The sequence below is a fragment of the Chiroxiphia lanceolata genome, chromosome 4 (assembly GCF_009829145.1).
Source record: "Chiroxiphia lanceolata isolate bChiLan1 chromosome 4, bChiLan1.pri, whole genome shotgun sequence".
NCBI lineage: Eukaryota > Metazoa > Chordata > Aves > Passeriformes > Pipridae > Chiroxiphia > Chiroxiphia lanceolata.
In genome coordinates, this window is record NC_045640.1 from 33,927,766 (window position 1) to 33,991,092 (window position 63,327).

At 40.0% G+C, this 63,327-nt stretch overlaps 3 protein-coding genes across 10 annotated transcripts; 2 read left to right on the plus strand and 1 right to left on the minus strand.

Moving 5' to 3' along the window:
• Positions 1 to 880: 880 nt before the first annotated feature.
• On the plus strand, positions 881 to 14,721 carry CENPU (centromere protein U). The gene is given in 13 exon segments (XM_032686408.1): positions 881 to 997; positions 1,176 to 1,305; positions 2,764 to 2,881; positions 4,269 to 4,316; positions 4,319 to 4,373; positions 4,964 to 5,054; positions 6,131 to 6,203; positions 9,069 to 9,186; positions 9,578 to 9,650; positions 10,735 to 10,782; positions 12,117 to 12,177; positions 13,495 to 13,652; positions 14,369 to 14,721. Coding segments are annotated over 12 exon segments (1,032 nt in total). The 5' UTR covers positions 881 to 997; positions 1,176 to 1,254; the 3' UTR covers positions 14,507 to 14,721.
• An 86-nt stretch (positions 14,722 to 14,807) lies between these two features.
• On the minus strand, positions 14,808 to 33,027 carry PRIMPOL (primase and DNA directed polymerase). 7 transcript variants are annotated; one of them, XM_032686399.1, is made up of 14 exons: positions 32,925 to 32,940; positions 30,263 to 30,333; positions 28,899 to 29,086; positions 27,765 to 27,856; positions 26,903 to 27,044; positions 25,696 to 25,843; positions 21,271 to 21,552; positions 19,807 to 19,969; positions 18,463 to 18,560; positions 18,012 to 18,098; positions 17,817 to 17,925; positions 16,571 to 16,653; positions 16,445 to 16,491; positions 14,808 to 15,502 (listed from the first exon to the last, which is right to left on the minus strand). In XM_032686399.1, the coding sequence occupies exons 3-14, from the start codon at positions 29,076 to 29,078 to the stop codon at positions 15,197 to 15,199; spliced, it is 1,737 nt and encodes a 578-aa protein (XP_032542290.1). In that variant the 5' UTR covers positions 29,079 to 29,086; positions 30,263 to 30,333; positions 32,925 to 32,940; the 3' UTR covers positions 14,808 to 15,196. The 7 variants fall into 7 exon arrangements, with proteins under 7 accessions (XP_032542290.1, XP_032542289.1, XP_032542291.1 ...); XM_032686398.1 differs by lacking the exon at positions 30,263 to 30,333 and having other exon boundaries at positions 28,899 to 29,083; positions 32,925 to 33,026; XM_032686400.1 differs by lacking the exons at positions 30,263 to 30,333; positions 32,925 to 32,940 and adding an exon at positions 30,778 to 31,063 and having other exon boundaries at positions 28,899 to 29,083.
• CASP3 (caspase 3) lies at positions 32,976 to 46,971 on the plus strand. 2 transcript variants are annotated; one of them, XM_032686407.1, is made up of 8 exons: positions 32,976 to 33,073; positions 37,239 to 37,385; positions 38,462 to 38,554; positions 41,072 to 41,196; positions 41,708 to 41,836; positions 43,656 to 43,831; positions 44,337 to 44,454; positions 45,554 to 46,971. In XM_032686407.1, exons 3-8 carry the CDS (start codon positions 38,481 to 38,483, stop codon positions 45,778 to 45,780), a joined length of 849 nt encoding a protein of 282 aa, XP_032542298.1. In that variant the 5' UTR covers positions 32,976 to 33,073; positions 37,239 to 37,385; positions 38,462 to 38,480; the 3' UTR covers positions 45,781 to 46,971. The 2 variants fall into 2 exon arrangements, with proteins under 2 accessions (XP_032542298.1, XP_032542297.1); XM_032686406.1 differs by having other exon boundaries at positions 32,980 to 33,113.
• Positions 46,972 to 63,327: the final 16,356 nt, after the last annotated feature.

Sequence of the window (63,327 nt, forward strand, 5' to 3'; positions counted from 1 at the left end):
CATTCTATCAAAGAAAGCTTCCTGGAAGAGCCACATATGACTGCTGAAACAAAGCTGTGCTGTATTAGCCTTGCCTCAGGGACTGCTAAGTGAGACTGGATGTTATAGCCAGCAACTTAGAAGTCTAAAGAGACCTTGCCACCAGTTAATTCTAAAGTCATTATTTCACTGTGTTTTAGCTTATTGGGTTAGGTAACAATGGGTAGCTGGGCCGATGATCTTTGGAAGAACACCCTGACCTGTGGATGAAGAGATGTGACAGCAAAAGGGCCCCTCTCAACTAGTGAGACTTTTGATGAATTGCTAAATCCCTTATTAACAATTTAATGGGTAATTTAAATGCCAGAGATGGAATTCAGTGTTCAAGGTAAAACCTACTTTTTTTTTTTTTTTTTTTTTTTTGCACGGTATTATAGCAAGTACTGTTTCTTGTGTGTTATAAATTATTATCACAAGTTTTTGGTCTTAGATTTCAAGTTATCTTTACAGAAGTAATCTCGTCCACTTGTCTTTCCAGATGCACAGCATCAGGGAAGGGGGGCGGGAGAAGAAAATGTGGAGTTTTGTGGTTGTTTGGTCTTTTTTTCAGTCAGACTAATTAATGGAAAAACACTCAGCAGAGTGATGGTTGTGTGAATTCTTTAAACACGGAATGAACGGCGTAGGCCCCCTTCTTCCCTCGGCCCCGACCGGCGTCGGAGCTGGGCTGTGGCGGCGCTGTCCCTGTCCCTGTTCCTGTTCCGGCGCGGCGGCTCCTCCCCGCGCCTTCCCTCCCTCCCTCCCTTCCTTCCTTCCCGGCGGCGGCGCGCCCCGTTCGAACGGCGGCGGGAAAAGCGGGACTGTGCCCTGAGGGGTCGGGCCGGGGGGCGCTGGTGTTCGCGGGGAGACGGGGCCGGGAGAGCGGGACGAGTGTCGGGTCTGCCCTGCCCGCCTTGGGGCGCTCGGCGGGGCGGGCTGGGACCTCCTGCGTGAGGGGAACTGCAGCGGCGGAGCGAAGGTACGGTCCTGAACAGCATCGTCGCGATTTATCTCTTCTATGTGCCTGGCTCGTTACTAACTGATGCGTGCTATATAGAACTTATACGTCGGTCTAGGCTAATGAAGTGGGTTTACTGCTTTTAGAGTGAGCTGAGCTTAATAAATTGAAGTAACAAAGATTTCTCGTTCTCTCCCAGGTACTGACACAGAGAAAGCTGATTTGTGTCGGGGACAATTTTTCACTGACTTTATCCTCAGCATATACTGAATAGCGAAATGTCCTCGAAGAAGAAAATAAAGAAGACTCATACAAGCTATAAATTAGAGGTAGGTTTTGCTAGGTTGGGCAGAATTCAAACAAGCCCGTGTTTTGTTTTTGTTCAGAACATCCAAAGGAGGGTAAAGAAGATGGTGAAGAGTGTAGAGTGGAAGCCATAAAAAGGAGCAGCTGAGGTACTTGGCTTGTACAGGTAGAGAAGAGGAGACTGAGGGAAGACCACATCGTGGTCTCAGCTTCCTCACAAGGGGAAGAGGAGGGTCAGACACTGATCTCTTCTCTGTGGTGATCAGTGACAAGACCCGAGGGAATGGCCTGAAGTTGCATCAGGGAGGTTTAGGGCAGATATTAGAAAAAGATTCTTCACCCAGAAGGCTGCTGGGCACTGGAACAGGCTCCCCAGGCAAGTGGTCACAGCACCAAGCCTGACAGAACTCAAGAAGCATTTGGATGATTCTCTGATGCTCATGGTATGACTCTTGGGGATGGTCCTATGCAGAGCCAGGGGTCGGATTTCAATGATCCTTGTAGGTCCCTTCCAACACAGGATATTCTGTGATTCTGTGTTGTGTTACCATGCAGTCAGGGCATTGTCTCTGGAGGTGGATGCACAGGAATTAATGCAGGGCTTGCTTTGCACAGGCACTGGGAACTGCTGTGCAGTCCCTCCTGGGGCAGGCTTGGGGTTTGTGCATGGAGGTTTTTTTTTCCGTCTGGGAGTAGTACAAAATGGACCAGTGACTTTCAAACAGGCAAAAGTTTAAAAACAGTCTCATAAAAGAAAAGAGAACAATTTGTAGAGGAAAGAGTTGATGTGTCTGTATTTTGTACCATAACAGAACTTGTGGGGCACTGCTAAGCACTAGTAAAATTAAAAAGCTCAGGAAGTTGTTGTTTTCTGCTTATAATTCACTCTCCATGCATTCACACAAATCAGTAAGAAATTCGCCCTCACGTGGTAAGAATGACACACAACTGTTTCATAAACCAGTGTCATTCCCTTTACCCTTCTGTTTTACAGAAGTGTCTATGTAATCCTAGATTTAAAAATTCCCCTTTTTATAAGGTTACGCTATAACTTTTCAGTTTTTTAAAATGACAATAATTAAATTGAACAAGGATGGAAATTTATTTATTATAGAGATGAAAGAAGAAATACTTTAATGCCTGAGAAGAAAAAGGACACAATTCATAGAAATCAGATACTAGACTGTTATAAGACTTCTAAGCTTGCATACTTATTTTTATGAAATAAGACAAAGCTCACACTAGAGTACAGTGTCAAATAGTGCAATGTACATGTTTTATACTATCACTTCTCTTAGAGGAGAAAACCCATAGCCTGAGGAAAAAACATGCTTCAAATACTTTATGCCATGGCTCAGTAGTTAATATGGTCCTGATTAAATGTATTTCTAGTCAAATGTTCTTGAAATTCACTGTCATATTTAATTTGTTGTGCATTCAAAAAGCTGGATAAACTGGCTGTTAATTTCATACCCATCCAGGAACACAAAGGCAATTCCAATCTTCGCTGGAAATCACTTCTGCTTGAGGAACCTGATGTCTCAAGGATATTGAAGGTAGCGGAAACAAAACACCTGGAGGAGCTTGATGATTCCTTTGGTTAGTATTAACTTGAATGTCATTTAATGTATGATTTTCACAAACAAACCACAAGGGCAAAATACTTCAGTGCTTACCTAGGAAAAGTTATTGTTTCTTTGCCAGAGAAAGTAATGGACAGGAGAGACAGAGAGTTTTTTATGTTATTTTCTATAATTTAGGAAGTAACAAGAATAATGCTGTAACGTGTACAAGTAAAAGTTAACAGAAAAATACTGGCTATTCAAGTTTTATATCTGAATGGTAGAATTTCACACATTATAATATTGCAGATGTGTAAGAATTTACATTTAAAACCCAAAGTTCAATATCTTAAGTTATTCTCTGTTAAGCTACAGAAATTATGAAGTGAAATTTTTGCTATTGTAAGAGTATTCATGGCAGCAAATTTGGACATTCACAGGGATGTTGTTGTGCCAGTTTCAAATCTTATTTAAAAAAATAACATAAAACCATACAATTTTTGGTGAAGGATTTAAAACCATTTCCATGCTTTGTATTGTACTTCTGTAATGAGGCCTCAGTATAGAGACAGAGAATCAATTTAGATGAAGTAGGTGCTCCTGAGTGAAGTCCTCTATTATTGTGTTATATATATATAATAATTGAAAAACTGTGATTGAAGTTAGAGAAAATGCTATAGTTATTTCTCAACTGTAATTGTTATACTCTATGAAAATCATGGAAATATACATGTGACTACTAGAAAGAGCATTGAAAATGAGCTATAAATAATTTAGCAAGAGGGTTGTTATAAGGGCGAACCGGAAAGATGAAAAGCTCTTCTTTCCCTCACTTCTGTGCTACGTATTTAGACTATAAAAAGGATGCCCACTGACACTAATGTAAACTAAGACAAAATTTATGTGGCAATGTGCTTGAAAAAAAATTTATACTACAGAAGGCATGCTAAAACCCCAAGTTCCAGAGTTCTAATCTATTTTGGTAGCTACCTTTAAGAATTCTACATTTACAATATTCTGTAGCAGCTGTAACTGTCTTCTTATAGCATCCAATAAAGCAGCTTAAAGTCTATATTAACAAAAATTGGAAAGTAGTGTTTAATATGTAGAAGGTTTATGTATGCCATAGCAAAGAGAGACTTTAAAGACACTGTACAAAATATTTGCCTACTATGTGCCATATGTACTGCCCAGCTTTCCTGCACCTTTGTTTTGAGTTTGTAAAGAAATAGCAGGTGGCTGGGTATGTAAAACTTTTCACTACATATTTTTTTCTAATCCTCCAATAATACTTTTAACAAGAACTTCCTTTTTAATAGCTAGCAAACCACAAATACCGTAACTAAATGCTTAATGGCAAGCAGTGCTCCTTGCCTTAAGAAATGGGGGCAGTTTTCATGCAATTTGTTTTCTGTTCTTTATAGATCACCCTTTGCACAGTACTGCTGTGGATGCTTACGGAGAGGAACACTCACAAACGAGTCACTTGGTCATGTTTCAGCACTGCAAAGGCAAAATGCAGAAAGAAGGTCTGGTGAAAAAAAAAATAGAATTGCCAGCATTTAATCTTTAGATTTTTAGTTTAAGTGGGAAAAACGTTCTATTTGTTGAGTTTCCCTAGCTGCTTATTAAACAGATGCTCTAACTGAAAACTCCCAAGATCAGAAACCAAAAGAGTGAGGATGAAGATTGTAGAAAACAAATGGTAGAGTAAATCTGAGTCTGCCTTTTGTAAGCTGTACAGTACTTACTGCAGTTTTTATATTGAAAGGATTTTAAAATGTCTCTGTGAGGTATTAATTAGTTCTCTAAATGCTGGTGTCTAAAGTTAAAAGATGGAAAAATTGAAAAATGGGTAGAAGCCAGTCAAATTATATGTAACAGAGAAAATTATTTTAAAAATATTTTAATTCAAATTTTTGTATGTTTCTCATTTGTTTAATCAAATTTGGTTTAAATCTGAAATAGTTCTAATTTGAATTAAATAGCAAGACAGTAACAGTGCTTGTATGAGAGTATGTTGTGAGATTATTGTTACTTTGATTTTTGTTTTGTTGTGTAGATAGGTGAAGATCATTCTTTCTCAGTGTACAGCAGTGTATGTTTTCTTTCTTCCTAGTAAAAAAATGCATCTATCAAAGACATCTAATGGTGATAAGCAGATACTCAAAACAGCTGGTGCTGGAGATGGACCTCTTAAGGAGACTGTGGTACACAAAAAGTTGCCTAAGTATTATCAGGTCAATTTAATTTTAGCTTACTTCTTGCCATGCCTGCATTAGAGGGTGGGGTGAGAGGAAGACCTTCCATTTGTTTCTTGGTACTGCCAATTTAATTGTATCCAAAATAATCAATCCTCAAAGTATTCCTGAGAGATAACAAGTGAAATGCTTAAAGCTACAGTCATCATGTCAGCATGGAATATAATATAATAGGGAGGTGTTCTGGATCCTGTAGGCTATTCTCTTCTTCAGTTGGGAATATGTTCTCTCATTCTTTTAAATCTCTTCTTTGTATCTAGAACACATGTGCTTGAAGAATGGCATACTAGATGGAATATGAATCCTTTGTGCTTTTTCGGTGTTGAAACAAATTTATGAGAGAAAAGAATACTGATAAAATTAATTTTGAATGTGTATTAGAATTAAAAAGCCATCCAGTTTTGAATGAATGTTTTTCCACACTTACTCACAACTAGTGTAAAATGCTCTTGGCCCCACTTCCAGACATACAGAGGAAGTTAATCATCTGCAGGCTCAAAAGTAGACCTGTGATAAAAGAAGCTGTGCAGTAGTTTGTATAAAAGGTTTTTTACATATTGAAATTTATTGGAATTGCTGAAAATGATGCTGTGAAATTCAATACAGAATGTTAAACTGGATGTATGCAGCACTTTTGTAGGAGTGCTGTTGGTGTCACAAAGTAGTCAAAGTAGAGAAAGAATGGGGACAGAATGGGGGTGAAAAGGAAGGTGAGCAGGCAGTGTTGATCAGAGAAATCTTAATACTGGGCAATGACTGTGCTGAACTGAGCATCCTTATGCTCCTTAACATGTTCCTAGTCCTACTGCATGGCCAGTGGCCAACGTGTCAGTTGGGCAGCTCAGTCAGGCAGCTGCTGTCCTGCAGCAGTGTGGTCACTGTGCTGGGATTCTGGTGAAACGAGCCTCTGTAAATGTTACAGATGTTTCAGTCAGGAAATGCTTTTTGCCTAATTGCCATCTCTCAGAATTTTAAATTAATAATAAGGGTTTATTTTGGAAGTTAATCTGCTTTTTGTATCACAGAAGGGTCTGAATGCTACTCAGTTCCAGGCGAAAAAGAAGCAACCTTCAGAGGAGAGCACATCAGACCCTTCTGGTAAAGTAGACTTTTCAAAACTCTCATATAGCTTTTCCTCATTCGAGATGAATGTTTTTCCATGCTTTTAATTTTTGGCATCTAGCAACAAACTCTTGGAGATAAGGCAAAATAGGAAGATGTATGCCCAGTGGAAGCAAGGTCAGGAGACAGAGGAAGAACTCAGAGATGCTGCTTACCACTGTAGGGAGAAAATTTGTGCAGCCAAAGCTCAGCTGGAGTTGAAGCTGCCAGAAATGTGAGGGACAATAAAAAGTTTTTTCAAATACATTATTGGCAATAGGCAGTATAGAAATATCATCGGCCCGTTACAGGATGAGGGTGGTCACCTCACAAACAGGGACAGAGACAAGGCAGAGGTGTTTAATGCTTTCTTTGCCTCTGTCTTCAACTCAGATGATGGACAAAGGGGGTCTCAGTGCCCTGAGCTTGAGGACCATGACTGTGAGAATGACCAACTCCCTGAAATTGTGCAGGACCTGCTGCTCCAGCTGGACCCCTACAAATCTATGGGGCCTGATGGGATTCATCCCAGAATCCTCAAAGAGCTGGCTATGTCATCACAAAACCTCTCTTGATGATTTTTGAGTGGTCTTGGGAATCTGGAGAGGTCCCAGCTGACTGGAAGCTGGTGAATGTTGTCCTGATTTTCAAGAAGGGCAAGAAGGGGGACCCCGGAAATTACAGACCCGTCAGTCTCACTTCAGTCCCTGATAAACTTATGGAGAAGATTATTCTGGGAGGTATAGAAAAACACCTGAAAGACAATGCAGTCATTGGTCACAACCAGCACGACTTCATGAGAGGAAGTCCTGCTTATCAAACCTAATTTCCTTTTATGACAAGGTAACCCACCCAGTTGATCAAGGGAAACCAGTTGATGTAACCTTTTTGGATTTCAGGAAAGCTTTCAATACTGTCTCTCACAGGATCCTTCTGGACAAAATGTCCAGCACACAGCTGGATAAACACATCATGTGGTGGGTGAGCAACTGGCTCACGAGTGGAACACAGAGGGTAATAATGAAATGGGGCAACATCAGACTGGTGACCTGTCACTAGTGGGGTTCCACAGGGCTCCATCTTGGGCCCTGTGCTCTTCAACGTCTTCGTAAATAACTCGGATGCAGGACTGGAAGGGATACTAAGCAAGTTTGCAGATGACACAAAACTGGGAGGAGCTGTTGACTCCCTCAGAGGCAGAGAGGCCCTGCAGAGAGACCTCGACAAATTAGAGGCCGGGGCAATCACCAACCATATGAAGTTCAACAAGGGAGGTGCTGGATTCTGCACCTGGGATGGGGCAACCCTGGATATTCGTACAGACTGGGGGACAAGACACTGGAAAGCAGTGCCACGGAAAGGGACCTGGAGATCCTGGTCACTGGCAAGTTGAATATGAGTGAGCAGTGCCTTGGCAGCCAGGAGGGCCAACCATGTCCTGGGGGGCATCAGGCAAAGCATCGCCAGCTGGTAGAGGGAGGGGATTGTCCTGCTCTGCTCTGCACTGGGGTGGCCTCACCTTGAATATTGTGTGCAGTTTTGGGCATCACGATATAGGAAAGATATTCAGCTATTAGAGAGCATCCAAAGGAGGGCAGTGAAGATGGTGAAGGGCCTTGAGGGGAAGTCGTGTGAGGAGCAGCTGAGGTCACTTGGTCTGTTCAGCCTGGAAGAGACTGAAGCGAGACCTCATTGAGGTTACAACTTCCTTGTGAGGGGAAGAGGAGGGGCAGGCACTGATCTCTTCTCTGTGGTGACCAGTGACGGGACCTGAGGGAATGGCCTGAAATTGTGTCAGAGGAGGTTGACGTTGGATATCAGGAAAAGATTCTTCACCCTGAGGATGGTTGGGCACTGGAACAAGCTCCCCAGGGAAGTGGTCACAGCACCAAGCCTGACAGAGTTCAAGAAGCATTTGGACTGTACTCTCAAGCACATGGTGTGACTCTTGGGGGTGGTCCTATGCAGGGCTGAGAGCTGGGCTTAATGATCCTTTTGGGTCCCTTCCAACTCAGCATGTTCTGTGATTCTGCGATATTGCTTCAAGAAATGGAAGATTTTAGTTTCAGTTTTGTCATAGACCCGCATTTGATCCCCATGGTTTGCCTATTCGCTCCTGAAGGGGTAAAACATTGTGTGCATTATCCCTCTAAGGCAGACTGGTTCCCTTTGGAGGGAAGTCTGGGGCCGTGGATATGAAGCTGTAAGAGGTGTCAGTACATTCCTTGGTCTGGAAGCCTGGAGCAGCAGCTGGGGCAGAACTTGGAATGCCCCTTGTGTCATCTTGCTTCCTTTGAACCCATCATATTGTAGTACTACACTGACATTTGAGAGTGTGTGAAGAAACATGGTTTAACTTTTTGTGGAATTAGTTAATAATACTGTTGCAAAATCTAAGGAAATGTATTTGTATATACGGGTTTTTTTGAAGCATATATGGTATAAATGCAAAATGTATACAAATATGAAATAAATGTAATAAAATAAATATAAATAAAATACAAATATAAAGCTCATGATTCTTGCCCAAACTCAGACTATAGTTTTTACAGGACAAAAAATTATGTCTTCAGTCAGTGTGTAGTTTATCGGTTAGTTTTTTAATGTGTTTCTGGACTTGCTTGAAATGATTAAGAGTAAGTTGTATATGATTGATCATCCCAATTTTAAAGGGCTTCTGGATAAATCTATCATAGTTGTTCAGCCGAAGACAGATGAAATAATATATCACTCTTCTCAAATTTAATATTAAAATATTCATAAATTTGGATGGTTATTTTGATCGTGGGAACAATAATTTTTCTATTGTTTTAGAACATGTACCTGAGTTATGCAAGACTTATGTTTATTCTGTTGTTTCAGTGGACAGCCCACATTCTGTACAGGTTTGGTGTCCCAAAGAGCTGGAGAGATCTCCTAGAGATATTACAGAACTGGATGTTGTTCTGGCTGAAGTTGAGAAGATAGCAGCAAATTACAGGTAAATATTCTGCTTTCCTATGATTGAATATTCAAAGTTTTAAAAAGGATTTACCTGTGTTTTTGCTAGTGGGCTGTCATTTGGGGAATGCAGTATTGCATGGTTACATTCTAATGTTATTTTAATGATTGTTCTGTGATACAAATGTTTTTTCATATGTGATCTTGACCTGGTCTGCAGGGATTTGATATTTTTTCAAACAGTGCCACATCTCAGCTGACATTTTTCAAGGTAGAAATTAAGCTATTGCTAGTATATGAAAGATCTGCAGTTGCCTAGCTGCTTAATGCTGGGTTTTATTTCATTACTTAAAGGAATGTTTTTTGGATGAGATTTTCCCCTTTACTGAACTAAGTGGGTTGTGTTTTGTCCTCTGACTTCTCCAGACAAGCATAGATCAAACATTTGCAGAAAAGGCTATCAATGACTTCTGTTCCGCTTTCAAGGGCCAAATCACCGATCTTGTAAGTACACCAGAAATAAATCAGGTTTTGTGGTCAGAAATGCCTATGGTTTATATTGTCCATTACACACTTATTTTACAGTACGTAAAATTTTCCAATCTACTGTCAGTATAAATAATACAAAACCAGAGTCTGTTGTGTGCAGGTATGATTTGCTGCCTGTTTTGCAGGCTTTCATAAGAATTGCCTCCAGACACACACTGCTGTCATGCAGGTACTTGGCAAAATTGTCAGCTTTTGAGAATAGGGAAGCATCTAATAATCCTGAAGTGTTGTCATATCTAAATCATTATGTAGGAAAACTGGAGGGCTGCATAATTTGAATGAGCATAACAGCTGTGTCAAACACTGTTTTAAAACCTCATGGACTAGAGTTTTAAAAGGCCAGTGATTTAATTTTTATACTACATCTCAGTGACTCTTGTTTAGAGGCCTGAGTAAGGCCTCTAACATAGTCCAGGGAAAATCATCCTTTTTTAATTAGCAGTTTGAACATAACTGTAAGATATTCAAGAGCAATCTGGACAGTCCTGTGCCATGTGCTCTAGGATGACCCTGCTTGAGCAGGGAGGTTGGACCAGATGACCCACTGTGGTCCCTTCCAGCCCGACCGATTCTGGGATTCTGTAACAAGCTTATTGGTTAGGAAGACTAAGATTTCTTCTCACTAATTGTAAGGAGGGAAATGAACTCAGAACTTTGTAGGACTTGTGATAAGTACAATGGATAAGTACTAAAACTATAGTTCTAAGTGTTTCATGAGAAGGAATAAATTTTAAAAAGACTAGATTTATACCTATATATATAAAGTTATAGAAAACTTAAGCTAGGTAGTATTACAGTAATTGGTACAACCAGTATTACTTGCACTAACTAATTTTGTGCAACAGTCTTTCTCGGCATGAGGAGAGAGGAAAGACTCTATACACAAGTGATACACTTGTAATCTCACTTTGAAACAGTGTTGTTTTTTAAATATGTTATTTTTATGTTATTCCAAAGTAATTCTTGCAGCCATGATTTTAGGAGGATAGTGATGAATTCAAGATCCATAGTCAATCTGTAATTCTTCTTTCCTCTGTAGATAGCGGGAGTCCAGGAATTAAAGAATATGAAGAGGAAAAATGCTAAGGTAAATACATATATATCACTAGATTGTATGGCATACAGTAGTGGGCATTGAAATTTCAAGAAGTTGACTGGAAGAAATAAAACAATTGACAGAAAGATGTACTGTACTACAGAACCAACTGCACAAATAGGGGATAGGGAACCACCAGAGTGTTTTTGGAAAAGATCTGAGTAAATATGATGTAATGCAAACTCCATACATACTGCTATAGGGGGTAAAAAGAAGGAATGCACATTAGGATGTGTAGGTGTCTATGCATCTGAATTACTCTTTGGTTTTTTGGAGTTAGGTGGGGGTTTTTTTAATGAGTACTTGTGAGGCCTCTGGAGAGCTAATTAAATATTGAGTGCTAACCTTCAAGAAACACAAATGAATATAAAAATCTAGGAGAGCAGCAAAGATGGTGACCTGTGAGGATAGAACTGGATTTCTTAGTTTAAAGAAGTCTATGGGAACTGCATTCCCTAAATATATGCAGAATTTTTGTTCAGAAGAAGGCAGTTCCTCTGTTCATTCAGAGCGAGTAGTAATTTACTGAAAATGCAGTTGGGGAATGTTGACAGGAGGAGGAACCAGTGTAAGAGCAGAAAAACGTGTCAGTGGTTTTATCAGGGAGAGGTGAATGCCCTAGAGCAGAGAGATTTAAGAGAAGCATAGGCACTGTCTGGCTTTCTGCCCAGATTAACATCTTCTACAAACTTTTCAAGGACAAAATAGCTTTCAACAAATAAGGTCAACATGAGGCTTATTCTGGGATGTAACAATTAATATGCTAAAGTCTTGTTGATTTGAGGTGAAATGGCAAGCTACTCAGCATGTAAAATAATACACATAGAATTCACAGACACTCACATTTATCCTTACTTTGACTCGTATACATTTGTTTAAAATCAGATTTTTAGTTGCTAAATTTAATTTTAGGATCAGTTTTGGGTGTTGCTTTTTTTTTTTAAATTGGATGTTATATTAAAGAAAGCTTAGTTATGGCAATCATACTGAACATAGCTTCATGTTAGTTTTCATTTTTAAAACAAAGACCTCCTAGAGTTGGTCATGTTTGTGTTCAAATGTCACAATCTCCTTTTGTGTGCTTGTAAATTGAGTGTTCCTTAGGAGAAATTTTGGTATGGAGATAAAAGTTTGACGTTTTTAAACAGCTTTGAAGTGTTTAAACTACAAATGTAAAATATGGCAGTTATTAAGGTGTGATATCTTGGAATGTTCCACGAGAATCAGAAGCATAAAATCCCAGAGAAATAAGCCAATCAAATATGAGTTGTTTGCCTTTGAAATTGCAGAAACTGTTTCAGAGACTTTGCTCACTATTGTTTCAGGCAGTAACAAACATCAAAAAGAAAAGGCAGCGACTGGTGCAACTCAGAGAAGAGCTAATTGGTATGTTTCTAATGATGCACAGTAATAGCCTGAAGAGCTTTAAAGAATCTGTATTTTGTAGCTCAGAAGGGAAAGTAACTTTTTTTGTTGTTTGTTTTTTTTTTCATTTTATTTGCTGTCTTGCTTTATGTTTTTACAAAAGCTTGTGATGACCTCTCCTTTACATGTATCAGTTGCCTAGATAGTCATTCTCACAAGTTCTCTTAGCTAAACAGTTACTAGGATGGTGTTTCACACCATGTGCTCATAAGAAAATACTAATGTTACCATTTGAATTGCGAAGGTGCTGTATCATAAATTTACAAAAGTAATACATAGGACATTTTTGGTTTTGAGGTGGGAGATTGTATTTCACCTCTGCAATTTGACAAGCGTTCCTCTCAGTACATGATTGCTTTCATCTCATGTGGCCATGCAATTCCCCATCTCTAACTTGGCATTAATCTTAAGAGTCATTTAGATAAACAACATAGAAATCATGTTATTTGGAAGAACCATTAGGCTTCCCCAAATCCCATTGGTGCTAGTGACAAGTTTTATACTGAAGCTGTGTATAACGTCACTCCGTAAGTTAACTCTGTAGGAACCAGGGGCTTAGGTCAACAAGAACAGTGTAAAAGCACTTTTCTCTATGGCCGTGAGAGCTTGTGTAACTTTGCAGTACTATGGATAAATTATGCTCAAAGAACTAATCCCTCAGTATGGTTTGAACTCCCTCACAGACTGAAAGCTGTCTTCGCATTTTTTATGTGTTCTGTTGTAATCCTTTGGTCATTTAAGAAAGCTTTTTTCTGTTGAATGAAAATGGCTGTTGGTGTTCAGTTTTTGGAGTGCTATTGTAATGGATTGAGCCCTCCAGTTTACTTAGGCCAGAGGTGTAGGTAGTTTGTAGATCCTGAGTATGCTTCAGCATAAGCACTTGAACACCTCAGCCTGCAGGCAGGTGTGTGCAGAAGGAGAACACCTAAAGAAACTATATTGGAAAATTTAAATGCTTAAGAGAGAGGAGCTACATTGTCAGACTCAAAAGACAATTTTGAGTCTGACAAAAGAACTGTTCTTTTTGAGAATTAAAAAGAGTTCACAAAAAGAGTTTCCTCTTTGAGAAAGAGAGGTTTGGGGTTTTTTTGGTGGATTTGGACTCATGCTCCTATTTAAGTAATATGCTAGTGTTCTAATTAAACAGTATGCTGTACTAACCTACGTTCTGTGTTTCTGAGCAACCTTTCCTTCAAGTCTTCTTCGGAGGAAATATGTTCATAGTTATTCATGCAATAAACATGCAGATACAAACATCAAAGCCTTGATTCTTTTTCAGAGCTGAGCCACAACTGACACAACTACAAAGAGAATATGCTGAGATAAAGGAAAGGAAATCTTCCTTGAGGCAAACAATTGAATTACTTACTGATTTAAAGGAACTACGGCAAGACTGTTTGGATTATAGAGAAGAAAACCCAAAAGAAAAAGTGGTAGTAAGTACAAATTTTGCATGTATTTCTGAACAGTTCTGGGTCACAACCCTCCTCCCCATTTTTTCTTTCCTGGACTGCTGGGCACTTGTATTAACGTTTAAGTTATATTAAATAGCAATATTTTGTTAATTGTCTTTGTGGAAGCAACTTGAGAATCACTGCTGTAACTGCACTGTAGTATCTCACTCTTTTTGGTCCCATGTTAAAAGCTAAAGTATTTCAGAGAGGATTCCGCTGCGTTGCTCTCTACGTCCAGGAGTTGAAAGAACATAAAAGCCTAACAGTTGTTCTCAGTTGTAACTTTTTTGTAGAAATTGAAGAAAGATTAACACTGAGAAACAAGTAATTAATTCCTTTTGTTGTTATTGTTCAAAGAAAGGAAAAGCTCTGGTATTTCCATGTCTGTTCTGTAAGGTATTTAATGCTAAGAACAGTGCTTTTATTACATGGCCAGAGTAACTCCTCATGTAGCCTTAGAATTCCTTCCTGTTTTACCCAGGACCTGGTGTGGTATTTTCTGTTGACAAAGGTACATGCCTGCCACCTGTAAGGGAAATCCTCGCATTTCATAAGACACTCTTATTAATTTTGGCCATTCTTCACTTTTAAAAATCATGTTGTGCCCTTCCAGATAGAGGAAAAATAACTACAGATATGTAAATGATCTTTCCAAGAGTTAAAAATGTTGCCTTGTAATTTTATTTCCATATCAACAGTATGGAACTTCCAGCCTCCCTGCTCTTCTGATGGAGTCACGGAGAATTCTAGGAGCAGAAAGACACTTTCAGAATATTAATATGAAACTGGAAGAGGCTCTGGCTGTACATAGAGAGAGGTTATCAAAGAAAGACTAAGTATTTTTAAGACTTTTTAACATTTGTTAAAACAATTATTAGAATGGTAGTGTCTAAAGCATGATTAGTCACTGTTGCTCTATTTTGTTTTCAATATTTAAAAGTCAATGACTTGATCGAGATGTATCTTTCTATTGTCAAATAGTCTCAATGTCAGTGAAATGACTGAAATAGCAATCCCACTTAAAGTAATAAAACTTTTCTGTGCTTGTGAACAATGTGGGTTTTAATCTTGTGCTATTAAAGTAATGTGATCTTGACAGCAACATACACTGTTTAAAGAGAACACAGAGACTTTGGCTGAACTATTCATAGACATCTTTTTATTAAATTTGTATTTTAAATAAATAATTTCATCCCATTTCTGGAACTAAAGAAGTCTGTTTAACTTGGTTTATCAATAAAACTTGGACATAAAACTAGCAAATAGAAACTGTACAGCAAGAGAGCGTTAAAAGTGCTAAGCTTGGAGCAGCATTCATGATGAGTGTTTCAGTCCAGCACTCTTCAGACTCGGCGTAATCTTCCATGATCTCCTCCTGCCTGTTCAAGATCATCCAGCTAATCTGCTCTTTGTCCTACACCTCTGGAATAGTGCTTTTGAACTACATGGCAGTATCTTTCCAGAGGCACACAGCACGCAGGTGTCATTGCTGGCAGTCTGTGTGCTGGCCATGGCCAAGCCAGTGGTTAGCTGCCTTCTTTATTGCAAGAGTCTTCTTTCCTTAAAGCTTCCAAAAGGGCTTCATCTGGGATTTCTTCCATGGCATAATTCAGGCTATCATTTGCAGCTTCAGCGAGTTCCACATCTTCAGCAGCTTCCAGGAAACAGGCATCATCGCTTGCATTTTCCCACTCGCTGTCTGACAACAAGAAGTCTTGAGACAAGCTGTTTGCCAGAGATCCTGAGCTTTCTGACAAGTCTGATGCATTAAAATGTGGTTTCACCTTTTCTTCTGTGTTCCCCCTTTCATCCATTGGTGTATACTCTTCTTCCTTTGAGAAACAAGAGTACTACTTACTCCATATGAAAATGGTCTTCATACCTTTAACTGCTCTGCAAATTTGCAACTTGTACTGTCACACATAATGGATACTACAGAAAGCTGGCCAACAAGACAGATTTTCCAGCATGTTAATTTATAACCATGTTAACCTCTGGAAGTCTATTTCAATAGGAGTAGAAATTTGCTGTTTTTCTAGCAACCTACAAGCAGTCTGTTGTATACAGCTTCTTAAAGTAATACAAGGTTAAAACTAATTTTAAGGTCCGTTTAAAGATACTGTCAGGATCTGAAAGTGCACTTAAATTGCACTTTCTGTGAAATAGTACTAATAGCTATTGATGCTCTGCTTAAGTAGAGCTTAATGTGTCATGCTGCAGTATGACCTTTAAAGCTGTCAAGTTAAATTCAAAAGTTGCAAAAATGCCGTTGCCTAAGCAGTGGAAAAACTAGTATGTTCAGGCCTTAGAATCTAGGTGCAGTATTAGGTTGGCTTAAATATTCTACCTGTTTAGGGGAAAGGTAACCGTGTTGATACACTAAAATGGAGATAAATGAACTTCAAATAGGAGGGTCACTGACCTCCATTTGACTCTGACTGACTCAAGTGTTCCAGGAGCAGCTCCATTTTGGCTTGCCCAGCATGAAATCAAACTCAGGCAGTTTTTCCATTCTACTTAACCCTGCAGTGTCCCTGTGGCTTATGCACTGGGAACTGTTGTTCAGATCAAAACAGAAGGAAGTCTTTAGTCCCAAGTGAAGTTAGGTGATTCCAGTAACTTAAAAATGAGTATATGGTGCTACCAGAACCTCTTCTATACCACTGTAACTAATGCGTGGAGCTCAGCAGACTGTGTCAGTGGGCATGTTCAGTGATTTCCAGAGACAACATGGCTCACAAGAACCTTAGCATATCGATAGGACAAAAACATACCTCTTTGAAAAGAGACGGGAGACATATCCCAGGTGGTAATGGAAAACCTAAATCAAATATAAGGCATTAAAATTAACATTCAAAAAAGTATTAAGTATAATTGCTTTGAGATCACAGACTACATACTTTGTGATTTGAAGTTCTGTTCTCTGCAGACAGGATCATGACACTTTTGATACCAGACTTCGTTCTTCAGATCTACCAGAATCCTAAGAATGAAATTATTTAGTTTTTTTCAGTAACAGTAAATAAATGAAATGAATTCATAGAGTAGGAAACTCTGACACTAAATGAACAGGTGTTTATCCTCAACTGTGGACATTGCTTTCATACTCTGACATACTTATTACATGTTTTGTACAATTTCTGATAAACTTCTAGCTTCATAAGTTAAAAGAAATAAGTTTTTAAGACTAACATCTGGAAGTGAAATTTAGTTAACTTCATTGCATTAAGCTTGGAAGGCAGTTATTAAAGTAAGCTTAGCATATGGGATTTAACTGTAAGATAAGATTTTGTTGCTGCTGCTGTTACAGATAATTTCATTATAAAATCACTATTTCCTGTCAACTGATTAGACCACCCAGCTTTTTCAGCTGTGCTTTACAAACACCAAACTTCAAGCAATGTGCTTGGGAAACACCATCTAGTGTAGTGCTGTAGGTTTTTTTGAGCATCCTTGTTTCTCAAAACCCTATTCCTTATGTTCAGTGACTTAAATGTTATAGAGTTATTTTTAAGTTAAAATATTTCTACTAATGATATACTGGAATTCTAATGTAATCTAAAAACCTGATTTTCCATCACTTATTTGCTAAAACTATGCAAAGTCCAACTCCTTTCAGAGTAACTGGCAAAACTCATCTTGACTAAAGCGGCAGCAGGAATTACCCTTCTAAAATGGTAATTCTCAATTATTAAAATGACAAAGTCATTTTAATAACATAATAACGTAATTTAAGGTGCACTGTAAATTAATTTGAAAGTGGTCTGCTTTCTTTTTGTGATTTTTCAGCTTCCTAGCTGTAAAGTATAAATGCATAGTGCTGCTTAATAGCTTTAACATACTCTGACTTTTATGCTAGCATCTTTAGGCACATATTTTAAATACCATGAATACCTACTTTGTAGAACTGTTAGAAATACAAGTTATCACAAAGTAAACTTTGGGGGAAAAGTTTGGTTTTGTCTGGGTTTTTTTGGGTTTGGTGTTTTTTTTTTTTAATCGAAGCATTGTATCCTCACAGAGGAAGACAACAGAAATTGTAACAGGTGCTAATTCTATCCATAAGAGATTTTTCAGCATTTTTAAAGAATAACAGTTAAGCAGGAGAATAAGAAAAAGCTGTTTAAAACTGAATAAAAAACACACATTATGTTGTTACTTTTGTGAGCTCTTCCAATATTTTCACACCAGCGGTAACCAGAAATATCATATACAAGTATTTCTTTGAGAGAGAAGTAATTCCACTGCCGTATCCCTGAGGGAAAAAAAATTAATTCTTTAAATTATTTAAAACTAGTGATGCAGAACACTCATTTGTGAATAATCAAGTGGTCTCTTTACCTCCTTGTAGCCCATCTTTATTAACCAGAGAATGAACAAAATTATCAATTTCTGGATATGGTGAACCCTGATAGCCTTCCATGGAATCTGTTAAAACAAAGGCCACATATACATACTGTTAGTGGCTTTGCCATGGTAACATGTAATTATCACACATTACACATTATATAGACAGAACATGCACATGAATCACATTGCACTCTCAGATGTGAAACCAGGGATAAATCCACTGTTACTTTCTTGTAGATCTTTAAACTGCTACTCCCACCCTCAAGAGGAGAAGGTAAATGGCATTCAGGGGTTGCAGAGCATCCTTCAGTACAGATGTCCTCTGCCTCCTGCAGAAGGGTAGCTGAAGAAGAGCCCTCCTAGAGGTTATCAGGTGTACAAGTCACAGTACATCAAATTAAAGAGAACTTTTTTTCTATACAGGAGATAAGGCTTGAGGTACCTTGGCTGCTTCTGGTTGTTTTACTGTTTAAAAAAGCAGACATTTTTCTCTCCTCCTCTGAAAAGCCAGATGACAGAACTTTTGTGTCATCACTCACTCTGAAGAAAGAAAAGAATACAATGGAAAATGTGTGATTCTTACAGCATAACACAGTACCATATAAGTTACCACAGTATGGCATAACATACCATGACAAAGCCGTGGGCCACTGGCTCCAGGGAGCCCAGCTGGAACAAGGGGGTGGCCAGGAGACCTCCAGAGGTCCCTGCCAACCTCAACCAGCCCATGATTCAGTGTGCACCATTCCCTATCCCTGGAGCACTCTCTCTTCTCACTCTGGCAGTTTCCCTGACTGGCACCAAGGGCAGGGGTTCCTCCTCCTCAGCAGCAACATTTGGTTCCTGGTGGAAGTCCCAGGACGCAGCCATTTAACAACTGCTGGTCCACGCTCCTACAGCATATTTATGTAAATATACCCTTTGAAAGGTTTCAATTTTTTTTTGTCTCTCTAAAATGAACTAGTTTTTTTTTGCCATGTTGCTAGCTGAAGCCAGATGATCAAAGAAATCTAAATTCAACACAGGAGAATTTCTCAGCCCTATTTATGACAGACTCAGCTGATGCCTATGATCTGAATACACTACATGATTTATGCTATGGGGTTGCTGGCATCAGTTCAGGATAATGAATATTTCAGGATATAAAACCTGAAGTCAGAACAAATCCATGTTTTGAATAAAAATATTATACCATTTTAACCCTCTTTCTGCTGCAGCAATGATTAGGATCTTCTTAGTACAGTGTATGATATATCAGAAGTTTAGATTAGCTACAGAAAACTTGGTTATTGTACATACGAGTACCCAAGGTAAGGAGGTATTTGTACCAAATGGGGAATCTGGTACGCAAGTAAACACGTACAGGATATTTCTTATCCTACTTTGGAAAATGTTCAGACTCTTCATATTTAACTGGCTGGAAATCTGTAATTTTTGTTTTCAGGTACAGAATCTGACCAAACTTAATAATGGTTAAGTTTTGGCATTTTGAGTGCGTACAGAGAAATGAGGCACAACTCAGGAGCTGTACCACATGTTCCGTGTCCTTTAAACACTTGAAGGTAGGTTCAAAAAAAAACCAAACCAAAAACCAAGACTCTCAAGAGTTTTGTTCTTGTTTTTTCTTCAAAAACAAGAAATTCTACTAGGAACTCCAAAATTACACTGTAACAATGTTAATGGAATAACTGCTCATTCGAAGCAGCTTTTTGTAACTGCTGCGGGAGAATTATCATTAAAATACTATTTAAAAATATCGTAAATTCCACTGGAATTAAATAATTACCTAATGTTGCAGATTAAAGAGGAAAGAAAATATGCTTCTTCCAAGGAAACATCCTTTTCACAGCTAGGGATAAACTTATTATCCTCTGCTATCTTCAGAATCACATTTTTTCCTGCTTTTGATGATTTATACATCCGGAAGTTTCTATTCTTTGTATAAACTCCTACAGGAAAACAAACATTTCGTAACATAACAATGCTGGCTAGGATTTAGGGTACTTAGCACTTGTAAATTAAACAATTTTCCTTAGACCCAGCTAAGAGTCTAATGAATGGACAAATAGTATTACTGACTTCAGCTCACACCCCATAGCTGAAATGCAACAAAGGAAGATCGTAACTCATGTACATTTTTATGTCAAAGAAGAATTAAGACAAACACTCAACACCCCTACACAGGCATCTTAATGATTCTGACATTATAATTGCTAAAAGTTTCACTTCAGTATAAGAAACCCGTGATTTCACATTAATTTTGTGAAATACAACTGAGGACAAAAAGCTGCACATTTATCATCAAATTCTTAGAAGGTGACACAGTCAAAACATATGGTTTTATTTAATTTCCATGTATGAATATGCTTGAAGGAATTTTGAACAGTATGTGAAAGTAATCCTTCTGAATTAGTAATGGAGAAACCTACTGTAGGGCCCACTCTGGGATTATATTTCAATAGATCAGACATATTGAGGAGGCCTGCAATGAAAGTGATCCTGAATTCCACGAGAAGAATCTGAAGGAATGGGGGTTCTTAAAAAAAAGACAGTAAAGTCTTGAAGTACATAACACATTGCTGTGCAAAAGCGTGCTGAGCTATTTTCATTTCACTGAGACAAGGCAAAAAGCAGAAAAAAGATACAGGAATGAAGAAGGGTGGAACTTTCAAACTTAAGTTTGACTATGCGTGTTGTGCTCCTGGAGATTAGTAACATTTTAATACCTTGAACAGGCTAAGCCCAGTTGGGCCATGAAGTGCCCAACCCAAAATTTCTATTATTCCATCACAAACCTAACAGCTGCCATTCCAAACAGGGAAAGAAGACTCAATTCATACACGCAGAACAATTCAGAAGGCCACGCCTGTAAGACTTATTCCATAATTAAGCAGCTCCTAATTCAACTGAAATAACAAAAAAATGCAATATATGCTATTCTCTTTTAATTCAAATGGGAGCACTAAGTATTAGATGAAAAAAAATTATTAGAGTCTTGTGTGGCAAGAATTTCTTCAAATTTCAGAAAAAAATAATTAAATGTAGTTCCATGGACCAAGAATCTAAGGTTCCTTTAAAGGATAGTACTTACGATCACAGTTTCAGCATGTATTGTATTTCATTTAAATTCTGACCATAGGGACAACAGTAAGAACACCACTGTTCTTACTGTCTGTAATAGAAAATTAAGAAACATCTAATTTCTTAACTTTGTTGCATCCCAAAGAAGTTTAAAAGCACTTATATTTACCCAGATCCACAAAAAGTTGCTTGTTGCCTTTTGTATCATTTACTATTAGAAAAGAAAAATCCAAATTTTCTCCCTGGTGTGACATTTCCATATCCTTTGTTTTGTGAGAAATGGCTGGCCAGCCTTCAACAGCTGTGAGGTTTGTAAGAGAACCATCTAATCCAACTGCTTCTGCAGAAGGCTGGAAAACACGTCCTGCTTCTTCTTCTGGAATCACAGCAGCAGCAGCCTTACTCTCCATTAATCTTATGGCAGGTTGCAAAATGGTTCTCACAAAGTTACCTTAAAAACAAACAAAAAAGGCCAAAAGCAGGTAACGTCATTTATGAGTCAAGAAAGAAAGAGTTTCTGTGCAAACATTTTTTAAAATAGCCAAGATGGAAGTGGTTGGAGTTTGGAGTCTTTTTAGCCCTCCTGCATTTTTAAAAAAACATTTTGGTCAGCCCACTGTACAAAATGGTTCTGGCCAATAACGAGAAACCAATGCTTAGTAAGAATTTGTATTAAGCTTCTTCAAAAAAACCCCAAAGACACAAACAAGCTCAGATTTAGGATTCTGAAAAGCTTGTGATTGTCCCTCTCACTGCTGCTTTCCCTAATACAATTTCCAGAATGACTGAAAATGTTTAGTTGCAGTTTCATAGTGTGCTCACTGCTCTAAGAGTTTGATCAAAGATACTCAAACAACAAATTATTTTTACAAAAGTATTTTGTAATGACTTTTCAAACTCCCACTATTGTAATTCAAATCCATTGTACCTCCAGGCTCTGCTAGATGGTAACCAAAGACAAACAAATAAAAACCATGGCCATATTACTTCCAGGAAGAAAGCGGAGAACAGAATAAATACAGATGTGGGAAAAAAACTATGAAGTCAAAGGAATACTGGCAAGGAGAATTCTGCAGTTGTTGGATGAACCTTCAGTGGGGAACACGAAAGAATATGAAATATAAGTCCTCCTATGGTACATATCAACAGAGTGACTCAGCATATCAAGCATCAATATCATCATTATCCTCATAATTCATTACAGGGCTACTGAGGCACACAAATGAGTCACAGTCACAGACAGCGTTTTAACCCTGTGTGTCCAAATACACACAGAGAAATTCTTAGTTTTATAACAATAGTTACTTGGATCTTCAGTTCAGGGAGAAAATGGACGTATTTCAGAACTGAAGTTTATTTCAATTATGATAAAAGTTAGAGTATCTGTAGAAGTCCTGGTTGACCACTTCACTTTTTTGTCTGGTGTCAGAATAGCAAGGGTTCTGTTAGTGAAAGATTATTTTGGGACTTATTTCTTTATCATTCACACATGCCTTTGTTTTCTCTCTTCCAATGTCTTCTAACTGGTCAGATGTGGGAAACAAAGCGTACATTCCATACTTTTGATCCTTGAATGTATTTTTGGTATGTGGGATCTGTCATCTGAGTTGATCATTGCAAATTCATTGATCGCCACAGCTTTCCTGTGGACATTACATGATCTCTCTCTTACATGAGCTATGAACTCAGCCCCTGTATATTAATTCTAGCTAGTAACTAATTCCCAATATTATATACTAGAAGTTTTAAATCATATTTAATTTTAAACCCATGCACTTTGTGCATGACTCCTGACATAAAATGCTTATGATACAATATCATCCAAGATGCGATACTTCGTTTTCTAGTTTATCCCACATAAATACCACTAACTCATCTTAAAGAACGTTTTGTATGAGGCAGAACACCACAGTGCTGAATACAAAAAAAGCCATTACTTTTTTCAATATATTTTGAAAAATATATTGATCCCTTCAAGTTTAATATTAGACAAAATCTTTCCATCACATCAAAAATATTCTTTTTTCATATAGGTTTTGGGAAATTACTTTATGTGGTTATCTGCATTTTTACTTCTTTACTACAGCAGAGTATTTTGCACAAAGTACAAAGCTAATGCACCTTAGCACAAGTTTGTTAAGCAGGTTACCAACATGCCCTAATGAAAAGTCTCAAGTATAATATTATTGGTAACATGCATGAATTTAACGCTGGCATTTACAGTTACAAAAACTTGATTTTTACTGTGACTTCAATATCTTGTTGTAAAGGCAAAGCTGGAATATGAATACACAAGCTAGAAATGTATTTTTAAATCTGGCAGTTTGTAAACAGGTCAAATTCACGTCACAGTGGAGACGCAGAACATTTAAACTGATGGGCCAGAATAAACAATTCAAGCTTCTACTGAAAGAACTGACTAATGTAATTTAGCTATCAAGATCAGAGGCTAAAATTGCTGTCATACCATATTATTTATCATCCATGTATTACTTAGGTGTTTATACTGGCAGAGAAGTTAAAAGGCCATACTTCTGAACTAAAAATTGCAGTGCTCTCATTTAAGTCTTCAGGGTTTGTAACTGCTACCACGGTGTCAAGTAAGAAATAACTGCTGTGTCACACTGAGATTTGGCAGCCAATAGTACAGGCAGCATTTGCTTATAACCAAGATAATCTGCTTGGCTTTCCTCGAGCTACTCCTCAAAAGATTTAGGGACACAGATTCCACTACTCCTAAGAATGAGAAATCGGGGTTTCTTAATGTTAAAAAAAGCTGGAAAAAAAAATCCTCTGTTCTGGTAATACTCTGTCCTCTTTGTGTTAGAGTTATGACCTGAATTTTGGCCTGAAGTGGTGCTTAGGCCATGGACCACATGCTTATACTAAAAATACTTGGGAAAAAAACTTGTATGTAAATGCAGGCTTACAATATCCATCCTGTCCTTACAGTTTGCTCTATTCCTCCAGATGTTCATGCTGACATGACCTTCCATAAATGATTCCTCAGAGCAACACAAAACGTGTCAACCCGATAACACTTCAATCCAGGAGTACATGTGTTGTCCCCATGAAGTAACTAGACAAATTCAAAAGGGAAATAAGATTTTCTCTAATGCTGTACTGGGCTAGACAGAAGTCCAGCACTTTGTCATTAATAACAGCATCACTGTGCAGTCATTAAGTACTAAAAGCAAAGAGATCATCTTTCCTGTGCTCTCTACAAGACTCTGCTAGGTCATACAGAGCCTAGTAAGAATCTACTTAAAAATACAGGAGGTATTAAAAAAATAAGAAATACAGTATAAACTTTACTCAAGACTGGAACGAAGGAGAGTGCAGAGCTAGAAAAAGAGGTAAGGGTGAGAAAGAGGACTGGGCATCAAGACAGTCAGACATTGTGACAAGTAGACAGCAGAATAAAAGTGGGAAACTGAGTGGGATCAAAATTTTGAACCAAACACCCTGAACTCTTCCTATTCTACTGCCAGGAGAAACCCAGTAACAATGCACATAATTTCTTGTAATCCTACTGCTGTTGTCACAGTTCTTCCTGAACACAAACAGTAGAGCTAAATGTCACAAATCCAAATTTCATCCCTTCTAATAACCCCTGAGATACTAATCTCTACATAATAGCATTTCTGCTTCTTTTCCCTCATCTTTTTTGTTTATTTGAAAAAAAACACAATAAGGAACAAAGGTTACAAAAATGAACACTCGAATATTAAGATATTACAAAACCAAGGTTGCAGGTGCAATGTTAATTAACCCAGAGTTCTGCATTTGTAGGTTGATACAGACTTTAATTCCACCACTGGGCAAGCTGTTTTCCATGAGTTCCTGCTCCACTCAGACAAAATTTAGCTGATATTCTACTGTGCCCTCATTGGTCAAAGTATGTCTATAAGACTGCTTTACTGCACACCACAGAGAATATACATACAAGAAAAAGAAATTATGAATTTCAACATTAACTTTTCTTACTGTTCACCACTAGCACTTCAGTGCTTCACAGGCAGTATTTTAAAAGTATATTCAAAATACTTCTGTTAAGTGAGGAGGTATTATTCTACTTATTTTAAAAATGGAGTCAAGACAATCCTGAACTGGCAACTCTTTGTGTTGGGAGTTGCCATATTCCAAGAAATACCAACTTACATTAACAATTAAAATTGCTTTCAGCTTCCTCTTAATCACGCTTATGCACAGCTGGCTTGAAATCATCTTTGTCCTGCCTTCCCGGCCCTATGCTGAGCACAAATGAACTGTATTTAGAGCAAATAACAGTAGCTTTAATTGTTAAGAATGACATTAACCTGCAAATTAAGGAGTCATACACTTGCCAGTTTCGTAGAAGTCAGTCTTGTCCATACTTTTATAAATAAAAGATACATGCTAATTATGGGAAAAGGAAGTAGAAGATGAGAAAAAATGAGGCTTGATGAAACTGATAGTAATTTCTGCTGGGATTACGTATTTGTTTCCACATATAATTCCATTAAAATAAATATTCAAATGTGAGATGGCACTGTTGTACGAAGACAAAACCTCATCTTTTATTTCCAGGTGTAAGAGAAAAGAACACACTTACCAACATGAATATTATCCTTAAATACAGTCTTTTGGGGTAGAAAGATTAAGTGCCGACTAAATTTTTCTTCAGTACTGGAATCTAAATTCAAGACATCTTTAGTTGAACAATTTACATCATAAAGTTCTTTTAATTTTTGGCTGACAAGCTGAAATCATAAACATTAATTATGTTATTTTCTCTAGCATTTTTAGTAGTGGTATCTATAAAACCTAACAAAAATGCAGATTCTACCTTTTCTCAAGGTTTCTTTTTGGGCTTTTTTTCTCATTTTAAGCATACAATTAAGTTAATTCAAACTAACTCATATCAAGTTTTAACCAAATTTGACATAGACCATATTTACTTAAATGTGCAAGTCACTGACTATACTACCACTGATAACCTGAGCAGACTTTCAGTTTTTCAGGTCAAAGTCTGATTTAGTGACTTTATCATCTAGGGTTTTTTCCACCACAAAGCAGTTCACACCCACAATGACAATATTTGTAACAGATACAAAAGTAGGTGACAGAAGTCTCACAAATAAATGTCCACTTACTAAGAGATTTTATTAGAAGATATCCTTCTAAAAACCTGCTGTATTTTCCACCTCTGTCATATTGAACTTGCAGAGGACTTAATTTTCCAACCAAATTTGCAATAAAGTGAAATACAATTGATAATTAGCAAAGATATTCAAATTTAGGCACCAAATTGATAAGTGCAGTCACATGATATTCTCCACATCATCATTTAACTCAACTATAATGAACTGTTGTCTAAAGAACCTTAAAATCAGGAGAGATTTATTTAAACCTTGATATACAACCATTTGGCAAAGTGAATGAACTTGGGAATATCTGATGGAACTTTTACTGATGCTACTTTAAAGAACCCCGAAACATTCCTTCAGTTTTACAGCTTTGAAGTGGCATAGGACATAAAACAATCTCCAAAAGTAAACTTACAGTTTACTTGTAGTAAACCTACAGTGAATACAAACATTCCAACAGCCATCATTCTTTATTTTTTCCTTTCACTTAAAGAAGAGAATCTTTGCTCTAATTAAAACAGTATTTTTACTTAATTAAAAATAACCACTAAGTCTACGATTTTTTTTAATTTTACCATAGCATAATTAAGATAAAGTGGTAAATCCTTTTGTTTCATATTAAATCCACAAGAAATTCATATTAATCTACAACACGACTTTGATCCAGTTTACCTCAATTAGCTTTGCAACCATACTCTTGCCATCTGCATCAGGATTTGCTGGTTTGTAGAACTCCAAATCAAAATAAAGTTTGCAAGCATCTTTTTCAGGAATTACTTCATAGCAATGCATAAGACTTGTTTTGTAACCTTTGCTAAGGAAAAACAAAAATAAATCACAACCTCTCACAATAAACATTATACATGCTTTTCAGTTGCAAACAAGAATCCCACAAGTCCTAAATATTTTTTTTATTTTTCAATCAACCACCCATATTAAAAAATGTAGCAGCCCTATAGCGCTTTGAAAAAATTTGTAACTAAGTTCAGCATCAAATATCAACAAAGGTTATTTGTCTGGCCTAGAATTTAATTTTGTAAAATATTCCTCTCCCCATGCTCCCACAAGTCTTACAATGCACACAGAAAGGCTGTTGAGCATTTAAGGAACTATGAAAACTACAGTAAAAAAATGAAGTTATCACACATATGTCTTAAACATGAACAATGAGATTATACAGAGTTTTTCTAACTAAATTAAAAAATAATCTCATTTTCAATTTGAGAAAAAAAATCAGGCTTTTCATATAAAAATTGACTCAGATTTCTTTTACTTCATAACTAGAAGTCTTATTGTAAAACAGCCAAATGGGGAAAAAAGTTCAGTACATGATCAAATTGTCAGTACTTGGAACTACATCATTTTTCCCATGGTCAAGACGAAACCTCAGGCAACTCATTACAGGTCTGTCCTAGTCAGAGCAGCAGGTAGCTCCTGGGGATGGCTATCCAGTCATACCTCTTACTAGGTAACAGGATATCCAGTACACTACTATCTTTTAGCAACATACAGCGGCACCTTTTCCCATACTCACGTGTAATAAAACCAAAGCTCTTTATATGTTGTCACCAGGTAAAACCTCTGTCCACTCTGTGCGTTCTTTTCCAAAGCAAATACATGAACATCCTTTTTAAATAAAAACATTGAAGGTTTTTCGGTTTAGTTTTATGCATAGAACCATTTAAAATCTTCCTATTTGACATTAATCAAAGGCTAGTAAAGACTAGAGAACTATAAGCAGATCACTTATCTTTTTTCAAGCCAAGTAGCACCTGGTTTTAATGTAGAACATCATTCTGATATAAGTTACAAAGGTGAAACTTCGAAGCATTTCTTTGCTGTGCATGAACATAACCTCTGCTTTCTCTGTAAAGTCTTCTTTTTTCTGGTCAGTGGCAAGTGCATCTAACGGGAGGAGGAACAATGCTCTCAAAGGATTGGCCTCATGGACATGATGGCAGCATATGGCTTTATGGCAAATATTTTTCAGACATTATGTTATTTAAATTAAAAAATAGAAATCTGAGAAGAAAACCCCAAAAAAAGTACTGCCAAGCCAGTGAGAGTGCATTTTGGAAAACAGACTGCCAAGATTACTTAAACACCTAAAACAGCGTGGAGAAAAACACAGTACTTTCTTTAAAAAGAGCAATCAATTTGAAAAGTATTAAACTGAAAGCAGAGGATACTTTTGCATAATATTTATTTGGTTCAACACTTCTTATCATCTGAACTTGCTACTCTGATGCCACTGGAGAGTTGTATTGTTTTTATTTTGTCTCCTGTTTCTCTCTTTTTGTTCCTTCTCTTTCTTCCTGCTCAGTTCTCACTACCTTCCCTTTCTCCTGCCAACCCTGGCAGCTTGCTTATCTTCAGAGGGAAGAAACCTAGCACTACAATGTTACCAAAAAGCACTTTACTATTAGATGTTAACATCACATATCAATGTGATATGTGTATGTTAGAATTAGAGCTAGTACTTCTTAGAGATACCTCCAGTGCTACGTGATCTCCTACAAAGACAAAAAACCTAAACTTGCTGTTTCAGGATTGGGAAGAAAAAAAAAAGATCTTGCAATCTGATAAAGACTTCACTGTCAACCAAGATTTTACGTGATGTTCAACCTTGAAAGTACATACAGAGTAGTTCATCTAACACATAACATACCTCTTTGCAGATTTTTACATAATTAAAAGCTTCAGCCTGTCGAGAAAATATTTTCCAAACAGAAGATGGCTGAAAGGGTTTGGACAGTCTTGGTCTATAAACTGTAGGAAGAGGGTTTCTTTCATAGTAGGATGCTCGTTCTTCCACTTTCTTCAGTCTTTCTTCCCATTTGCTCTTCATTTCTCCTAAAGCAATTACAAATAGTCAAATTAGTTTCAATTTCTGTTTGCACGACAATTTTAATTTTAATCATCACTGCTTTTGATTCTTGTTTTGTTGAATGTAATTTATCAATTAACCGGGAGTAGCTGATATTCAAATCAACACCCAACCTTGCTATGATACTCATTTTAATTAAATCTATCTACACTGTTTTGGAAGTACAAGAGCTTCATATTAATGCTATCAAAAATAAACACAACAGAAAAATCACAATAAGGGAAAGCCTAGGAAGTTTCCTTTCTATCTACAGAATGGTATTACATTCCTCCTCAAAAAGTATACAAACTCTGCCAACTAGCCACACAACATCAGTAATGAGTGAAAAAATAGTATTATTTCTTCTTTATGGCTGGGGAGACAAATGAGATCATTAATTGGTATGGGTAGTGCAGCACTTGAGTTCCTCAGAAGAATTAAGATTTCAGTGACTCTAGCTCTGAGCTCTATATCTCAAAGTAAAAGAACTGAAATCTAAAATGAGGGCTCCATTCTCCACTGCTGACCTTTGCTACTGATCAGTGATACGTTCACCTGCTTTTAAAATCTCATGTACTTTCTCCCAGTCTCAAGACAGCAACCTTATCTCTTTTCAAGAAATAGCACCCTACAGTAACACTTGCTTATCTTGTAACCTTTAAACTCCTAGTTCCATAAAGTAATTCAAATGCTACAGAGTAGTGTAGTAAAGCACAAACACACGTATGTACAAATATCTGTAAGTTGAACACTTGCAAATCAGAGAAAAGTCTTGCTAAGAAACGGTGAAACAGAGGAAGAGGGGTAAGAAGGAACAAACATGAAGGGGAATCTTTTTGTTTTGTCCAGTATAACCACTTGGTTCTCATAACAGCCTACCAGATGCAATGAAAGATAAAAATGAAACTGACTGTACTCAAAAGTGTTCAAACCTTTAACAAGCTGTATCCACAAGGTGAGTTTAAGTATTTAAATATTTTGTGAGGCTCCAAAGCCCAGATTTTAGATCCTCTGAATTCCCCCTCTAAGTTTTCCACAGCAAAAGTTACTGGACACTTACATTTCTGCCCACTGTACCTCTAAGCCTGCCTGTGTTTTGATAGTTTAGTGCCTATTCAAGTCTTAATAACAGAATGTTTTTTCTCTAACAGGGGTCAAAAATATTATCTCTATAGATCTTGTCAGTCTTCTGACCTATGCACTTCCTCCACTCCCTTTTTGTGCAATTAATTTCTTCCTGGGGAATGAAAAGTTAAATTACAGACAGCAATCAGCATTTCTCAGAAGTGCTAGTAAAACCCTCATTTCGTTTTCATGTTGTTGGCTCTGTTGTAAATTCACGGGTGCAGAGGACATTCCCTACATCAGCACTTTCCCACAAGGTGACCATTAAAAAAGGAAAGTGAAAGAGAATTTCTGTAGGTCTCTACTCATTTTAAAGTTTCTAGTTATATTAGGCTACATTTTCGGAGAAACACAGCTGGGAGGATATCTGAACCTGGGAGAAGGTTGATGACCCTTACTTTAAAACTTAAACCTATCACTGTTCTTTGCAGTCCAAACACTCTCAGATTCTCAGCAGTCCAACATGTCAGTCTTTCCAAGGTAACTTCAGTTCCTGCGTGAACTACAACACAGCACATCCATTTAGAGCATGTACAGTTTACACTTACAGACTAACCTTCTGAATTCACTGGGGAATTCACGCTTCATCTTCCTCTCTTCTGTCCCACCAGAAGTAAGGGGAGTAGTTATTTTTATTTTACTTGACAGAAAGAAATTTTGTCCCCAGCATGTTTGGACTTTAGTGTTATTGACTGAGCGGGATGGAGAGCCTGGGAAAATGTCTCCTGAGAGATGACTTGAAGAACTTGCTATTTCAGTTTCTCTGTTTGATGGAGGACTACTCACCTGGTTACTGCTGAGCACAGTTGACATCCTGTATTTTTATACCAGGTTATAGGGTTGGTTTGAGACTTTTTTTGTTTGGCGGTTGTATTTTTTTTTTTTTACTAAAATGTAGGGACATATATGATGAAATCACACATCTATGTTTGTCTTTCCCCTGTAGCATGAGGGATTTCTGAAATGGTTTTAAAAATGTTTAAAAAAAATGCTCAAAAATCTGTAATGATTATGATAAAACACACTATCCACACCTGCTGAGAAGTGAAGCTGAGACATGCAAATCAATTGCTACTCAAAATAACGTAATTACAGTTGTTTCCTGGCCAGTATGCATCATGCAACATAGCTCTATGGCAGAATTCATGGTCCTTGACACAAATAAATCCGTGAGATTTTCTCCCAGCTACTGATTCCAGCCTTAGAAGAACATAATAAATAATGATGCCTCCATTGTCAAATTTCTTAATGTTAGTGAAAATTAGCTGAGCTATCCTTATGTTGAGCTGACCTGTGGCATACCGACAAACACTACTCATCTTCCCTCAACAACAGCAAGGAGCACCAAATTTTCATCTTGCCCTCCTAAGAGAGGAAGTGGCCTGTACAATCACAGAATCAGAGAATGGGGCAGGTTGGAAGGGACTACAGTGGGTCATCTGGTCCAACCCCTCCACTTAAGCACAGGATTGCATCCAGACGGTTCTTGAATATCTTCAGTGAGGGAGACTCCACAATCTCTCCAGGCAATCTGTTCCTCAAATTAAGATTTGAGGACTTCTGTGCAAAACTCAGTATTTTAGACCAGGTATATAAGACCTCAAAAAGTAGGTTAGTATCTGTTGTGAGAAGCTGGAATATGTAGTTTCCAATGTTATCTTACTCTGACGTCTGCTATGGAAGGTCACTGTACAAATATGAAACTAACTGACCTGAAAGTTGATGGTGAAGCCAAAACCAGCCCTCAGCTTTAGAGAGCTGTTGTGCAAGGCAGATCAGCAGGCAGGCAGGGACAGTCAGAGTGTCCCTGTCTGTTGGTGTTATAAGCCTGAGGCTCTGACTGTGCATGGTGGGCAATAACCTCACACAAGGGGTAGGTTCTGCTGCGGTACAGGCCAGCACAGCCGTGGGGATCTCACACGCCAAGGTCTGGAAGGTGGCCACTTGTTTGGTAATCGTCCCCACAGATTACTGACTTTACAAACCACCATTCTGTCAAAATCACAGAATACTGTGTTTGAAGAAGCCCCTGAGAATCATCACATCCAATCCTTAAGCCTGCACAGGACCAGACACGAGAATGACACCACGTGCCTGAGAGTATCATCTAAATACTTCTTGAACTTTGTCAGGCTTGGTGCTCTGACCACTTCCCTGGGAAGCCTGTTCCAGTGCCCAACCACCCTCTGGGTGAGAAATCTTTTCCATTTGTTCAGATGAGGCTGAACAGACCAAGTGACCTCAGCGGCTCCTCATACGGCTTCCCCTCAAGGCCCTTCACAATCTTCGCTGCCCTCCTTTGGACGCTAACAGCTCAATATCTTTCTTATATTGTGGTGCCCAAAACTGCACACAGTATTCAAGATGAGGCCACATCAGCATGGTGCAAATGTACCAGAAAACTACATTTCTCTCAGCAGGCAGAGGAACTGAAACAACAGGCCAAACCTAACGGGGTTTGGGTTACACCACTCAAACCGAAGAGCAGCGAGTGCAGCAGTTCCCGGCTCGGCGCTCTGACCCCGCAGGGCGCGGCGGTTCGGCGTCCTCCCGTGTCCCGCAGCGTACCCTTGGGGCCCGGACCGGCAGCCCCTTAGCTCATCCTGGCCTCGCACCGCCTCCCCTCGGCTCCGGGAGCCGCCTCGCACGACGGGACCGCCTTCCCCAACCCCCCGAGGCCGCTCCCCGCCGGCACCGACTCACCTCCCCCGCCGCTCGCTGCCGCCATTGGGGCGGCCTGCCCGCCCTGCGCGGGGAGGAGCCAACGCTGTGCCGGGCGGGCCCACGGCCGCGGGGTTCCCTCGGCGCCGAGCCGTGCCCAGCGCAGCCCGGCCGAGCGCAGGGGAAGGCAGGTTGGAGCGCAGCGCCGAGAGCGGGCGGACGGCAGAGGCGGTGGGTGCTATCGGCGGCAGGGATGCGGGCGCGGCGGTGCTGGGGCCAAACAAAGCGGCGGGGGGTGGGGTAGACCCGGCTGTAGCTCTCCAGCTCCGCGTGGCCGCCCGCATCTCCTCCAGAGGGGGTCGGCTGCGGGGGCAGGAGGGCAGTCGCGTATCGGCGGGGGCGGGCCTGGCTCGGAGCGCCGCCTCGCCGCTGCCCCAGGGCCCCGCGGGGCTCCCGGCACGGCGGGTCCGGCGGTGCTGCGGGCGGGGGTCCCGCGGTGCTGCGGGCGGGGGTCCGTCCCGCCCTGCCCGCGGGTGAGGCGGCAGAGCGGCCACGGTGCTCTCCCGGCGCCTGCCGCTTTCCCCTGCCCGGGGCAGGGCGCGGGACCTCGGCTATGAGTTTTCCAGAAGCTTAAGGTAGACAGTTTGCTCCGTTTCAGCCTGCTTTTGTGGAGAAGCTGCCGAAACAAACGAACAAGCAAACAAACAAACAAAAAATAGGAGAAAAGAGAAAGGAAAAAAAAAAAAGCTGCTCTCTGGTGTCCCCCCCGGTAGACCATCAACTAACCGGAAGCGCAGGGTCAGAATCTGCATCTGTATCTACCAAAACAAAGCGGGTTAAACCTCGTGTGTACCGGCCGTGCCAGTGCTGGAGGAACTTAGTTTGAGACTCTCACAGACACTGTGACTAACCTTTTCTAATCTAGTCTTTTACCCTTTGACTCATAGTTCTCTCCTTCAATTATCTGCCTGTCAAATGGTAGGTTTCAAACTAACACATCATGCCGTTGATGTTAAGGAGCCCGATAAGGCTATTGCTTATTGCATTGGTGATGTGTTTTAATTGTATTGGTGAATTAATAAGCAAGGGTCCCATCTACACTCGGAATAATTTCAGCTCTTGCTAATTTTGCATCTTAATGCTGACTAACTAGAAGTCTGTTTGCTTTTGGAAGATCAGAGTGCTGGCCCGGTGTCTGGGCTTTCCAACTACCACATCCAGACCAGAAGTAATGGGAAAGGCTGTCACAGAATTGGCATGCTTCCATCAGTAGTAGCAGTATTTAGTAGGGGGATATTGTCATATGGAAAATATAATGGTATATTTCAAATGTTTTTCAGTTTTTCATATAGTCAGCTTCTATTTTTTCCTTATGTTATTAATCAGATAATTATTGTTTAGCATTGTACATTGTAGAATGGAAACATTTTAATTGCATGTCTGCATGCAAATTATTACAATATGCCATATATATGTTTCTGTACATAAAATATCTTCTTTGAATGCTTGACATTTTCTCTTGCAGTCATGTGAGGTGGAAAACTGCCCTTTTGTAATCTTTGAGGACATGTTTTACAATACTGATGTCTGTTTTGGACATGTGTTTTAATACTGCTACAATCATTGCTTTGTAGCAGCAGATATATACTCAAGGTGTGTTGTCTTGTCTCTCCTGGTTTGCAATTCAGTTATTTGCTTCCTTCCCTATCTGAGAAGCTTTGGTATTATTTTTATCACTGTGTCATTCATTTGTCTTTTTGGTTCTCATTTCAAATAAATATCTTTAAAAAGAAACTTGATGGTTTGTATGGCAGTGGTGATGCATGATGTGAATTTGTTTTCATTAGGTCCAGGAAGAATAAGTAAATCCAGGTTGGAAGGGAGTAAAAAATTGTTTCATATATAATTTTCCTATCAAAAGAAAAGCATTGTAACAACTGCATTTATAGAAGGAAAAATGTTTTTTCTCTTATTGCTATACAGAGAGACATTGGTCCTTTTTTTTTTTAGCTTGCTAAGCATAGCTTTGGACCTTTTTGAACCACTTTGTTTTTTACTACTTAGTACCTGTAAGATCATTGCAGCATCATCTTTGTATTCATTGTCTCTGTGTCTTAGCATTTTTAACAAACTGTATTTTTTTTAGATAAAGTATTGGAAAATAAACTTCCTAAAACCTACAGAATATATTCTGCTGGATTACAAAAATGCTGTTGCTCTTTTCAGCTACTTGTTTTTGCGTTTCCTTACAGTTGAAAGTTCATTTTACGTAACAGAAAATAGTATCAAGGAGAAGAATAACATTTTTTCATCAGATTCTTAATGCACTGTCATGATTCCTACTCCCCTCACCCCTTCTCCCACCCCCTCCATCCCTAATAGGATGAGATCATCCTCCACAGGGAAATGTGTATTCTGCTTGAAAGAGCATGGCATCACTGCATTACCTAAACCAAGATGAGGCAATTCTTAGTCTGTTAGAATCAGCATCATCCTCCAGGGAGCACTGCTGTTGCCCTGACCAGTGCTTTAGAGCAGAAAACATGCTGCTGGTTAAAACGTGCGTTTGAGTGCCTAGCAACAAGAGATACCTCCTTGTGGATGTCTTTTGTTCTTTAAACAAGTGCAGATGACTTGGTGCCTTAAGGTGCTCAGAAATTGATGAATATTAAAGGTGAGTTACAGATTCTGTTCTGAAGATAAAGCATGAGAATTTCAATACCTAAGGAGTTCTAACCAGCCTTTCTAGACAATCTCTCTAGCTACTGTAAAGTCTCTCAGACAAGCTCCAATTGTGATGAAGTAGAATGCAGTGAGCACTAACGCTTCATTAAACAATTGAAACTGTAGGCTGCGAGCTAGGCTTGCAGAGCCTTTAATAAGAAATGCTTTTATGATACGGTATTACAAAATATGTTTTACATTTTTCAGGAACAAAATACTATAGTTTGTTGTAATTGTAGGTTTTGCTAGCTACTTTTTCCAATTTCATTGTTTCTTTGGCATTGGATCAATTACAGCAGCTTTAGTCATAATTTAAGGTCACTTAAATGTTGAAGATCTCTCTTAGTGTTTGCAGCATGCTTTATCATTTGTGTTGTGGAAGCACTCAGTGCTTCCAGCCAGTTAGATCTCCAGTTTGCTTACTTAAGTCTGCTGCTGTTCACCAGTGGTGTTCTCGCCATTACTAAACCAGCTTACTAAAACCAGTCCCTAAAGGGATGTAGCATTTTGGTTGGAGCACACCTGATGTGAACTCAAGACAGCCTAGTGATCCATTTACCCTACCTAATGATTGCAAGATCTGATCTGTTGGCCAGAGCTCTTACCTTGCCATATACTTTGGGTGAGTCTTTCTCCGAGTAGCTCTTGGTAGCCCAGGCTGGCTCATATGATGGAGAGGAGCTGGCCACAGCTCATGTAGGCACACATTTACTAGTTTACACCCTGTGCTTCATGTACTTGCAGATCTTCACAGTATCAGAAAGCTGGGATAAACACCTGGGGTTTTAGCGCAAGTTGGTTTCTGTGCTGACATGGCTACGCTGCTGTCAGTACACCTGCTGGCAGGTTTTGATGATAGAGATGGTACATGATGCTGTGCTTTTTTATATGGTGTAGTTGTTTATTACTGTTGGTAGACAAAGAACGAGTGAGGAAGGAAATAAACCTTTTCTTTGTCTCTCCTATTAATCCCATTCACAGTGAAGATTTTGGGTTGTGCTTTTGCACATGATGCTTCTCCAGAAGAAGGAACAGCATTGAGTTGCAACAGAATTGTGGGTCGATCTGGTTGGATGTTTTCTTACAAATAAAATTTTGCTCAAAAGTGTGAGGCTGAGACCTCAGGAAAGCTGGAAACCAAAGCCAAGGATGATTGTGGTAGGGAGAGGGTTGAAAGAAGCAGAGAAACTCCTGAAAGCTGGGCTATGCAGGAGCAGGGGAACTCTAGTGTTCTTGTCAATGGAAGCCATTCTTTCTGCTTCCCAGGGATCAGAAGCTCTACTCTTCAGTTAGAGCTGGGTGGACACACCAGTTGTCACTGTAAGCTAGACTTTATTGGCAGTGCACAATTATAAGGCATAGGGTTGGATCACTGTCAGGCCACGGGTCATAGGTAACCTTTGGAATTGCTTGTCTTTTTTCCTCATAGGGAACTTTTAATGAATTAGACTTTGATGTTAGGATGAATGAATCCAGATCATGGTGCTATGCAGTCAAGTTTATCATTGTTGCTTTAGTTCCTGCCCCATGATACTGTCTTTAAAGTAAATTTCTAAATTTTTAGAATGTATTTTAGACATTTTATTTCTAAAATACTGAGCTCATTTAATACTTGTGCAATTTGGTTTTCAGGAAATTTCCTGTTCGCTGCATTACATAATACAGTTCTCAAGTCTGGAATAATTTGATGAGGAAGATTTCTTAATTACATCAGTGCTCCAATATACAAAGAAATAGTATTCAGAGTAACCCTGAAGGTCTTTTGAAGTCACTAAAAACGTAAGTAAATGTCTTCTTAAGAAACAAGGAAAGACAGAAGGTTATACATAACCAGATTAGTGCTTCTGATGCATCACTAATGGTTGCCACAGAAAATGGATGTTTCTGATGTTCTGTAGATACGAAGTTGAGACTTAATATAATAATACTATGATAATGTAAGATGGCAAATATAGTTTGTCACCAAAGAACTTAAGCCTTAAATAAGAATCTTCATCATATCTGACCAGCAAACCTTACTACTTGATCTGGTTGTTTATACATTTCTCTTTACCATGAATATATCTGCTAAGTAGGTTCTTGTTAAATTCTTACCTTTTAGTGCCTTGTTTGTTTCTTGAGGTCTAAGCACTTCTAAGCATTTATCACTTTGTCCTATCTGGTGATTTAAATTTATGATGGTTAATTGTTTTACAAAACTTGAGCTTAAGGTAACTTTTGGTAATGTGTTCCATGAATACACACAGAGTAATTGTGGGGGAGGTTTAATGCTTTTAAATTGATTTCTGTCTTGGTATCCGTCATAATTTATTGTCCTGTGTTCTAATAAAAGTAAATAGCAGCCCACAGCATAGGGTTCATTTCATCAACTATTTGAAGTTATATTGTTGTGGTTTTATGTAATTTATATTGCAATTGCCTTCACATACACCAACTAGAATGGGATGCAGTGATGTTTCACTTCAAACAGAATGCAGAGAAATTACTCGTTTCTCAAAATACTGTGACCCAAAATCTAATCTGTGTTAATTTTTGCACATATCCAATAATTTGTACTACTTGATTTTTGGTTCTCAATTTCTAGTGCATGTAGGAACATTGCAATATTTTAAAGATTGTTTTTAATTTGTTTGTCTCTTAGCCTGCTTTTTGTAGGCATTTTCAATGATTTGGTCTGACTTTTTCCCAGAGTTCTTTTAGAATGCAATAATTTAGAAAAATATTTCATATTCTTCTTTCAAAGATAAAATATGTAGGAATTACTCAGAGATGCTGGTTTTTTTGTCTGCTGATACTTCTAGGCTAAAGTTATTCAGTGAATTGTCATAACATTTCTATTTTCTTACATTTTCAAGCTGATAATTGAAAGCCATAATGGCAGACATTGGAGATGGACCACATTTGGGGAAAGATCTGACAGATGCAAAATCTGTTCCAGGTTTCAAAGGGTAAGTGAGATACTTTTGGTTTAAGTCTTCAATTTAAGTCTTGAAGAATCTTGTGCTGTACTGAAGGTGAGAGCCACAGAAGAAATAATGCTAAGAAGAAAAGTTTCAATTATGGTAAATTGTTATAATAATAAACCACTATTAGAGTTGTACTGACTTCGAAAATGTACAGTGTCTCACGGAACAGGCCACATGCATGTACAAGGAACTAAAAAGCAAAATACTTGAGGTGCAGCTAGACTGGGCTTAACAGGATTATGAAGTGGTTAGCTCTTCTTGAAGAGAGACATCTGTGTCTCACCCTAGACTAAATGTTCACCCCTTTCCTTGAACTGCTTTTAGAGCTGACCTGAACCTGTGGCAGACAGCCCAGCTGGTTGAGCTGACCTGCTGTAGGGGCTGTGTGTGTGGAAGCAGAAGTGCAAGAAGAACTTATGGGGTGGAAGGGAGGAAACGCAGGCCTGTTCTTCCTGGTGCCAGCTGGTTGTTACACTGCTCTAGTACTATCATCAGATTATGCTCTCTTTGGGAAATTAATTTGGTTCTGAAGTCATTCTTTTTAATATTTCAGTGAAAATCAGGTTTAAGAGTATTACAGACTTTTTATTTGTTGATAGGCCCCCAGTCTTGTAACCACTTACCCATGTGCTCAAATGAGACTTTTAAAGTTTAGCATGCTATCAATTACTTACTAAGAATCTACTGCAGCAAGGAATCTCAGCCTCAAGGAGTAATCTTGAGAGGCATCCCTGTTCAAGGGGAGATCCTGGTGTGCAGCCCACTGCCATGCAGGAGAGCTCAGGGGGCCCTGGGCTTTATGCTATATATGGAGTAAGATAATTGACTTACAGTTGTATTTGCATACCAGCCATGTTTTGGGATGGTGCATGCTCAGCTAGCCCTTAGATGTTGAGGAAGGTTTGTGGCCCTTAGCTATTGTGTTATCTGTCTCCCCAAAGTCCAGCTTCATCCAGATGCAGCCATCATGACTACTACTGGTGGCTATTGCTTAAGCAGAAAAGGAGCACATATCTGCCACATCTTTCTAGGTTTTGAATGTTTACTTTTGAAAATTCAATGGTAATATGACTTTTGGTTAGAATTCAGAACAGATTTGCATGCTCAGAGCTAACCTTGGCTCCAGGTACATGGCTTTCAAAAGATGATAGTAAAAAAAACCCAACTGCTTCATTGTTGATATAATAGCTGGCATCCTTAAACTAAGTTTTCATATTCTCCTGTGCAAAGGCATTATAATTTTAAACACAGTTCTTCCTTGATTCTAAATTTTAAGATTGTTACAGGTTGCATAGAAGGCTACTACAAATACAGATGACACTTCACTTTTTTATTAAAATTCATTGTGTATGTGCACATTTTAACTGAAACAAAAGTTTTATTTGGGAGCATAACTGTACGAAGCAGTTTCATTCATTTTAACCTCTGGGCAAGTATAGTCTTCACTTAAATCTACCAACTGATTTCACAGATGTAACTTAGAATCATAGGCTGATTTGAGTTGGAAGTGACCGTAAAAATCCTCTAGTTCCAACCTTTCTGGCATGGGTAGGGACACCTTTCACTAGACTAGTGAGATTAAAGCTCCATCCAACCTGGCTTTGAACATTTCCAGAGGTAGGGCATGTGCAACTTCTCTGGGCCACCTCTCACAGTAAAGAATGTGGTGCCTCACCACTCTCACAGTAAAGAATTTTTTCCTAATATCTAGTCTAAACTTACTCTGTTTCAGTTTAAAGCCATTCCCCTTTGTTTTATGACTACCCGTCCTTGTCAGAAGCCCTCCTCTCTTTCCTGTAGCCCCCTTTAGGTACTGAAAGGCCACTAAAAGGTCTCCCCAGGGCCTTCTCCTTTCCAGGCTGAACAACCCTACCTCTCTCAGCCTATCCTAGGAGATGTACTCCAGCCCCCCAGTCATCTTCATCATGGATTCCTCTGGATTCAGTCCAACTGGTCCATGTCCTTCTTATACTGGGGACCCCAGAGCTGGATGCAGTGCTCCAGGTAGAGTATCACCAGAGCACAGCAGAGGGGCAGAATCACCTCCCTTGACCTCCTGTCCACTCTCCTTTTGATGCAGCCAGTGGTGCAATTTGCTTTCTGGGTTGCAAGTGCACATTGATAGTTCATTCAGTTTTTCTTTGACTAGTACCTCCCAGTTCTCCTCAGGGCTGCTCTCAATCCGCTCATTATTCAGCCTGTATCCATGTTTGGGATTGCTCTGACCCAGGTGCAGGATCTTGCACTGGGCTTTGTTGAACTTCATGAGGTTGGCACAGGCCCACCTCTCAAGCCTAGTTGACATCCCTTCCCTCTAGGGTATCAACCACACCGACTCATCTTGGTGTCATCAGCAAACTTGCTGAGGGAACTTCTAGAGGAAAAAGTAGCAAACGTTACCAGTTTCATTGGGTTTGCTAAAATAACCTATTGTTTTTATTATTTTGCAAACTGAGAGATCAGGAATTAACACCTACATTTTGTCTGGTTTCTAAGCAGAAGGAACCTACCTGCTAGCAAGTCTATGGACTCTGGAATTCTGCCAGACTACAGTTACAGAATGGATTATCCAGAAATGGGGGAATGTATAATAATAAACAATAAGAACTTCCACAGACATACTGGTACTACTTTCAAGTTTTCAATTTTTTTTCCTTAATTTAGATAAATTAGTGCCATGTGTTGTTCTTCAAAACTAAATATTGTTTAGCAGACCAATTTTGATTGCACTAAAAAATTAGGTCGTTTGAATGGGTATGATTCATTTTGGTGCATTCTTCCAAATGTGCCGAGAGGGAACACATTAGGGTATAGCAGTAACAAGGAGAAAAATTGATAGGCAGTACAAGCCTGCTTTACCTTTAAGTCGTGAATTCTATTTTGCAAATAAAATTCTTTGTATGTCCTTACATAGATAGGTAGATATAAAAATAAGATGTAGATAAATCTACAATACAGGTACAGAGAGTGGGAGATGGTGTGCATGTGTAACAGTACAGTGTTTTTTCTGTTTGAGTGGATCTGGAATAATAGAATATTTCAGACTGATACCATGTAAGTGAGAAAAGAATTTGGCTCAATCAGACCATGCCATCTGTATCATATAAAAAAATAACACATTTCTTTTATGTATAGGGATGCTACCCCGTTCAGGTACAGATGCCGATGCTGCAAGTGTCAGAGAAGTTTTTATGAAGTTGGGATATAAAATAAAGATCAACAATGATCTTTCATGTGAGGACATTTTTAAACTATTGAAAAAAGGTAAGTAGTATGTTCAGTGTATATATTAAATCAGCAAATGTTTCCAAATACATCTCTAGCCCTCACATCTCTTCTTTCATTGTTCCTTTAGATGACATTTCACACCTTCCAGTGATTTATTGCTAGGATGACATGTATATCATAGTTTCTATGTTTATTCATCTTTGCTGTCTCTCCATCTTTTGTGCCATGACTGTTGTCTCCATATCCTATCTCGTCTTCTAAAGAAGGCTGGAAAAAAGGCTGAACCTTAAATGCAGACTGATTTATATTCTGACCCTGGGATCACTGAAGCTCTGTGAGTTGGAAAGAAACCTGCTTGATTGGGTAGAGGGGGTCTGTGCTACATGCTTAGTGGTGTGGCCCAAGAGAGGTTCTGATCGAGGGACCAGAACTGCAGGTGTGTGGAGTGAATTACTCTTCTAGAGAAACAGCTCAAGTTTTGTTTAACTTGTGAAACAAAACACCCTTCTCCTAAGTGAGAGTTTTATACTACTGTGTTAATCCTGCTTTGTTTGGACTTGGCTACATCTAGACCGTTAAGTTAAATGGTGCCTGGAGGTATTGGTAGCCCTGGAACACAATCTATTCTGTTAACTGTTGGAAGGTTCTCTGCTGTGACTGTGACTCATGCCTACTAGCGCTTTCCCAGACTATTTCGGGTCACAATTCAACAGCAAAAGTGATCCAGTGATTATTCCCTACAGCCAGTTAGCTTGCAGCAATCCTGGTCTTGGTTTTTTGGGTTTTTTTAATGGAAATGTTTATTAACATAGATGTAGGTTCTTTGGTGCCGGTTAATGTTTATGCGAGAGAATTGTTCCCAGGCATGGTTGTTAGTATAGTTGCAACCAGTCTATTGACAGTAGCTGAAAGTGTGACTCTTCTAAATGCAGTGCTTGTCCATAGATTGTAGAAATTGCCTGAGTGTGCATCACTTGAGAAAAATATAAATAGTTCATTTTTTCCAGAATAGAGATTCAGTGTTTTGGTAAGCAATAAACAGTAAGACTTCAGCTGTACAGACTGTTACATTTTTCATGTACAAACTCTTGCATCTTATTGAATTACCACTCAGAGTTCCTTTTGGATCCTTTCTTTTAAACCACATTTGTATCTTTTCATAAATTCAAAAGAATCATCCTGGCCCTCAAGTACAATTCCCACAATGTCAGGCAACAAAAGACATTGGAGAATATCTATTTTATACTCTTTGTCTACCACAAGATGGAGGGGAAAAAAGATATAAATCTACAGACACTTTACATCAAGCTTAAATGTCTTAATTTTTTACTTAAAGAGCTTGAAAAATCATTCTAGACCAGGTCAAAAATGAGAGGAGAGGGTACTGCCAGTACCTAGGTCCCTGCAGCAGCAGTGACTTCCGTACTGCATTCAATTCCCATGTAATCCAAGTAGTTGAAGCATCTTCAATCGGAAGGAGAGAGATGTAGGACTTCTCCATCCTTTCTCAAAACTCAGAATTTTCCATCAATCCCATTGCAGATCACAAGACCAACCATTACTGAATGAGTGAGGTTTGTGTTCAAAACGCTCTCTTTGTCTCCTCATGGTATTCCTGGCCTAGTTCTGTGACCACGTCTTAGAATGGGTAGGGTTGGCCTTTAGTTTGGGGGTTTCTGTGTCCAACCTCCATAAGCAAAGTAGGCAGACTTATTTTGTTCAGAAGTGAAAACTGGTTGGATGTTTCTAAATGTGGGAATTAGTTCTTAAAGACTTCTGTCACATAGGAAGGATCAAATGTTCAAAATTTTTAGGGAATGCGGGAAGTTAAGGTAATTCTCTTTTTTCTTTCAAGTTTCTGAAGAAGATCACAGCAAGCGAAGCAGTTTTGTTTGTGTGTTGCTAAGCCATGGTGATGAAGGACTAATCTATGGTACAGATGGCCCTCTTGAACTGAAAGCACTAACTAGCCTTTTCAGAGGTGACAGGTGCCGAAGTTTAGCAGGAAAACCCAAGCTCTTTTTCATTCAGGTGATGTACAGCTGAACAATTATCATCAAACCAGTCAGATACGTAAAAAAATACTGCTTCCCACTAATTATTAGTGCAAAAAAGTTAATTCTTTCTAAAATTGATTTAAATGGAATTACTTTTGGAATAAGATTCTTTTTGGGTCTAAAAGTGGCACAATCTGCCCTATTAGGTAGGCAGTATTCGTAATAGATGAGATTGCATTATCTTGATTCTATGGATTAAGTAAAAACTTAGCCAATATTTTAAAGAGTTTCTGAATATAATTTTGAATGAATATCTATCTTATCCAAACTGTGTAGTTGATTTAAATAAATGCTAGCTACTTTTCTTCTGAGTCAGTCTAATGGAAATGTGACATGTAAATTCTTTTTATTTTTGCAGTTTTTTAGTCAGAATATTGTCAACTGAAAACCTGAAAAAAAAAATCAATATTCTGATCGTGATCCCTGCCTTTATTTTCTTTATTTTTAATTTTATTTTCCATTCTTCTTCCACCAAATAGGCTTGTAGAGGGACCGAATTAGATTGCGGTATTGAGACAGACAGTGGATCAGAAGAAACAATGTGTCAAAAAATACCTGTAGAAGCAGACTTTCTGTATGCATATTCTACAGCTCCAGGTGAGAGACTGTGTCTATATGTGAGCCTCTATTGATGCTAAAAATTAAAATTTTTAGTTGTATCCAGTCAGTGGATGATTTCACTAGTATGGGATATCCCTTTGCTCAGTTTGGGTCAGCTGTACTAGTTGTGTCCTTTCTCAAGATTTTGTCCACCCCAGGCTTAATGATGGGGCGGGGGGAATGTTGGGGAGACAGTGCTGATGCTGTGCCAGCGCTGTTCAGCAGTAACCAAAACTGTGTTGTGTTATCAACACTTTCTAGCTACCAATGCAAAGCACAGCACTGTGAGGGCTGCTGTGGGGAAATGAACTCCATCTCAGACAGACCCAATACACTCTTTCATGGAAATATGGATTTTCTTAATCAATTTTTCTACACTGATTTGATTTTTTTTTGAGGTAGTTGCTACTCTCAGTTCCTATAAAACCCCCACCAAACCCTGAATATACATCTTTCTCCCTAGCAAATCCTCAAATATTCATATGCTGGAAATTGAGTTAATCAGGGTTGTACAAATAATTTACAGCAGGAGGAAAAGGTATTATTCTGAGAAAACAAAGCAATCAGATGTCCAGAAGTGGATGATAAACACCAGCATATTATTTGTATATCATCTCTATTTACATTGCATCCTTAAGCAAAATCAGTAGGGACAGAGCCTTTGGTATGCCCTTTACATTACCAGTTAGTAGAAGTAGGTTTCAGTCTTTAATTCATGCACATAGTCCTGAAGACAGTGACACTGAAATACATTTTGCATCTTGGCTCCATCTGTACTGTCACCTCTCCTTTGTGTTCATGTACTCTGTGAAGTAGTAAGTGATCAATGGCTAAGATTGTTGCAGCAGAAGATAGTTTTCCTGCCTTTTGATTTTCTACCTACTTAAAGTTTTCTTAGATTATAAAACATGAGAGGATTAGAAAAATCTTTTGAGTTGAAATTTGAAGAACCTAAATTTTATTTGTTGGTGGTTTTGAGTTTTTATTTTACAACATTGATTGCTATTGGAAACAATGCGTTGTTCCCCTAATTGCTAACCTGTCCTGTATCAAAGGCTGATACATCTGATCACTTTGACATTGCTCTCTTCCACAGGCTATTACTCCTGGAGGAATTCAGCTGAAGGCTCCTGGTTTATTCAGTCACTGTGCAAAATGCTGAAGGAACATGCAAGGAAGCTTGAACTCATGCAGATTCTAACTCGTGTAAATCGCAGAGTGGCAGAGTATGAGTCCTGCTCAACTCGACAAGATTTTAATGCAAAGAAACAGATTCCATGTATTGTCTCTATGCTCACCAAAGAATTTTATTTCCCTTCCTAAAAGAATTTTTCAGTTCATGTTTTTATCTGCAGTTTATATGCAGTGTTAGTACAAAATAACACTTTTAAATCTGAATAACTGTTTACTACTGTGTGTGGCACAATGAACTATCTCAAAGTTAGACATGTCTGTTATTAGAAGTAAAGAGTAGTATGGCTATGTTAGAAACGCAAACTTGAGTAGCTGAAGCACAGGCAGATTTCAAAGTAGTGCTCTGAGTATGGCAAAAAATTAGGAAGGGGAGACTGAAGAAAGATCACATTGTTTATCAGAACTATTTGGTGCTACATTTCCCTTTGCTGAAGGGGCAGAGAAAAACAGTTCTTGTAAATAGTTTGGTTTCGTATCTTACAAAGAAGATTCAGAATGTGCTATGTGTATTAATTATGATTATATGATAGTGTTGTCACACATTTCTTCTTAACTCAAGTTCTAGAAGTTTAGGTTATAAATTAACCTAAACTATTTTTATAATTTTGGGCATAAACTGTGGAAAACAGCCATTTCACTTTTTTACGTACAAGTAGGAAGCATGTTTAGAATACAGTCAGTTTTTCCTGATAATTTTTTAATTTTGTGCATGGAATATTTGATAAAGCAATTATATCAACATGGTAGCTGTTTCAAAATAAATTTTATATTCTGACCTTGAAGCTGAGTGCCTAAGGGACCAGTCTTCCAAAATTTCTTTTTCTGCAGCTCTCTATAGGGTGGAGCTGTTGGGGGATATTTGGGGCTGTATCAATGCAAAAGGAAGTCTGCATTCTGAACAGTCTGCTTTCCTTTTTCTGGCCTTAAATAAGAGTGGGTTTGCTCTGTGCTACATGTTTACCATATGTAATCTGTGTGAAAACCTAGATTTGTGGCACTGGAGGAATTTAACTTCTTTAATATTAATTTGAGTTAATTACAAACCTTTAGCTAAAATATGTAACAAATAGTAAATTTCTTGACTCTGAATTTTGTGAAACAGACTTCTACAAAATTGTAAAACATTCTGCTTATGTTTCAGCATGTAGCAGTCTCTTTAAGATCAGAGGAAGACAGAATACTAAATGACTATAGGGTGCTTGCAAAACAAGACTTGAAACTCTTCAGATTGTGTAGCATAAACAATGTTAGCAAATTGATGTTCGCTTCCAGAGGCATTTGGTACTTTTTTTTAAATTAAATACTGTTTCCTAAATTGTATCAGACTTTTCTAGGTATGTTATTTGTTTAGGATGTGATAGCTTTTGCAAATTAATTTTAACTTTATGTCCCTTTTCCTCCTTTTTCTTGTCCCTTTTCTCTCCTTACCACCTGAAGTTGAAAAGAAGCCCCTTTAAAGCATTCTATGCCATATAGCCAGGTAATAAGAGTATAGTAGTGATTGAGACCTGGTTAATGCCAGTTCTCTGATGAGAACTGGTGAGTTCTCTGATGACTGCATGCTGGATAGGAGGAATCTTTTCACTCTCTTGTAGAAATGTTTTGTGAGAGAGGATTGGTCTATTTTAGCTCATTGAAACTGCAGTTCCAGGTAGATTTGTTGCTCATGCTTCTGTTGAAAAATTAAAAAGGCCTCTTCTTCCTGTTGGTTGTGAATTACAGCATCTGCACAGTTATATTTTGTAAATGACTGACTAGACTTCCGTTAATCTGCTTCAAAGTAATGAGGGATAGGGATGTTCCTTGAGTTCTTTGTTGTTTTGCTGTGAAAAAGTCCTGTCACAGAGTATGCTCTTCCCTTAGATTTAATAGGTTCTGGTCTTGATTCTTCTTGGTCCTTTAAAGGAATATTACTGTACAACTTTTCCAATAGTCTTTACCATAGAGCAAAACAAAATCAAAGGTAAGCTACGATGAGTCGCCAGTTGTAGGAATGAGGCCTACAGCCATGAGATATGTGGTAAAGGGATTTCCATGAGATATGTCAGTAAATATGTGGTGGAGGGATTACAGTGGGCATGATGGCCTGGTGATGGGTAACCAGGTAGAAGCCAGATTAACCTTTATCTCTGCAATTGGTCAAGTGGAAGTTCCTCCCTTGAGCAAGACCTACAGCCTTTGTAGCCTCTCTTTTTAACTCTCGATGTTCCTCTTTTACTTACAAAGTGGCTGTTCCACCCCACCATTTATGATGGCAATAACACTTCTCCTAAAAGTATAAATTTTGAAATTTATATAAATTTTGAAATCCTCTATGGCAGAGGATGAGAATACAACCACCATGCAGACCAGTCAGTGGGCTTGCTCCTCTCTCCTCCCTAAAGCAGGGATGTCTCTTCAGTAAGATTTGTACCTCCACCTGTGCTGTAGCATACCCGGGAACACTTGTACCTAGCAATATACACTTAGATTTTGTAGGCCTAGTGAATTGATCACTTGCTCCAGTAAACTGTACAATTTGTGACTCTGTGGTTGCAAATGAGACCAGACTTACAGTATAACGTGCATTTGGGATCTTACTGAACACGACCAGACTGACAGTGCCAAATTGGTTATAGTCAGAAATTAAACCTTGCCACACCCAACCCCTCTAAATCTCTGAGAAGGAGTTGGAAAGCATGGGAGTTTATTTTCTGCCAAATTCTACACTCTTAACACCTGTTGTTTAGGAAGGCATAGAGTTAGGACTTAGGGAAAGAGGTAATATTCCCATCAAGTCCTTTCAGGACAAGAGCTGCATTTTACTCCAAGTCAGTAAATTCCTTCAAGGCGCCAAGAAGGCATCTATATATTTCTAGCTCAGGGCTAGTGTTCCAGTCAGTGGGACTTGCAGGTAGAGATGGAGCCTGTTAGAGAAGGCAGAGGGTGAGGTGATAATGTCCTTTTTCTTCATGTCTTGTCTCATTGTCCTGTTCTCCTCATGTCTTTCTTAAACACTTACTCTATTACAATATTCCATCCCACTGCCTCTTACCCAAATTCAACCTTTCAACTAGATCACGTTTTCCCAATTACCATGAGCTTAGCTCACCAGCTCTAGTCAGACCTCCTTGCCAAACAAAGTCACCAGTGGTGGAAGGCTGGTTGAAAACACTTTATGGAAGTGTTACATACTACACTGATGGGAACACACCATCACTTCCCTGGGGGAGGCCTTCAGGCCAAGTGTGGCTGCAGTTTCCAAACTGAGCTGGAAAGCACAGAGCTCTGTTTTCACCTGCAGATACATATATTTGCATGGCTAACTGGGTCATCAGTTAAATCATGTCCAGAAGACTTTTAAAAAGCTTGACTGATTTGAAAAGCCAACAGAACAGTGAACTTTTCAAAAATCAATTATGAAATTAACAAAGATGACATATGAGATACCTAACAATTTTTACTGTTTCTAGTAAAACTGAAAAAAACCCCAAAACCAATTTTATTTTTTTGTTACTAAATGGATTTGATGCTAAACAATGCAAGGATGAAGAAAACAGACCTGGGCTGAAATTGGGGAGGCAGTTCATGCTGCCTAGTTTACACCAGGTCAAGTACTCCCTTCTGGCTAAGCAAATCCTTATGTTGAATACAGTCTGTTTGTCTTATTCCCACAACAACCTCTGAGAGTACATATTTCATATAGGGTTTTGTTAAAACAAAAAAGAAAGAAAAAGGCATGTCAGACACTAATGCTGGTAAGTCCTATGGAAACAATCCATCCTTGAAAAAAGAATCCACACTTTGGGTACTCTGCTCCATAACAGAAGAAAACCCATGTGATTTACTCAAAATACAAATTTGGGATTGCTCAGGTTGGAGAAGAGAAGGCTTCAGGGAGACCTTATACCAGCCTTTCAGTACCTAAAGGGGGCCTATAAGAAAGATGGGGACAGACTTTTTAACAGGACCTGTTGCAACAGGACAATGAGTAATGGCTTTAAATAAAAGAGGGTCAATTCAAACTAGATTTGAGGAAGAAGTCTTTTTGTGATAAGGGTGGTGAAACACGAACAGGTGGCCCAGAGAGGTGGTGGATGCCCCATCCCTGGAAACACTCCAAGTCAGATCGGATGGGGCTCTAAGCAACCTGATCTAGTGGAAGTTGTAACTGCTTGTTGCAGGGAGGTTGGAGTAGATGACCTGTGAAGGTCCCTTCCTACCCAAACCATTCTTTGCTTCTATGATGATACAGTTGCTAACAAGTACTCGATCTCTTTATACGTGATGCATTCCTCTTGGAAGTCTCTGTGGTTTCTCCTTAAATTTTAAACTGGTTTACTATACATTCATATGCAATCTCTATTTTTAACTATAATTTCAGTTATTTATTTTGTGCTGAAGCCAGGCAGTATGCATATGAAATCACTAGTAGTGATTAGAAATATTAACAATATGAATAATAATGGCTAAATTATAACAGTAATACCAAAAGACTTGTCACCTCATATCCTATAAGGAATCTTATTACTAGGAAAAACTACCTTTCAGCTATATATTTCCTCCTGCTCTTGATTGCAGGCAGCAGGACAGACAGCAGAACTCTGGCTTTCTCAGATAACAGGGGTCAGAGATAAAACACTGCTCCGTCACCACAGGGCGTCACTGCAGACAGCACAATAATCTCCAAAACTCACATTAATGAGTCATTCAAGATCAAAACCTCATGAATGAAGCAACCCTTTCTCAGCTCTCAGTGGTTGCTTGCTGTCTGTCAGCTTGCATGTTTATTACATCCTGGGAATTGCATCCCAGAGTGTGCAAGAACAACACATTGCTGTTTCCCAAAAAAACTTTCCTGTCTTATTCCATATCAGAATGCACCAGAATCAGCTGATTTTGAGGCAAAAAGGCTTGTCTCTGCTGTCCTAAACCTACCCAGAGAACACTTGCAACTATGCAGCATCTCCCCATGCAGATCCCTGTCATATCATTGATATTTCTGTAATGTTTAATAGAAAAAAATCCACAGCATCTCCTTAAACAGGCTTCTGTCATACCTGTGGTGATGGTCTTTAAACAGAAGAGTGGTGCAATAGCTTGCTTTGCCTGCATCATGACAGTCAATTAGTGGAAACAAAGAAAAGAACTTGCCTGGTAAGCTCCTAAATTTTATTTTTATGTCTTAAAATCAAGTTTTGAAGTTTGGACTTTCCTAGATAATCACAAAACAAAAAATTAAGACCTGACTTTTCCAAACAAATGAAACAATGTTCCTTTCTTCCTAGAGACCAAGATGTTGTATCATGAAGACAATCACATAATTGAAGTGCCTCAAAAGAAAACAAGATGCACAGCAGCCATTTTCCAAAAGTGTTTTTGTTTGGTGTTGGCAGGCAAGATTTGGCATTAGATTAAATAGCTCACCACTGCTGCCCCCAGTGTCAGAGGACCAGTGATGCTGCTCTGCCTCTGCCTGCTGTGCACAAGACCAGAGTATTTCTGTCTAGTTGAACATGGTGAGTTTCACAGGGACTTATCCACTGAAATCCCATAGAATGGGGTATATAGAAGACCATGATTTATAGGTCCTCCTGGCTTCAAATTGTATGAAGAAAGGGGCCATGCAAAACCATCTCACTACCTTCAAAAAATGACCAGGTAACAGGTTTTCCTGCATATGCCTAAAGCTATAGTATCTGAGTGGTTTGAGAGCATCTGATGTACAAAGATTTACCTGTGGATGAAGAGTACTACTGCAGTACTCCATGACCATTAAGAAAATAATGGTTCTATTTATTTAACCACAAGACCTTTAAAAAAAGCAGTGGGGACAAACCATCACTGTGCAATTTACACTCCTCTGCACAAAACCATGATTAATAGTAAACACTAACAGTGTGATTTATATTTGTAAGATCCTTAACAGACACAAGCATTTCCTCTTTCTCCTTCTGTCTACTTCTGGTACTGAACCCAGAACATTTTGTGTTTCCCTTTTATCCCATTCAGCTAAAACCCACTTCCTCAAATGCACATACCTCTCCTGCATGATGCAATTCAGAAAGACTGGCTAAAGGCAGAAGTAACCTTCTTGGCATAGAGTGATTCTCCTGCAGAGCCCCTTCACCCTTCTTTGCCTCCTTGTCCTCAGCTGGTTCCCCATGCTCAGCTCTCCCACCTCCCCTCAGCTGAGGCTATGAGCTTTCTGGGTGAGGGTTGACCTTCAGGTGTTGGGGATGACACTGGTGCTGCAGGAAGGCCTGAGCCTGGACACGCAGTCTGAGGACTGTGGTTTCCCCACCTGAAATCTGGTCCTGTTGCCCAGATTGCTGGTAAGACTGGTGACCCCATGGGTGTAGCTTTCTCCATTCAGCCTGCCTGTTATTAAGACCTCAGGAAGCCAATAAATAACCCCAAGTGGACTATTGTCTCTCTGCCCTTCAGGCTTGGCATTTAAGGGAGATGCAGGTTCACATAATAGTCCATAATTCTTGGTTAACCTTTTCTTATCCAGGATGGGGCATTATATATATATATATATATATATAAGAATGCATGCACTATTATGATTAAATTGTCTCCTGAGATCTATTGAAGATGGGAGAAGCATCAGAAGGATCCAGCTTTACCTAGTCTCTAGCAGCACACCAAGAGCTGGTACCACCTCTGCCTTATGCTTAGTAGTTTCTGTTTGCAGAAATGCTACTGAGTGAAAACACAGAATCATAGAATATTTTGTGTTGGAAGGGACCTTAAAGACCATCTAGTTCCAACCTCCCTGCCGTGAACAGGGACACCTTCCACTAGACCAGGTTGCTCAAATCCCCAACCTGGCCTTGAACACATCCAGGGATGGTACATCCACAACGTCTCTGGGCAGTAGAGAATTTCTTCCTAATATTTAATCTAAACATACTCTCTCTCAGTCTGAAAGACTTTGTCCTATCATTACATGCCCTTGTAAAAAGTTCCTCTCCACCATTTTTGTAGGCCCCTTTCAGGTACTAAAAGGCCACAGTAAGGTCATCCCAGAGCCTTCCTTTCTCCAGGGCAACCAACTCACATCCAGAGGAAACAGGAAAACCAGATTCTTCCACCTCTTTAACTAGTCCCCATATTTTATGCCTGCTGTCTTCCAGGGGCTGCATGTGATGTATAAACCTCCCTGGCTGGCACCCTGCTGTGGTGGGGCTTCCTTGTAGACCAGCTTTAAGGGCCAGCACTGTACAGGGCTAGGTGGCCGGCAGGGCTCAGTGGCCCACAGGACTCCAGGTTTCTGTAGGCAAGTCCAAAGGATGGCACTGGCTTACTTTTCTAAGTAAGTCACAGAAAAAGAGTGGGAATATGGGTCATGCTGAAATCAGTTCAAAACTGACAGGTGGCTTAGCTGCCCAAAGTGATCTGGCCCTGTGATGGTGGCAGAACAACAGCCACCTCCTACTGAAATGCTGAGCAGCAGGGAGGGACAGCAGCATGGTGAGCATTGTCATCTGTGTCTCTGGTCACCAGCTGGGCGCTGCAAGATCCATATCCCCTTGGGGCCAGACACAGATTGGGTGAACTTGGGGAGACCCTGCTGGGGAATAAGGCATGCAGGCTTGACCAGCTGAGGCATGTTGACATAGGCACTTTTTGATCAGCTTTCCCCAAAGATACCACTGTGGGAGGCAGTGGGGAGCACAGGGGAAGCATGAGGGGCAGCAGTGAGGTGGGAGACCTGAGCAGGAGGTCAGAAGGTGGCACCTCTGTCTGCAGCCTTTAAATACCAGCCACCAGCTCTGGAAACCTCTGGCAGAGAGGAGGGTTTGAAGCAGTGTATCAACTATACTGAGTCTTTTAACTTGGTTGTTGACCTTAGGAATGTAATCAGAGAGCTGATTATAAATAGTTTGTGCAGTTGTTGATGAAATTAAAATGTGCTGCAGCAGGCAGTTGAAAGCAGAGGGTTACTCCAGTGTGTGCTCAGGATGCTGTACCCCCGTCACCTACTGCTGCACAGCAAGTCTGAAAAGGGGAAGTGCTAAAAAAATGCTCAAAAAATGGTCCCAGGGAAGGGGGAAAAGAGGAAGTAGCCTGGCTTACAAAACTGGGGGTGAGAAACAAGAGGGAACAGACCAGGGAGCAGAGAACATTAAGGAGGAGGGAGGACAGTCACTGCGAAGGATCACAGTCCAGGCATGGAGCAGACTTACCTTAGGGCTAAAATACAACAATGACCTGCGATAAAAAAGACTAAATCAGCAAAACCCTAAGGCAAGGAAATGCCCTAAAGAGTAGAAGTAAAAACCTCCAGGTAAACCACTGGTGCTAATTTGTGTTCAGATGGCAGCATCTGATGGAACTTGGCAGAAAGAGAATGAAAAGGAAGTAGGGAAGGAGAAGTGCAAGATGTAGGTGACCCAGCAGGTCAGGGCACCTGCTCTAGGTGAGAGCTGAAACAGCACTACGGGATGGGCACAAAATGTTCCTAGGAACAGCTGATTGTATCAGCTATGAGTTTGAGCAGGAGTTGCTGCCAGACCTGTGCTGTCTCGGAGAGTAGAGGAAAGCTACTGCCACCTGGAAAGCCCTAAACTTTACAACCTCAAAGATTTTGGAGTTGTTCAAGAAATGACTGAACGTGGCACTTAGTGCTATGGTCTAGTTGACAAGATGGTGATCTTTCAAGCATTGGACTCAAGGATCTTAGAGGTCTTTTCCAACTTAAATGATTCTGTTATTCTGCGACTTCACGAGCAAAGGACAGGGAAAGAAACAGCAGGCAGGACCAGTTGGGCAGAAAAGGAGCCAAGGAGGTGGTGCTTGGCAGTGTAGAAAGAGGTGGTATCAACCTGCTGTGGATTTTTCTGAAGTTACTATAGAAAAATTGTAAAGAGTAATTGGAGAGATGCCAGGAGCTGTGTATGATTCCACTCTAGAGCATTGTCCAAATGGGGGTGGCAGCTGGGAAGAAAGCAGAGGAGCACTTGCTCAGTAGCAGAACAAGGATGGCTTTGGTGGGCAAGGGGAACCAAGAAAAGCCTTGAAAGCAAACAGGCTATGTCAGAAAACTGTTTGGAAGAGGACAGTGAAGTGATCCAAGAGCAACAGAGTGATGACCAATGGTGGACTGGGAAAACCACCAGTACAGCCACCTCCAGGAAATTGTCTGTGGGAAAACCACCTGCGGGAGGCCCCAGCAAAGCATTAGCGGTGGCCAAGATGTGGAGCTCTTGAGCAAGAGTTGTAGCTGTGTGGATACACTGGAAAGGCCAGGTTATGGGATCCTCTGCAGGCTGGTGTATAGGTAAGGTGAGTTCTGCCGGTGTCAGTCGCAGGCTGCTTCCACTTTTGGAAAGGCGCTGAGGTCTCCTCATACTGCTTCCCTGCCAGGTCACAGTGCAGGCAGACAGACAGACAGAGAGATTATTCAGGACAGACTGACCTGGAAGTTTCATGTTTCTCTCTGTCCTGCCTCTGAGTACAACCTGGTTTTCAGTTTGACAGGAGACTTGTGCTGGAGCAGAGAGTGGATCAGCAGCACGAGGGATGGAATGGGGGGGTGTGTCTGTGGATGAAGAAATTCCTGAGGAGAGGTGAGTCAGGACAAGAGGAGGAGCTAAGTATGGAGCACCCCTCATTCACTGCTGAAAGTTGGAGTATTTGGGAGAAAAACTGGTCATCTGTGTAAATGATAGATGGGAGAATTTTACTGAAAGAAGCAGCAAAAGAAGTGTTGTGAAGGGTTAAAAGGACTGCTCCAAGGGGTGCTACAAAGCACATTACTTTCTCCCCCTTACTTCAAAACAAAATAGTAGTTACCAGCCTTGTCCTAGTGACTGAAATATATAGAGCAATTGAAGGATATCTTGTTATTGGCGTGTGAGTGCATGCACAGTGTGACAGTAGCAACATCCACATAGGGTAAATGCTACAAATCCATTTAAATAAATACAATATTCCCATGGATACTGTCTTCCCAAATTCTGGCTGGAGCTGTGTGCCTACAGCTGGATTTCAGCATCCCCTGGTGTGAATTTTTAGAGCTCGGTGTTACCAGGTTGTAACACTGGGAAGCAGAATAGAACATAAAGCATTCCATAACCTAAGGGGATAATACCTTCAGTATTTTTCCTACCCAAGGTCTGAGCAGAGTGAGAAAGTGAATGATTTTTACTGACATAAGACATAGCAATAGAGCTAGTGAAAAAAAAATACAATGCTTCTATGAACAGAGGAACTTCAGTTATTGAATTTCCTGTGGCTTTATGCTTCCTGTTTATGTTCCTTTCATGCCACATGTACGAAGGGGCGAGCTCTCCTCGGGGTTTTTTGGGTACCTGTGGCTGTGGCAAATGACTGCTGTGCACATTTCTTCACTGGGGAGAAGGTGACAGTGGCAGCTGCAATGGGTGATTTGTTCTTGCACTGATCATCACAGGGGTCTCTAGCACCCCAGAGATTAACACAGTGTTGAAACCTATGTGCAGCTGAGCAGAGCAAAAGCAGTGAAAAGAAATCACAACCTTCTAGGATTCCTTAATTTTAGTGCCAGAGGTAATTTAAAAAGAAAACCAAATCTGCATTTCACAGGACTGATAGTAACCCCACTGAATCTGCTGCTATCTAGCATTTAGGTTACAAGTACGAAGCACTGGGGAGATTCGTTGGGAGCCAGTTGACTCATTGGCCTTACTCTGGGTTTAAGCTATAAGCTGTGTCCCTTGTAGTCACACCTGCAGCTGAATAGCAGGGGAATAAAACCATGGTGGTATCACGCATTAGGTGGGAAACGAGATTCCAACATGGACATACATGCAGGTGTGGCACTGAGTAACAAGACATTTCTGTGCAAGAGCCCTGCAAAAGACTGGAGCAAAATGCCACAAACCTCTGGAACCCAAAGATAAGAGCTGAAAAAGTGTATAAATACAGAGCAAGCTTCCTCTGCCTCAGGGTTCTTGTTTCACCTGTGTCCCGATCTCTCCATAACTGCAAGAGATAAGATATTTGCATTGGAGTTCACTATTTGCTTCCTTTCTAAAACAGAGGATAGTTTGTTTTTGCCATCTTGTAAAATGTTGCAAAACACTCCAAACACTGATTGCAGGCCTAAGTCAACAGCATTGCAGGTGCCACCCTTTTCCAGGCTGCTTTAGCTACAGGTCTCAGAGGCATATATGGGAGACAGCACAACCATGGCCAAACTCTGCAACTCAACTTGCCGAGGTCTCATGGGGATTTGGTTGGGAAATGACAAAACTGAAACTCAGATCTAATGAGATAAAGTGAGATCCTGAGGCAGGGGCACGGGGGGAAACATCAAAGAGACTTAAGAGTCCAGAATTTTCAACGTTGTTTTAAGGCACAGACCCTGCCAGCCTCAACAGCATGGTGTTGAGCAGTGAGGAGAGGTCTTACTGCCACCTCTTGCTGCCATGCAGTGTATCAGGGCTTACTGTATTCCAGAAGTTTAACTTCCAGCAGGCATTAGCTGGCCGTGACCTGTCAAAATCAAGACAGCCATGCTGGGTCATGTGGGCTGCTGGCTGTGCATCCATTGATTCCAGCTATTCATAAACACGAAGTAACAGAAATGGCAGGTGGACAGAAGGAGTCCTGTGATGATGGACACTCAACAAGCCCTCCAAGCCCCATGGGTTTTGTCTTTTAGGTACTTCCTTCAAGTCAGCAAATTAAACAACAGCTTAATGTGTAAGCAACAGCTCTGGTATAGAGTGGAAGATGAGAATATTAAGAGCAACCTCTCATCACCAAGCTTATAGAGAGAGGTCATGTCTTTCACCAGAACCACTAATAAAGTGAGAAAAGGGGGTATTTTGAGCAACTTGTCTTTTTTTGCTTTTGTCATATCCTCAGCTCATCAGGACTACTGCAACTATTGCATCAAAAGAAGCGTGTCCAGCAGGTCGGGGGAGGTGATTCTGCCCCTCTACTCTGCTCTGGTGAGACCCCACCTGAAGTACTGCATCCATCTCTGGGGTCCCCAGCACAGGAAGGATATCAACCGGATGGAGCAAGTCTAGAGGACGACCACCACGATTATTAGAGGAATGGAAAGGCTGAGAGAGTTGGGATTGAGGTAACCTGATTGAGGCCTTTCAGTACCTTGAAGGGAGCCTATGAGAAAGATGGAGAGAAACTTTTTACAAGGGCATGTAGTGACTGGACAAGAAGGAATGCCTTCAAACTGAAAGAGAGTAGGTTTAGATTAGATTTAAGGAAGAAATTCTTTACTGTGAGGGTAGTGAAGCACCAGGTTGCCCAGAGAAGCTGTGGATACCCCATCTCTGAAAGTGTTGAGGCCAGCTTGTATGGGACCCTGAGCAACCTGTTTAGTGAAAGGTGTTCCTGTCCACAGCAGCAGGGGGAGTTGGAACTAGATAATTTTTAAAGTCCCTTCCAACCCAAGCCATTCAACTGATTCTATGAACCCAGAGCCTGCGACTTAAGGAGAAAATATGATTTTGGTTGATATTATAATTTAGCTGTGCTGTCAGGTCAAGGGACAGAAGAACAATGGTGAAGTGAAAGTACTTGAAACGAGTAATCAGAGGGGATGACAAGCCATGTAATGAAGCTCTTCTCAGAGCTATCTGCCATGTCTGTTCCCTTTTGCACATAAAACCATTTAATGCAGTGGCATTTGGCTCTGGCCAAGGAGAAGAAGCCGTTTGATTGGATAGGCTGTGACTTCTTGATTGGCAAAGTGAAATGTTGGTGCTGAGAGGGGCAGGTGCTACAAATCACACTGCTTTGAGCAACTGGTCATGGACCAGCACTAGCAGAGAAGCAAGTACTTGCAGATGAGTTGAAATGTTCCTCTTAAGGAACAAGATTCACCTCCCCCCAGGTTGGGAAGAGAGGGGAGATACTGTGATAAAAATCTTAAATATACAGTACAGTCAGAAAAAAAGCGGGGAGGCCTGTGCAACCACCACCAGCAGATCTGGTAACAGCTTTTGTATAAATGTTCTCTGCAACTATTCCACAAACTATTTACAACGGGTTTATGTGCAGTAAGTGTTGGCTTGCCAAGCAGTGAAACATTATCCTTTCTTTGAAGCTGACTGGGAACTATTAACACCTGCTTATCAGACTCTTACATATAGCCCAAGGTATAATTTTACAAAGCTTTCCCACACAGAGAACTCTTGACTCTTCAGCCAGATCCACTTCACAAGTGAAACGGCAGTGCGGGAGGAAAAGAAATGCAGCGAAATGATACATAATTGCTTTTTCTTCACCTCTATTTGTACAGGGAGCAGGTGAGTCAGCATTCCCATAGAGCTACTTCACTGTGAAAGGAGGAGCTCTGCCTCAGCCTGGCAGCTGTTTGTCCTTGCCTCTGCTTTTGGTATCTGCTTACTAAAACTTTCCTGCAGGGTTGGTTACTGCTTATAAGCACCATAACATGCATACTTGTGGACTACTCCTTTCATTAGAAGGAGGATTTGCCACCCCACATGAAATTATTAAAAGCAAGGTGCAAATAGTAACAACAAGTATCTCAATTTTTTCAAAACAGTCCCACTATTGTAATGTAGTACTGAAGTCCAGTTGAGTTCATGGGTCCAAGTATCATGCCATGACTTACAGAACTAAGGAAGCAAGCCTTCTCCTAGCTTTAGATTGCCTAAATAGTTGCTTCTGATTGTTGTTGATTTATTTAAGATATTGACAACACGAGTACAAATAAACTGTGCTACTAGAGAACCACTGTACAGAGAAATATTATTTCTTGTAGTGCTGTACAAGAGCAGGGTTCCTGAGAAAGCAAGACACATTTGTACCAGGCACTGTAACACTGAGTAAGAAGAGACAGCTGTTATCTCTGGGAACTTAGCATCGACATGGACATAAAAGACAAAGTCTGAGAGAAATAGGAGTAATGAGGAAACCTCACAGCAGGCAGGTAAGACTAGGAAGGTAACTTAAATTTCCTGAGTCTGAGTTGGCACTGACTCCACTAGTATACCTTCAGAGACAGTCCCTCTGAAGACCAGGATTGATTGATCTCCTGGTTATTTTTCAGCTTGGGCATTTTAGCTCCACCTATTTAAAACTCTCCTGAACAGCAATGGACTTTTATCTGTCTGCCTCTGTCTGATCTGCACTTGGGAAGTCAGCAGGTAGAGTGCATCACAGGCCTTGCTTCTGCATTACATGTCACTAGTTAAAGAAGCCATTCAAAATAAAGCTCCTACTCATGTTCGCTATTAATAGCCAACAGCTTTCCTCCTCCCTCCCCTCCCAAGACCTCTTTCTTTCAAAGCGATAAAGCAACCCTGTCCAGGGTTTTGAGAGTTTTGAGATGCCTTGCACTCACATACCAACTCAGCATCTTTCCAGATGCATTACAGCAGTTCCTTGGGGAACTCAAGGCAGTTTCCTCAAAAAATTGCCACATAACACCCCAGTAATCCTAACAAGAGCGCAGTACAACAGCAGATTCTGGGAATAGATGACTTAAAATTGATGTCAGCTTTTACTATGCCATGAAAGGTTTTCCTGTTCAGCCCCTGACAGTGATTATCCACTTGGCTCTGAAAGAGCCTCTCCCCAGTTACATGGGCTTAGCAAACCTGAGACCAGGGCAACGACCAGAGTGGCAGAAATGACTTGTCAAAAGAGAAATGCAGCAAGATGGGCTGCAGAAGAGATGAGTCATGGGGGAGCTGCACTCCAGAAACAGCTCAGCAGGGCCAGCTGCTGCCTTTCAGAAAACAAACTTGCTGGACTCGACAGGCTAGTACTGGAGCCTTCTCCTGTAGCAGAGGAGCTCAGCTTCAGCTAGTCCAGTGCATTCAGAAGATGCTATATCTGCTCTTGCTTTGAGTGGATGGTCAGCTGGATGTGCAGAGGCTATGATAAAGCTCTCTGGAGATCAGTGTTGCCACATACAATGAAGGCAGTCAGCAGATAGGACTCATTCAAAAATTACTTTTGTATTAATAATTAAACACTGATTAGGAAAGATGAAAGAGCCAAAGCTTTAAAGAGGGCACTGACTTGGAAACGGATTTGCAACTTGTAGTCACCATCTTAACACTGGGGAGAAGAGCCTTAAATTGAATGCTTATAATCACCTCCCCCCTTTTTTTTTTTTTTTCTTTTTGGGGTCACATTGGGCTGTGTTGCTGTACGAGCTGGGAAATGCACCAAAGAGGAAAGGCTCAAGCTATATTTAAACAGCCCCCCAAACATGTAGCATTAGAGGCTGCTGCAGGGTCAGACAAGCTGGTGGGCACACAGAGCACTGCCTGTTTTGTCAGCAGGAGACCTCCTGAGGAGGACCTCCCCTTATTAGCACATCCCTCTGCCTCCACCACCCTTGAGGGATTGGTAAAGTGTCCATATCCCATCACTTCCCTGCCAATTCCTATTGCCCAGCACAGGAGTGCACTGGCTTGGACCATGAGATCTGGGGATGGGAGGTGGGGTGCTGGTTCATGCATGTGGGCACATCTGTCGGGGATGCCCAGGGCAATCTGGGGAAAGTCGCATGAGTGGGTTGGCTCCTCTATCCTCTTTAGTTTTGGAGGAGAGGAAAACACCCTAGCGTGGAGTGGGACCTTCCTCCCCACAAAGCCATGGGCCTTGGTGGGATTTAAGGAAGGCTGTCATCTGCTTTAGACAGTGATTGATGGGGGAATGTGCCTGGTGAGCATTTCTGCAATAAGTATCCCTAGAAAGTTTTCTTTACATGTGAAAATGCACTACAAACAGGAAGGTGAAAAGAGAAAAGTCTCTTTTCCTCAATAAAGAGAACTGACTTGACTTTAACAATAAACAAGTTTTGAATTAATAAATCATGTGTTTACACATGATAAGAAGCAAAGCTCTTAATATCTCATTATTATCCTGAAGAAGAAGTATTTGTTCTGCTTTGTCAAGCCAATAGGTGACATATCACTTTTCTTTATATTCTACCTCAGTTTCATTGGGAAAATTGCCATAAAAGCTTCCATTTCAGCAGAACACTCTATTAAAGCAGGGCTGAGCAGGATCACTTTCAGGTATGATCTGCTGAAGCAGCCTGGCTCCCATCCAAGTTTTCTCTACCAAACTCCAGTCCTGAAATGTCAAGATGCGGTACACAATTTTAAAGGACTTCTTTCCTCCCTAAATTCTGCTGTGAGGGCCAAGAGACATGAGTAGCCAAAACTGTCTCACAAGGCTGGTGTTAAGCAAATTCCTTGTACCCTTTCTTCTCTCCTACTAAAGAAAACAAATGGTGTACAGCAGCTGAGCTGGTAGAGGTATGGGCTGAAGTACCGGAGCCAAATAAAAGCAATGACAGATAATGTGGATAGGTGTTATAGCTCTCAGTAGTGTTCTTCTCTGTTGTATATATGTTTTTGGCTCAGGAGACAAGCTCTTCCCACCTATCCATCCTCTTAGAGGATCTGGCTGTCGCCAGACCAATACGACTGGGAAGGTATAAAAATTCCTTAGTAGAAGAGATGTTTGTCACGGGTTATTATTTTATCTCTTGTCTCTTTCTGACCGACTTCACTAAGGGCTGGGTAAAGCAGTACCTTAATGAGGACATGGCTTTCCTGAAAGTGTATGAGGCTTTGAGTTGCGATGGAAAAGTTTAATTTTGCAGTCTAGAGAAGCTGCTGTTCAGAGATCTGGTCTAAGTAAATAGATTTTTCCATCCTGGAACAGTTTTATGTAATTACTACTTTAATTACTACCAGTGAAAACAAAGCAACCCTCCTACCACCTCATTTCTTAGCAGTCAGAAGAACAGCACAGCTGGAATATGAGAGCTGAGTAGTATTCACTAATTTAGACACCCAGTTAAGCCTCTCAAGGGTAGATGTCCCTGCTGGCGTAGCCCAACCAAAGACAAACGAATTATCCCATGGGTGGATTTGCTCTGAAAGGCGTTGAGGAAATTCCCTCTTTGTGCTGCCTGAATAGCATTGGGGTGGTGCTGCGGGCACAGAGCGCTGCCACTGTTGATGAGGCCCTGCTGCAGCTGGCCAGGAGGCCCACAGCCCATGCTTCTGAGCCCTGAGATGACATGGCTGAGCCCCACCAGGAAGAGTCAGGGGTCCACATCCCATAGGAGCAGCCTGAGTAAGCTGCACACTACCCCGCAGCCATTAGAGTAGGAGAAAAAAAAGGGAGAAAGACCATAAAAAAGTCTGAGTTAAGAAACCTGGGCAAAATGAAGGCAAAGGGGGAAAGGCAAGAGGCTGTCCCTATACACAGTCCTGCATGCATATGGAACTTCAGATGCATGAAAGCTCTCCCTGAACTCAAGAGGAATTGCTCATGTCCTTGTATTTAAGGGCCTATTTGCTCAGTTTGGACTTAAGTGAGTTAATTTTTTTCCCCCAGAGGTTCGGTGAGGAAGAAGAGACCCAGCTGTATCTCCAGGGCTCCACCTGAAACAGTTTGCAGATGCTTCCTGATGTCCGCTGCTCTGCCCATTCCCCTTCCCTTGGTAAGGCTGGGGCACAAAAGCAGCCAAAAAGCAACAAGCTTTAGTTTCTACGAATTTTAACATGAGCATAAATACTTCTAGAACACTGCAGAAACACCAAAGCCCAGACAATCCTTTTATTTACAACAGTATAAACACAGAGTAAATAAAAAAAAAAATAAAATTTATTTCAGAGAAGAAACTATTACAAGTTGTTAAAGGGTTAGCCAACACTCTTCCATGATACTTAGTAT

Bases quoted from the DNA above. Each gene is read 5' to 3' on its own strand.
- PRIMPOL (XM_032686398.1), bottom strand. From the start codon at position 32,949: ATGGCGGCAGCGAGCGGCGGGGGAG. The intron at 27,045-27,764 runs GTGAGTATGGGA...GTTTTTCCTTAG, and splicing joins GAGCTTTGGTTTTATTACAC to CAAAGGTTACAAAACAAGTC. The intron at 18,561-19,806 runs GTAATTATTTAA...TTCTTTCTTCAG, and splicing joins TCTTTAATCTGCAACATTAG to AGTGAGTGATGACACAAAAG.
- CASP3 (XM_032686407.1), top strand. From the start codon at position 38,481: ATGGCAGACATTGGAGATGGACCACATTTGGGGAAAGATCTGACAGAT. The intron at 38,555-41,071 runs GTAAGTGAGATA...GTTTCTAAGCAG, and splicing joins TCTGTTCCAGGTTTCAAAGG to AAGGAACCTACCTGCTAGCA. The intron at 41,837-43,655 runs GTAAGTAGTATG...TTTTCTTTCAAG, and splicing joins TTTTAAACTATTGAAAAAAG to TTTCTGAAGAAGATCACAGC.